At 49.2% G+C, this 70,815-nt stretch overlaps 2 protein-coding genes across 7 annotated transcripts; both read left to right on the top strand.

Moving 5' to 3' along the window:
• The first annotated feature begins 14,232 nt into the window (after positions 1-14,232).
• Positions 14,233-28,565, top strand: CNDP2 (carnosine dipeptidase 2). 6 transcript variants are annotated; one of them, XM_070361590.1, is made up of 12 exons: positions 14,233-14,297; positions 17,431-17,511; positions 18,597-18,740; positions 20,834-20,996; positions 21,740-21,828; positions 23,365-23,565; positions 23,764-23,848; positions 24,522-24,682; positions 25,431-25,595; positions 27,195-27,336; positions 27,511-27,658; positions 28,021-28,565. In XM_070361590.1, exons 2-12 carry the CDS (start codon positions 17,452-17,454, stop codon positions 28,088-28,090), a joined length of 1,428 nt encoding a protein of 475 aa, XP_070217691.1. In that variant the 5' UTR covers positions 14,233-14,297; positions 17,431-17,451; the 3' UTR covers positions 28,091-28,565. The 6 variants fall into 6 exon arrangements, with proteins under 6 accessions (XP_070217691.1, XP_070217690.1, XP_005904368.1 ...); XM_070361589.1 differs by having other exon boundaries at positions 14,267-14,297; positions 17,424-17,511; XM_005904306.3 differs by lacking the exon at positions 14,233-14,297 and adding an exon at positions 14,331-14,612.
• A 12,427-nt stretch (positions 28,566-40,992) lies between these two features.
• On the top strand, positions 40,993-66,141 carry CNDP1 (carnosine dipeptidase 1; the record flags this gene model as incomplete). The annotated part of the gene is made up of 11 exons (XM_005904305.3): positions 40,993-41,145; positions 42,605-42,754; positions 43,938-44,100; positions 44,747-44,835; positions 48,240-48,440; positions 49,642-49,726; positions 53,884-54,044; positions 55,286-55,450; positions 57,416-57,557; positions 64,142-64,289; positions 64,474-66,141. Coding segments are annotated over 11 exons (1,533 nt in total), but the record flags the coding sequence as incomplete, so codon positions are not given.
• Positions 66,142-70,815: the final 4,674 nt, after the last annotated feature.

The following is a 70,815-nucleotide window of genomic DNA, read 5'->3' as shown; positions in this document are numbered from 1 at the left end:
TTAGATTTTTTGGAGTTCTCTTGTTCTTTTCCTGACATCTATTTTTTTTTAATTGATCTATAGATAATTTTTCCTAATGTCTTAAGTCTGAAACTTAGTTCACTGATTTTCTACTTTCTTCTTTTAAAAGATGCAAGTATTTCAGGCAATAAATATTTGTATAAATGCATATTATAGTATACATATAAAGGCTCTGAAGCATCTTGTTCATTCTACCCACAACCTTGCTTGGATAAATGCCATGTTATGTAATTCTTTTTATGTATTGCTAGATTTAGCTGGCTAGCATTTCAAGGGTTCTTGTGTTAATATGCCTTATTGTATCATAAGCTATATTGGTCTGTAGTTTCCTTTTCTTGTGATCTTTGGTTTTGGTGTCAAGGTAATACTGGCTTATGATGCTGGAAGTACTTCCTCCTCTTCTGTTTTTTTTGCAAGAGCTATGAAGTGTTGGTATTCGTCTTTTAACTCATGGTTGAAATCACCAGTGCAACCAACTTGGGCTTGTCTTTGTGGGAAGTTTTAAAATCGCTGATTCAATCTCTTTACTTTGTATCAGCATATTCAGATCTTCTGTTTCTTCTAGGGTCATTTTCAGCGGCCTCTGCCTGCCTAGGAGTTTATCCGTTCAATTTAGGTTGTCTGATCTGTTTGCGTATGGTGGTTCATGGCATCCCCTGTGGCCCTTTTTATTTCTGTAGAGTTGGCAGTGGTGTCCCGTCTTTTATTCCCAACGTTAATAGTTTACATCATCTCTTTTTATCTTGGTCAGTCTAACTAAAGGTTGTTGATTATACTGGTCTTTCCAAAGAACCAGCTTTTGGTTTTGTTGATTTTCTCTGTTGTTATTCTATTCTTTATTTCATTTATTATACTCTAACCTCTAATTGCTTCCTTTCTTCTGCTTGATTTGGATTTTGTTTGCTTTTCTTATTCTTATTTCTTAATGTAGAAGATTAGGTTATTCATTAGAGATCTTTTTTCTTTTTTAATATAGACATTTGCATCTATACATTTCACTCCTTTCATTGCTTTATTTCAGTGCTTAAGTTGCAGCCTGTAAGTTTTGGCATGTTGTGGTTTTGTTCTAATTCATCTCAGAGTGTTTTATAACTCTCTGTGACTCCTTCTTTGATTAATAAGAAGTGTGTTGTTTAATTTCTACATATTTGTGACTTCCCCAAATTGTCTTCTCTTATTCATTTCACCCCATTGTGGGAGAAAGGTGAGAACCGTGGCTCAGGTTGTGCACTGCACAACTCCTTGGGGTGGCTTTCACACATAAATGGCAGCCATGGGAGGAAGAGGGCTCCCTGGATGAGGAAGGCTGTCATCTGACACTGGGGCCATCTCCCGGGGCTGGTCTCTGACCCATTATTTCCTCCGTCGTCTGAGACTCCATCTGGCACTCACATTCCATCCTCTGCCCTCACCTTCAAGCTCTTCCCTCTCTCCTTCCCATGGAGAAGCAAGTCCACCTGGCCTGGCCCTTGGCCTGCTCCCCGCCGGTGCTCAGAGCGCATCCACACTCAGCACCCTCCGTACCCTGCCCTGTGCCCCCACCTGCTCCAAATCCTCGCTGGATCCACAGCTCCCAAGGAAGAAGAGCCTTCCCTAGGGATCTCAGCAAGGAGGAGGAGGATGAGAACATCCCCATTACCTCCCCGCCATCACCCTCCCCAAGAAGACAGAACCCCACTCCCTCCCAACTGCCTCTCCTGAGGACACAGCCACACCAGATAAACTAGCCTGGATCCTGTCAGTGGTCCTCAAGCTGGGAGCCTGGGGCCTTTGGGAGTCTTGGGGCTCCCATCCCAGCCTCCACCCTCTGTGTGAGGACCGTCCCCCACCCCCGGGAGCCCCTAGGGAGACAGCTGTATTTTCTAAGGTTTCCCAGGGGATGTTCCATAGGCTGAGATGGTTCTCAAGGATAATCGAGAAGCCAAGCTAAATGCAATAGTGGAACTATGGGTACATGTGGTTTCTTCCTTTCTATTTTCTGTAAAATTAAGTAGAGTGAGAAGATAAATGAGTTTTTTTATTTTTATTTTTACTTGGAGGATAATTGCTTTACAATGTTGTATTGGTTTCCACCATACATCAACATGAATCAGCCATAGGTATCCATACATGACCTCCCTCTTGAACCTGAGAAAGTCTTTATCAATTTAAAATTACACTTCAAGGTTACCGTTTTGTTTAGGCGTTTTTTTTTTTTTTTTTTAATTTTATTTTAAAACAGACAGGACAACTTGAGTCAGGAGGAGCTGGCAGATGCCTCCGGAATGAAGCCCACGTGTCGTCCGAGTGGGGATTCGAGGCAGCAGCTGGGATCCAGGCTGGGGGCCCGAGCATGTTGGCTGGTGGGTCTGGGCAGCTCTGTTGTCAGTCCTTTGCCCAGCCTGGGCCCAGGTTTGTACGCCCTGAGGTCTTAGAATTTAGGGGATCTCTTTAGGGAAAGGAACACAGAACTGAGAATAAAAACTCAGCAAACAGTGGATACTTATTTATTTAGCAGGGGCTTGTGGGAGAGGAGCCCTGGGCTTTGCATGCCATTAACTCCAAGGGGATTATCTTCTCCAGTTTGGCCTGGACGTCCCATCACGGCTCTGCTGGTGGCAGCCAGCCAGGCGTGGGCACGGGGTCCAGCCCTGGCTGCCTCCTCGCCGTGATGCCCCGCAGGGTGGCCTTAGCCCTCTGGGGAGGGACTGACGTGTTCTGTGTTCACTGGGTTCTAGAAAGCGGGCGGCGAGAGGCTTATCTTCTAGGAGCTCCTGGGGCTGTTCCCAGCACATGTAGGGGGATGTGAGGAGGAGCCAAGGACCCTGCTGGACAGATGCCCCCATCTGACTCAAAGCTCCACCCGTCATTCGTTCTGCACGTCTGGGCTCCAGCGGTGTGCGCAGGCCCAGGGGTTGACCAAGCCTCCCACCCAGACACTGCGGCCACTGCACGCCCTGCTCTACATTCTCCTGCCTCCATGCCTCCTCTCCATTAGACAGTCCCTTTTCCCCTGTTTTTCTTCCTCTTTCTATTTCTCTTCTTCCTTCTGGAGGTGCCAGCATGGGTCAGAGACTGCTTGAAACCCGGACTGTCGGGGTGTCTGTGGGATGACTCGGTGCATGGAGGCCTGGCAGGATGGCGTCGGGGGGCCACGGGCCATGGCGGCTTCCTGAAGAAGGGGACTTGCCAATGGGGGTGTCCAGCCTGCGCGCAGCCCGTGATGATGAAACACACACTCACTGGCTGGAGTCGTGTCCCCCCAAACTCATGTCCGCCTGGACCCTCTGAGCGGGGCCTTCCTTGGGAACATGGCTTTTGCAGATGTAATTAATGAAGATGAGGTCTTAACTGAACTGGCAGGGTGGGGGGAGCCTAAATCGGTGACTGGGGTCCAGATGAGGAAAGGAGAGGCCGTGGCGGGGGCAGGGCACAGGCAGAGGCAGACCCTGGAGGCTGTGGCTCCAAGCCTGGGCCCCCAAGGGCCACCATAGCGGGAGGGGCAGGAGGAGTCCTCCCCACGCCTTCAAAGAGATCATGTCCCTGCCGAGGCCTTGATGCCTTGATCCCCGACTTCTCACCTCCAGAACTGGGAGACGACCCATTTCTGCTATTTGTTAAGCACCCCATTTGCTGCAGCAGCCCCAGAACCTAACAGGCACGTATGTGTAAGTCACTTTGAGAAACAGTCTCAGGGCGGCCGAGTACTCATGCAGCAGTGCAAGAGGAAAAGCCCCGCCTGTGTTGGTGCCTGAAGCTCAGTGACACAGCGTGTGTCACTATCAGAGGTGAGACCCGAGAGCCTGTGAGCCCAGGAGAGGTGCGCACGACTCACTCCGGCTAAAACCCTGCTCTGCCCAAGCAGCCAGCTGACCTCTGCCTGCGGGCACCGCAGGAGGCAAGTGTCTGAATGTGAGCAGAAATGTCGGTCACGGATCTGGACACTTCTGCACGTTTGGTTATTCTGCTTTGCCCGAGGAAGAAACTGAGAATTTCAGTCTGTGTTTGCGGAGTTTGTGCATTAGATACAGAACTATTTAGCGGGCTTCACCTCTCCCGCATCATCTATTCTTCCAGCGTTGAACAAATTGCAGTTGTCCAAAACACGCAGAATTCTTGGTATTTGCTAGAATATTAGATCAGAGTTCTTGATATTTGCTGGAATGTTCAATTTCCCTTTGCTTGTCTAGGGGCTTTAAAACTGCTTATATTCTGAAATAGAACAGGTTTTGTTGCTTTGTTTCCCCTCTCACTTAAAAAATAAGCTGGGAAAATAGCCTCAAACTGCCAATGAAGTGTAAACAAATCATGAATTTTTACAACTCCCCAAGTACATGTTTTGCTTCTCAAGTAAGAAACCAAAAGGTAAATGGAGAATCAGTCTAACAAAACAAAACAAAACAAAAATGGAAAATGGAAAATGGAAACCCTTATCACCTAACTGCACTTACTTAGAAACAGGTGAAAATGTAACAGATCACGGACCACAAGATAGAACATGTATTTAGAGAACTGTTTTGGCAGAAATCTACTGTGAATTATTGATAAATGGGTATACTTTCTGGTGAGCAAACATGTTTCTATCATGCTTAATACTCTTTATTTTAAATCTGAAGTTACAACAAGTGTTGTATGCTTTTAATTAGACTCAGCATCTGGATCCTTTCTAGGTAATCAGTGCAAGATGGGGAGTGCTGGAGCAGGCTTAAACATTAAAAAGTTTTTTCTTGATTAATTAGTAAATGTAATCCTTAAATATTTGGGCACTTTAAAACTATGATTCAGAAGTTCACACTAGTCTTCTTTCAGCCTAGAGAGATGATATAAACCCAGAAGACTCATCACCAGTTCACAGGTGAGTCCTAACAATTTGTCATCATATCAATGATGACAAATCTCAGTTAGCATTATTAGTGGCAAATCTCCGAAGTCAGTTTGAAATTGCCACAGTGGTGTGGAAATTGACACACCTGAAGTGGGATAGATGCAAAAGACTAAAGTGAAAAATAGATCGTTTTTATTGAGGTTAGTGTCATAATAAAGGTAGAGGTGTAAATAGAGCCCAGGCAGGTAAACTTGATGAGCAGTCCTCCCAATTCCTTTTCCAGACCTTTACACCCTGACCTGCTGTGGCCCGGACACCCTGAGTCTCTAAGCTCATCCCTGTGCTGGAGTGTGGGGCTGGCAGGTGCTGCTTACACCTACGTGCCAGTCGCTCAGTCGTGTGCGACTCTTTGCAATCGCGGGCTATATCCCGCCAGGCTCCTCTGTCCAAGGAATTCTTAAGGCAAGAATACTGGAGTGGGTTACCATTCCCTTTTCCAGGGGACCTTCCTGACCCAGGAATCAAACCTGGGTCTCTTGCAGGCAGATTGTTTACCAGTTGAGCCACCAGGGAGGCCTGGTGCTGCTTAGCGTTCCCCTTTCAGACCTCCAAGTGTTTTCAAAGATTTCCCTCCATGTGATGGACCACAATGACTTCAATTTTCTTTTTTCTTCTCCAGATATCTACTTACAAATGCTGGACCATTGTTTCTCTCTACTGGATAAGAAGTTAATGTTTTTCTCTGAAGTATAAAAAAGCAAACGACTTTGTGAAGTTTATTTTTAAAAAGTGCCAAATGGAAATTGAAATGCTTTTTGAATTGTTTCCATGTCTTGGCTGTTGGGATTAATGCTGCAGTGAACATGTGAGTACAAATATCTTTCCAAGATCCTAATTTCAGTTCTTTTGAATAAAATACCCAGAAGTGAGCTTGCTGGATCATATGGTAACTCTACTTTTAATTTTTTGAAACAAGCTAAATGACAGATGAACAGATAAAGAAAATGTGGTGTATATATATATATATATATGGGAATATTATTTAGTCACTAAGTCATGTCCAACTCTTTGCAACTGCATGGACTGTAGCCCACCAGGCTCCTCTGTCCATGGAATTCTCCAGGCAAGAATACTGGAGTGGGTTGCCATGCCCTCTTCCAGATCTTCCCAACCGAGGGATCGGGCCCCTGTCTCCTGCATTAGCAGGCAGGTTCTTTACCACTGAGCCACCGGGGAAACCCATAAGGGAATATTATTCAGCCATTAAAAAGGAAGGAATCTTTTTTATGTATGCAACAAAGGATGACCCTTGAGGACATTATGCTAAGTGAAAGAAGCCAGACGCAGGACAAATGCTATGTGATTCCACTTACCTGAGGCATCTGAAATAGTCAGACCCATAGCGAGCAGATGGGTGTCGGGCAGGGGCTGGGGAGGGGGAGTATGGAGCTATAATTCAGGGGGTGTGAGATTTCAGTTGTGCAAGATTAATCAGCCCTAGACATCAACGTGGTACCTATTTGTGTTCTTACAAATCTGTCCAGAGATTAGACTTCATGTTAAATGTTCTTACAAGTGAAAAAGGAACTTTTTGGAAATTCTGGCAGCTAACTTTATTAAGAGTCATACTTAAAAAAAAAAAAAGGTGAAGTCCTGGATTCCCTTGGCTTTCAGGGTTTCGATAAGAATCAAGGTGATGCTATCATTACTGTAGACAGAGAAACCCCTTCCCCCGCCGCCACCAGCACAGTCATTATAAAGGCTGAATGAAAGAAAATAAGCAGAAAGGTAGCAGGACACAGAGGGAAACAAAAACCGCCTCCATGTCTGCTCTGAGGAGCAGACATCCAATCAAGAATGGAACTGTGCTTTGTGAGCGTGTAAGTATTACATGCTTTAGAAATAGCGCTTCTAAATGAATGTTTATGTACTTTTCCTAGATTTAATTAATGCAAGACCTGAAGGGATATTACTACCACTGAGGTTTAGACTAAACCTGGAGATTTCATTCAAGGATTCCTGATAATGTAAAACCATTTGGAGACTCTAAATAAACGTCACATACCAAGCTGGTACCAATTCATAGCATCTGAAAATCTGTAAAAGAATTGAGGAGGAGGCTTTTTCCCCCTTCTGTCCAAGGACCATATGTATGGCAGAAATTTTGGTTTGTGTTGAAATTTTGTTGGAGGGTGAAGCGGGGGTGGAGGGAGTCATATTTTTAATTTTTTTTACTTTGGATGGAGTTTCCAAGGCATTCGATTGCCTGTGGACATTTGTAACTTTTAAAAGTAGGATTTTATACATTTACTCAGAGGCCTAGCCTCAGATGATGAGTAAGACTGAGTATTCAGTGCTCTGCATGTATAATTTGGTGTATGTATAATTTTGCTGCCGATGCAGGGTATCTGGGGGGAGGGACGGCACTGTGAATTTCCTTCCAGGTCACTCCACCTGTAAGATACACCTGTTCAAGAGTACCACCCGAGGCAGGGGAGGACAGAACCAAAGGAAGAATAGCTTTACCCGTCCATCCCTCTGTCTACTCACTCTCCATGTTTAGTGAGCACCTGCTGCGTGCCAGGCACTAGACTAATTTGGGACTTGCGGCCCACGTTCAGCGTTCTCAGTTACAGCTTTGTGTGCTTATGACACAACTGTGATTTTCAGAACACTCCTTCCAAAAGTGTTACAACGTGAAGATCTGTGTGGCAATTGAGATCATCAACAAAACCATCTCTCTGAAAAGGCAAGCGTTAAAAAAGAAAATTCAGGGCTTCCCTGGTGGCTCAGTGGTAAAGAAACCGCCTGCCAATGCAGGAGACACAGGTTTGATCTCTGATCTGGGGAGATCCCACATGCCGTGGAGCCACTAAGCCCGAGCAACTACTGAGCCTGTGCTCTGAAGCCCATGAGCTGGAACTTCTGAAGCCCGCGTGCCCCAGAGCCTGTGCTCTGCAGCAAGAGAAGCCACCGTGATGAGGTGTCTCCACTAGAGAGCAGCAGGCACTCGCTGCAGCTGGAGGAAAGGCCACGCAGCAAGGAAGACCCGGCACAGCCAGAAAGTAAGTTAGATCATTTAAAAGAAAACAGAAAATTCAGCCCTAAACTGACACACCGACAGCCGAACTCGGTCTCCAGTGAGAACCATGTGTCTCAGAAAACCTTCCAGAAAGCAGAGGAGACTGCCCTGAATATCTGTACACGACAGCACAAGGTAGGAGCCAGAACCATGGCATCTAAATGTAAATGTGGCACATGGGCACGTATTCCAGTTCCCCACAGTGATTTTATTGTAGAAAGCTCGTAAACACTAGTGGGAACAGCAGATCCTTACATCTTGAAGCTCTTTCAAGCTCTTTGACCTTGAAAATCTTTGGCATAGTCAACGTAGATTTCATTGGGTTAGAAGAGCAAATGGCAGGGGTTTTTATGAATTCATTAAAATGACATTCTTAAATATACTCGTAGTTAAGGTTTCATATCGTTGCAGGCCAGAGAGCCGGAAATGCTGATTTAAAAAGTGAAGACCAGGCTTAGCCACTGCTGCTGCTGTTCTAGTTGTTGTTCACTTTGGGCTGGAGTCACCAGAGTAATTCAGAGAAGGCAATGGCAACCCACTCCAGTACTCTTGCCTGGAAAATCCCATGGACGGAGGGGCCTAGTGGGCTGCAGTCCATGGGGTCGCTAGGAGTCGGACACGACTGAGCGACTTCACTTTCACTTTCATGCATTGGAGAAGGAAATGGCAACCCACTCCGGTGTTCTTGCCTGGAGAATCCCAGGGATGGGGAAGCCTGGTGGGCTGCCGTCTATGGGGTCGCACAGAGTCGGATACAACTGAAGTGACTTAGCAGCACCAGAGTAATTGGAGTTTTCTTCACAGCAGTGACTTAAAAGCTCTCGTTTCCACCTCTGCTCACACCTCTCTACCCAGGTTGGCACCTCTAGATTCTTGGATGAAAGTGCCTTCCTGAAAACCACTAAGTCAGGAAGTTGATGCTAAGTCAGGGGGAGCTTTTGTCTTGAAGAGAAGGGCAGTTCTGTGTTTTCAGATACAGAAATGGCATCCTGACCTGACCCCACATGGGATGGAAACTGCTGCCACTTCTGCCGGAGTCACCGGAGAGCTGGAGCAAACTGCCCCAGAGTTCCACCTGCTAAAAGATTCTCCTATTCCGTGCCTTTGCGCTGGGAGCAGGACAGGCTGGCGGGGCCCGTGGTCATGCCCCGTCCACAGTCCAGGGCAGACCGCATCCATCTCAGACCCCTGCAGCACAGAGTGCCCCGCTGAGCTGTGACGTCACCCCCTTGGCCAGGCTGGGGTTGCACCGGGGGTGCATGACCCGGAAGCAGCCATCAGCATGTGGGCTGCTGGCCTGGAGAGAACCTGGCCAGGCCTTCTTCCTGGCAGAGGAATTGACTCCTCGTGGTGGCTTGCTAAACTAATCAAATGCTGTCTTTTGAGAAATTTTAACTTGAGACAAAGGAAGTGAATTCTCAGAGTCCAAGTAGAAAGTGGAAGCAGACTCACCTAAAGCAGGAACCTAAGGCACGAGTACTGTGGCTCTGAGGTAACTGCTGGGCCATCAGGGTGGATACCAGCGTCCAGGGGCCGTGGCCATGCATGGCACCCAGCTGTCTGTGGGCAGCCCCATCTACAAAGCACCTTACATCTTAGCATCTGCTTGTTCTCCCTCCCCCTCAAGCTAAAGGCCTAACCCAGGGCTCAGAAGACACACCGGGCATGGCCCTTACCCTGGAGTGATGTCACTGGTGGGTCAACAGAAAATCGCAGTGATTGGAAGCAGGATCTAATGTTTTATCAAAGGATCTGTAATCGACAGTAACTTTCATAATGCTTGTACTCCCTAAGTTCTCAGAAGTCACATCATTTCTCTTCATGAAGTATCCCTCCACATACCTCATTCTTTGTCTTCTCTTAGTGTCCCTGTTCCCCAAAAAAATCCGGCAGAGAAGAGAAACCTGCTTACTTAGCTCCTTAAAGGAAGATCAGAGTTGTCCGGACCAAGCAGGCCGCAAAGCATCCTTTACCAAAGGCGGGATTGCAGCGCCACCTGCTGGAAATTCCTAGCTGTGCTTCCCTTAGCTTTAAATACTAGCTCATCGCAGAGTAAGTCAGCGGTCTTCAGACTGAGACCCCCACGGGCACAAAAAGACTTTGAAAGGAGGGTTCAGAAAGATTTAAGGGCACGAATTCCCAGCTGCCCCAATTCCACGTGTTGTCTCTCCTAAAGCAGGTAAACCTGGGACCCCGCCGGCAGTGGAGCCCTCTGCTGGCCTTCCTTCATGTCTTCCTGCTCTCCTTTACAAGACACTCAGAGGGACCCAGACCAAAGGTTTGCATGCCCCCAAAATTCATGAGTTAAGACCTAACACCCCAAGGTATGGTATTTGGAGGTATTTGGGCCTTTTGTAAAGTGATAAGGTCATCATGAATGGGTTTAGTGTCCTTAATAAAAGACCCCAGTGAGCTTTCTGCCATGTGAGGTTATATCGAAAAGATGGCATCTATGAACTGGCATAGGCTTCCCAGGTGGCGCAAGTGGTAAAGAACCTGCCTGCCAACGTGGGGGACATAAGAGACGAGGTCCGGAAAATCCCCTGGAGGAGGGCATGGCAACCCACTCCAGTATTCTTGCCTGGAGAAGACCGCGGACAGAGGACCCTGGCGGGCTACCCTGGGGTTGCAAAGAATTGGACATGACTGAATGGGAAATAGATGGGGAAACAGTGGAAACAGTGTCAGACTTTATTTTTGGGGGCTCCAAAATCACTGCAGATGGTGACTGCAGGCATGAAATTAAAAGACACTTACTCCTTGGAAGGAAAGTTATGACCAACCTAGATAGCATATTCAAAAGCAGAGACATTACTTTGCCAACAAAGGTCCATCTAGTCAAGGCTATGGTTTATCCAGTGGTCATGTATGGATGTGAGAGTTGGACTGTGAAGAAAGCTGAGCGCCGAAGAATTGATGCTTTTGAACTGTGGTGTTGGAGAAGACTCTTGAGAGTCCCTTGGACTGCAAGGAGATCCAACCAGTCCATTCTGAAGGAGATCAGCCCTGGGATTTCTTTGGAAGGAATGATGCTGAAGCTGAAACTCCAGTACTTTGGCCACCTCATGCGAAGAGTTGACTCATTGGAAAAGACTGATGCTGGGAGGGGTTGGGGGCAGGAGGAGAAGGGGATGACAGAGGATGAGATGGCTGGATGGCATCACTGACTCGATGGACGTGAGTCTCAGTGAACTCCGGGAGTTGGTGATGGACAGGGAGGCCTGGTGTGCTGCGATTCATGGGGTCACAAAGAGTCAGACACGACTGAGCGACTGAACTGAACTGAACTGAAGAGACTTAGCACACACATGAACCAGGAAGTGGGCTGTCACCAGACACAGAACCTAGTGACACCTAGAGCTGGGACTTCCAGCCTCCAGAACTATGTGAAATAAATTCTTCTTGTTTATAAGCCACTCAGCCTGTGGCATTCTGTTATAGCAGCCAGAACAGACCCAGACACTCAACACCAGTCACTGTTCTAAGTGCTAAATTGCTCCAAGCAAAGGGACAGTTTGAAATACAGTTTGAAAGTATGTTATTGGGGAATGCCTCCTCATTCAAGACCACCTGTCTGTTGCATAGTTTGCTTTATTTCTAGGGGCAAGAGGTAGAAAGTTCCACCTCTGACAATTAACATTGTATTTCCCAGTAAAAGAGTTCAATATCAAGAGTAAAATTTGCATTTTCTTAACTTTTATTCAGATTTTCAGGATAAACATTTTCATTAACTCTTGCCAAATGATTATTAGGTACTGTAAATGCATATTCATTTTTTACTTCCTCTTTGACCTTATTAATTTTCACCACATGCCCATAAAATTTTAGTAAACAGGTAATGTGTTATGGATTCTACTCTAAATCACCTTTTTGCTGTATTTTCACCTAATCCTGTCTCATTCTAGCAATGATCTCATTTATAGATACCTGAATTAATTTTTAAAAAACTCAATAGATATGAGTAAAGGATTCATTTCCAATAAATTACTTTAAGTTGCTAAAAATTCTTTACCAAAGCATATATATAGGAGTTTTATCAATCGTGTATTACTAATAATTGTAATGAGAATTTGTTGTTGTTGTTGTTCAGTTGCTAAGTCACGTCTGACTCTTTGCGAGCCCATGGACTACAGCACACCAGCAGGCTTCCCTGTGCTTCACTATCTCCTGGAGTTTGCTTAGATTCATGTCCAATGAAGTCGGTGATGCCAACCAACCATCTCATCCTCTGCTGCCCTCTTCTCCTTTTGTCTTCAGTCCTTCCCAGCATCAGGTCTTTTCCAGTAAGTCAGTTCTTCGCATCAGATGGCTACAGTATTGGAGCTTCAGCTTCAGCATCAGTCCTTCCAGTGAATATTCAGGATTGATTTCCTTTAGGATTGACTGTTTTGATCTCCTTGCAGTGCAAGGGAATCTTAAGAGTCTTCTCCAGCACCGCAATTCAAAGGCATCAGTTCTTTGGATCTCAGCCTTTTTTATGGTCCAACTCTCACATCCATACATGACTACTGGAAAAATCATAGCTTTGACTACACGGACCTTTGTTGACAAAGCATTGTCTTTGCTTTTAAACACACTGCCTAGATTGGTCATAGCTTTCCTTCCAAGGAGCAACCGTCTTTTAATTTCATGGCTGTAGTCACTGTCTGGAGTGATTTAACCCAGAGGAAAAAGTTTAACACTTAGAACTTTCTAGTTATAGGGAAGTAAATGCTAATTTAAATTTTATACATATTCTGTTGCAAAGTATGATAGGATTATCAATAAAAAACTCTCAAGTATAAATGTGTTACAACTTGACAAAATTCTGTGAGAGATATGGATGGAAACAGGATTTTGAAGGAAAAATAAATCGTGAAAATTTAGGTAAAATTTCTAATAAGATTTTATAACATATTTACAGGATATGGGAAACTACATCTCTTGCAACTATTAAACTTGTTATTACAACAACAATACAGAATGTAGGGGCGGTAAAAGTTTTGCCAAACATGAGGGGTAACTCTAACAGAAGGAAAAGAAGGCGTCAGAGGATAAGATGGTTGAATGGCATCACCAATGCAATGGACATGAACTTGGGCAAACTCTGGGAGGTCGTGAAGGACAGGGAGGCCTAGCGTGCTCAGTCTGCTGCTGCTGCTGCTAAGTCGCTTCAGTCGTGTCCAACTCTGTGCGACCCCATAGACGGCAGCCTGCGAGGCTCAGCCATCCCTGGGATTCTCCAGGCAAGAACACCAGAGTGGGTTGCCATTTCCTTCTCCAGTGCATGAAAGTGAAAGGTGAAAGTGAAGTCGCTCAGCCGTGTCTGACTCTTAGTGACCCCATGGACTGCAGCCTTCCAGGCTCCTCCGTCCATGGGATTTTCCAAGCAAGAGTACTGGAGTGGGGTGCCATTGCCTTCTCCCATGCTCAGTCTATGGGCTCTCAAAGAGTCAGACACGACTGGACGACTGAACAACACCACCACTCTAACAGATAATCGTACCCCCAAGGATCCTTGGAAGGGTTAAAAAGATGATAGCAGACGCTCAATAAGTAAAAGTGGCTCTACTTCCTTCATTGAAGTGAAGTCGCTCAGTCGTGTTCGACTCTTTGTGACCCCATGGACTGTAGCCTATTACGCTCTTCCGTCCATGGGATTTTCCAGGCAAGAGTACTGGAATGGGTTGCCATTTCCTTCTCCAGAGGATCTCCCTGACCCAGGGATCGAACCGAGGTCTTCCGCACTGCAGGCAGACAGTTTACCATCTGAGCCACCAGGGAAGTCAGTCCTTGTGATTACTGGATTTAAATACTAAAATATTTCCTCTCTCAGTCATGGTGCTGGTGAAGGACTGGCGAACCAAGTGGCAAAGCGTGAAACTGCTGCACATCCCGCACGCCCCGTAGGAGCTGCGCCGCGGGGATGAGACTGTCGGCGGGAGGTCTGGGTTTTTTTTTTTTCCTCCCCCAAAGCCTGAGGGTTCGGGGGTGTGTGGGCGACCCAATTTCAGACCCCACCCTGCACCAAAGACCACCTCTCAAACCTCATAGAGAGGGAGGTAGAGGGAGGTCACCACCTGGGCAGGTGCTCTGGAGCCCCGCCTCCCCGGCTTCCGCCCCGCCCCCCAGTTTCAGCCCCGCCCCATCCCTGCCCCGCCTCCCCGGCTTCAGCCCCGCCCCGCCGAACTCACGTACCGCGCGGTGAAGAGCGGGGAGACGGTGGGGCGGGGCGACGCTATCCCCAGAAAGGCCCAGGATTGGTGGACGGCACGGCGGCGGGGGCGGGGCGACGCCGGCTCTTCCGGAAGGGACCCCTGATTGGTGGGGGGTGGGCGGGACGGGGGCGTGCCCGTCCTGGGGGCGTGGCCTGAGCACGTGGTGCGGAACTGGCGCTGCAGCTGCGGGCGGGTGAGCGGCCTTCCCCGGGTGGAGAGGTCCCCGAGGGCGGCGGGAGCGGGAGGCTAGGCTAGCAATGTGGGGCCGCGGGCCGCCTCCGGAGGAGCAAGGGAGAACGGGCGCGGTTGGGGAGCCGCTGATGCCGGCCCGCCCCATGGCCGTCCCAAATGGCAGGAGAGTGTGTTGGGTCAAAAGACAGCCCATTCCGCTCGGAGGTCGGAGCTCTGGGGTTGCGGGTGGCGCGCCGGCCTGCCGACCCTCCCGGGGCGAGGCCCGCAGAGAACGAAAGCCTGGCTCTTCCCGCGGAGCCCTTGGCGGAGGCCGAAGGTTGGTGCTGCGCCCGCGGGGCGGAGGCCCGGGGTCGGGGGTCTCTAACCCCGCGTCCTCACTTGAGGCCGGGAGGTTGCTCTGAGGCAGCGTCCGCCTTCCCACCGGTCAGGTGCGGTGATGCTTGGTCCCCGGTCGGCCTGCACTGAGTCCTTGAGACCCTGGGCCTCGCGGGCAGGGCCTTCGACCCGCCGCCGCCTCACGCAGGGGATCCTGGTGCTGACTCAGCGGTCTGGTGGAGGTTTCTTCATGCCTTTGTTGTCCCTGGTGTTGGCAGGGAGGAGTGGCCGAGAGTCATTTTGTAGACCTGTATGTTTGCGATTGGACAAACTAGAGGGTTCCGCCCCTATTTTAGTGGCTTTTACGCAGACTTGAAGCCACGATTCTGGTGTGTGTTTAGTCTCCTCCTGTGTCTTGAGTTAATGAGGGACAGGATGGGGCACTCATAACTGGAGGAACCTTTTGTAGGTGTCACTGGATGGTCCCGGGTACTCCCCTGTCACTCCTTCCTCTCACACTAATTCACTGCCAAGGCTGTTACTCCCTGGAACCTTAGATTTCAAGAGTGCCGTCTGCCTAGCACTCTTCGATTTGGTAATACTTGCTTTTATTCCCTCCAGCTCAACACTTTTACCCTCGTCAATGGGGTTCACCAGGACATATAAAAGTGGTCCTATCTAATGGATTTGGTGCTGGCAGTAGTGAAACAGGAAAAACCCGACTGTGAGTGGGAGGGAGAAATGGACCTGGCCCCACCTCTCTGGGTGAGCAGTTCAGAACAGCAGTAGCTTTTCTCTGGCCCTGGTGAGGTGGCAGGCCATGCTGAACAATCTGCTCTCTGTTTACTCTCCTTTGGTTAAAAAAAAAAAAAATGCAACTTTGATAGTTCTATCTTTGACTTTAGCTGGAAGGCCATTGCTTAATCGGTTCACAAAGAATATGGTATTAATGAGAATTTATCACAATGAGCGTGGGATTTGTGCTATTTAATGACCAGAAACTCAAATGAAAAGTACCTGACTTAGTGTAGTTTCCTGCTAAATAGAGTTTCTTTTGTGATTGAAAACTTTGACTTATGTGCAGTGCCTCTGCATTTATGACCCCGTCATTGAGATAAAGGAGAAGGAAATGGCACCCCACTCCAGTACTCTTGCCTGAAAAGTCCCATGGACGGAGGAGCCTGGTAGGCTGCAGTCCATGGGGTCGATAGGAGTTGGACAGGACTGAGAGACTTCACTTTCATTTTTCACTTTCACTTTTCACTTTCATGTATTGGAGAAGGAATGGCAACCCACTCCAGTATTCTTGCCTGGAGAATCCCAGGGACCCTGGAGCCTGGTGAGCTGCCGTCTATGGGGTCACACAGAGTCGGACACGACTGAAGCAACTTAGCAGCAGCGGCATTAAGATAAGGCCCTCAGCTGAAACAACCTGAGCTGGCTGGGAGGCCTGTGTACTCTGTCGCTGATGCTGGAAGAGGATTTTCCTTACTGAACTCTCACTGCACATCCACGGTCTGCTGCCAGGCTTCATGACTCTGAATTAAGTCCCTCGTCTGTTGGAGCTCCTCGTGGCTCTGACAGTAAAGAATCTGCCTACGGTGCAGTAGACCAGGGTTCAATTTCTGGGCCAGGAAGATCCCCTAGAGAAGGGCCACCTACTCCAGTATTCTTGCCTGGAGAATCCCATAGACAGAGGAGCCTGGTGGGCTACAGTCCATGGAGTCACAAAGAGTCAGACAGGACTGAGCAGCTAATATTTTCACTTCTTTCTGTTTAGATGTGACTTCAAAGTCCTAAACGGAGAAAAAGATACTCTTTAACTGCAGTGTGTCCATACATGGGTGCTTGTCTGGTGTCTCGCTCCAGAGATCAGTTAGCAGGGTCTTGTGACTCTGAGCTGCAGTTCTAAAATACTTCCCTTCACTGTGGTGCTGAGTTTGCTCCCGGTCCCTGAGCTCTTCTCAGTCGCTGCTGAGGCTTGAATCTTGCCATGTGATGGAAGATGAGTTGTCACTTGGAAGAATCGGGGGGAGCTCCTTCTGAAAGTCCCAGTTCTGAGATTTTCTTTATCTCGTGTGAGTTCCAGTTTTTAAAGATGCTGACTCAAATGGCACCTTCTCCCCTGTTTCGGTAAGGTGGAGCAGGATGTGTTTGGTCTCCAGCAGGAGGAGCTGGGTGTTAGACAATGCACTTGGGGAGGTGGACGCTTGTGTTCCCTCATCCCGGTGGACTTTCACACGCTGTCCTAGCCGTTTCTGGACCTGGGTTGTCAGTTTCCTTAACCTGAACCCACGTTCCTCTCCTTGGATCTTGGGTGCTGTGCTGGTTGGTTTGCAGTATAGGGACACATGTGACATTTTTGCTGAGAGCCTTGGAGTGATTATTTCCTCTGTGGTAGTAGTAAGTGGGAAGTTCTCTGTGTGCTTTGAGGGTAAAATTAAATTTTTTTAAAAAGTGTTAAGAACAGTGGTGCATCAGTACTCCTGGAAAGTACCTGCTTTTAATTATATCAGATTGTCTTCAACTCAGGCCCTTGCTTCAGTTACCTGCCATTCTGTCACACAATTCCTCGGTACTTTTCTTTCTGAAAAAAAAAAGAAAGAAAGAATGGTGATCAGCCTGAGCCTCTGACTGCTTTCCCAAGACGTTGTCTCTACTGAGGTCACTTCCTGGAGCCCTCGTGACGGCCGTGTCCTGTGCTATCGGGGCGGGGTGCAATTTATGATCCTGAACAAGTGCCTCCGGGGCCTGAGGATCAGTCAGGCCCTGTCTTGAGGCAGCACTGACAGGTTCTTCTTCTTCCCCGGAGTCTCCAGGATCTGTGGTCTGGTTGAAAGATGTCGGCCCTCACCACCCTGTTTAAGTACGTGGACGAAAATCAGGATCGGTATGTTAAGGTAAGGGAGCGTGTAGTGACTGTTCGCATTCAGTTTAATCCCGTAGGACCCAGGGAAACTTCAAGGAGCTAATATGATTGATGATGTTCTAATCAAGTATTAACAATGCTGTCTAGGCAGAGAAAGACAAATGCTAGTGTGATCTCACTTATATGTGGAATCTGAAAAAGGTGAACTCAGAGAAGCGGAGAGTCGAACCCTGGTTGCCAGGGACCGAGGGGTGGGGAGATGGGGGTTTGGCCTAAGGGTACTGACCTGTTACGAGATGAATAAGTTCTGGGGATCCAGTGCACTGTGTGGTGAATATAGTTACCAGTACTCTGTTGTGTGTTTGAATAGATGTTAAGTCTTGCCCCCCCAAACCAAAAAAAAAGGTAACTTAAATTGTGTATTGTCGAGAGGTCTTTTCCTCTGCTTTCTCATTACAGTATGTAAGTTACTCTTTTGACTTTTGATAGAAACTCTTAATACATGTTTCTAGAAAGCAAAGCTAATTCAGGATTTTTGTCTGGTCTTGTGATAGATATAAAGAACTATCTTACATTGCATGTTTTAAATGATTCAGTAATCTTATATGTTAATCTGTTTCTTGATGTTAACGTAAAGAGCCATGCATTAAAATCACCTTTGGTAGACATATTTCAGGTGAAATCTTTCCAGTTCTCATTTGAAAAATTATATTTTAGAGAGCATGGCCATTCTCAGGATGATAAATAAGGGAACTTGGACTTTGAAGATATTGGGTATTTTCTGTATCTTTCAGTTTCAATTTTGTCAGAACCAGATATAAACATGTTCATGAAACTTACACATTTCATAAAAAAAACTTACACGTCTTGCAACCTGATCGTGTTTGGTGGTTAACGAGTCTCCTGTCATTTTGTATAGTTCTTGGTATGGGGTCAGTGCAAAGCGTCCTTATATCTTAAACAGAAAGCAGATGTCACAGATCTCTTCCCCCATGTCTGGGCAGCAGGATCCAGACGGAGCAGACAGCTCTGTGGGCCTGAAAATGGCCCACCCGTGAGCGCCGTCCCTCCCAGAGCAGCTTTTCCAAATCCCTTTTGCTTGTTCTCCACCCACAGAAGCTTGCGGAATGGGTGGCCATCCAGAGTGTGTCAGCGTGGCCAGAGAAGAGAGGCGAGATCCGCAGGATGATGGAGGTGGCGGCCGCCGACATCAAGCAGCTGGGCGGCTCTGTGGAGCTGGTGGACATCGGGACCCAGAAGGTGGGCGGGATGGGAGCTTTCCTGGGCGGCTCCGTGGAGCTGGTGGGCTTCGGGACCCAGAAAGTGGGCCGTGGGGCCGGATGGGAGCTTTATTGAGGGGTTGGCAGGACTTGGCAGGTCCTCACAAGTTCTGAAGGCTTTGCTGCAGATAAATCACTGGTGTTTATTGTGTCTTAGTAACTTATGTATTTGTTTATTTTCGATTGCGCTGGGCCTTGGTTGCTGTGCGGGCTCTTCTCTCGTTGAGGCAAGCAGGGTTGCTCTCTAGTCGAGGTGCACAGGCTTCTTACCGCGGTGGCTTCTCTGGTTGCAGAGCACGGGCTTTAGGGTGCACAGGCTTCTGTGGTTTCGGCTCCCAGACTCTGGGCACAGGCTCGGTAGTTGTGGCACACGGGCTTGGTTGCTCCATGACATGTGGGATCTTGCAGGACCAGGGATCAAACCCGTGTCTCCCGCATTAGCAGGCAGGTTCTTTTACCACTGAGCCACCAGGGAAGCCCAACTTGCTGGTCTTTCAAACAAGCACAGGTGGCCTGATTTGGATGCTAAACCGGGTGGCTTCTTGAGTCCGAGTGCACCAAGCTTCACAATACCCATCGTGTTCCTCCAGGGAGGGGAACTGTTGAGGGTTAGCCAAGAGGAAGCAAACAGAATGGCCCTTCCTACATGAGCTGAGGTTCCTCCCCCGAAGCCAGGCGGCCTTCAGACCAGGAAGGTACACTCTGCCCATTAGATGCAAAGCTAATGAAGACGCCCACTCACTCACAGCCACTGTGTCCCCAGTGTCAGGATTGATAAAACAGCGCTTTTTTCATGACTCAGTTCCTGGGAAAGAGCGACTTTAGGTGTGGGGCACTGGGCTCAGTTGCCTTCTAATGCAGGAATCTGACAGACTCCAACTTGAATGAGTGATCTCGCTGTGCGCTCCCTTATTCTGCTGTTTTCGTTTCAGATGATGTCAGCCCCGTGTTAACTACATGTTTCGTGCCATGCATTGTCAGCAGTTGTAATACTCCTTTATGTTGCAGGGCTGACTGGGTTTGGCTTATCTTGGTTCTCTTGTCTGATGATTTAGGTGTTGGTTGAAATCACAGTCCTGGGATTTGAGAAGTGGGCGTTCAGCCCGGTCTGCTCTTCTCGTAAATGGAAGGACCCAGAGGCTCAGACAGGCTCTGTCTCCCTGGGAAGCAGTAGTAGGTCCATGGCAAAGGAGGTTACAGTCTGGGCCTTCCGATTCCAGTCCAGTTTGCATATGAGACTTCTGCTGACCACAGACTGAATAGTTGATTTAAGGTTACTTAAGATATGTTGCAACTTCCTGGCGCTTTCCCCACTCCTCACTGTGAGAGGACAGACCAGTATTCCTGGAGTTGTTTTCTGTTAGGAGCATACTTGTCATGCTTCCTCTCCCTTTTTCCTAATATGCTAAAAAAAAAAAATCTAGGTGGCAAATAACTTTTAAGAGTTGTTACTTTAAAATAGGTGAAACTATTCCGACTGAGCACTCACACCTTAGCAATGTATTTTTCCTGGAGAGGGAAATGGCAGCCCACTCCAGTGTCCTTGCCTGGAGAATCCCATGGACAGAGGAGCCTGGCGGGCTATGGTCTGTTGGGTTGCAAAGAGTCCGACACAACTGAGCATTTTTAAAGATCATCTTTTAAAAATTGAGCAAGCTGCCTGCAGTTATAAACATGATTGTTTCTGTGCTCTGGATTATGGGAACATATATTCTTGTTAATTATTGACTCAGTGGAACAATGTGATACTGAGCTCTGCAATAGAGGGTGATTGATGAGAACAGATAACTTGCCCAGGGCGTGCTGATAGCACCTGCTGTAAACACCACTCTCTTCTTTTTTTTTTTTTTTAATTGGTGTAGAGTTGTTTTCCAACGTTGTGTTGGTTCCTCCTGTACAGCAAAGTGAATCAGCTATACGTACACATATGTCCCTTCCAGTCACCACAGAGCACTGAGTTCTCTGCATTCTACAGTGGGTTCTCATGCGTTACCTTGTCTGTATGGGAGACTGGGGTTAGCACCGCGCTTCTTGACCAAGGACTATCCTCCATGGCCTCCCCTCCTCCCCCAGCTCCCTGATGGTTCCGAGATCCCACTTCCGCCCATTTTACTCGGCAAGCTGGGCTCTGACCCACAGAAGAAGACGGTGTGCATCTACGGCCACCTGGACGTGCAGCCGGCGGCCCTGGAGGACGGCTGGGACAGCGAGCCCTTCACCCTGGTGGAGCGAGACGGTAGGCTGCTCCCTAGAGGAGGGGGACCTGTATCACGCTGGCTTTAGGAAGTGTGGCCCAGCCTCTCAGTTGCCATCTTTCTAGAACCAGCTGTTTTCACAGAGCCTAGAAATTGGGTTCTGGAAACTTCACGTCTGTGCTCTATCCCTGAAACCCCAGAAAGCCTTCCTTTCCCAGCAGAGCCTGGTCTCCGTGGCCTTGGGCACGCTGGGCTTCCCACACCTGCTGCCACTTCCCCAGGAAGCCTGGCCTGAGCCAGCATGGCCCCCAACCTGGGACCTGAATCCAGCCCAACTCTAGGAGAAGCGTCAGCATTTCCCTGACCCCCACCCCCGCCCCACCTTCATCTCTGAACACTGACTTTTCCGCACGGGACGTGGCCTTTGGCCCTGTGGAGCAGCCCCCTCATGTGTACCTTGTCCCCTTGGGCCGAGTCCAGGCTGTCTTTAATGGAAACTTTTCCTCAGGACATGTTGAGTTTCTGTTGAAGCCTCCCTGGCGGCGCAGGGGCAGTCAGGTCATCACGGCTCACGTGGTCCCTGTGGTGCACTTGCCGTCTTGTCCCCTCTGCCCACCCCTCCCCTCATCCCCTCCCAGCCACTCCCAGTGGCACCCTGCTCCCCACCCTGCCCCGGGCACCCAGAGATCACTCTCATCTCACCCTGCTCATCTGCCTTCCCCACACTGATCCTCCCCCTCCGCCTGTGACCATCACCCAGCGAACGTGCTGATTGCTATTCCAGGCAAACTGTTTGGGAGAGGAGCCACCGACGACAAGGGGCCGGTGGCCGGCTGGATCAATGCCCTGGAAGCCTTCCAGAAAACCAAGCAGGTACGCGGCCTGCACCCCGCCACCCCCTTCACCTGTTCCACCTGGTGGTGCGCAGTGGGGCTTTGTGTTCCCGGAACAGCAGTAAAGATCAAAGATCACACTCTCCAACCCCCACACCGAGCGGGATCAGCACAGCAGGGCCACGTTCCGCTTCATAGCCTGTTTTCTAGTTTTAGGAAACACTGAAGATGCAGTGGTTTATGGTTGTTCTAAGGTCACCCTGTTGGTGACTCAGCAGAGACCCAGCCAGCAGGGGAGGCGAGAGCTCCGGGCACGGACCGCGCCTGGGGAGGGGGTACTCGCCAGCAGGGGACCCAGGCTGTGATGGAACCCAGGCTGTGATAGCGGGCAGATCCTTTACTTCATGTTATTCTCTTAATCTAGTACTCTTGCCTGGAGAATCCCATGGATGGAGGAGCCTGGTAGGCTGCAGTCCATGGGGTCGCAAAGAGTCAGACACGACTGGGCGACTTCACTTTCACTTTTCACTTTCATGCATTGGAGAAGGAAATGGCAACCCACTCTAGTGTTCTTGTCTGGAGAATTCCGGGGATGGGGGAGCCTGGTGGGCTGCCGTCTATGGGGTTGCACAGAGTCAGACACGACTGAAGTGACTTAGCAGCAGCAGCAGCAGCAGTTGTGATGATAACGTATAGACAGTTTCTGCATCTTGCTCTTACCTTGAGATGAGATAAGAAAAGCGTTTTTGTCAGGACGTGGAGGGGTAGATCTGAAAAGGGTCCAAGTGTGCTGTGCTCAGGGGCCCTGGGGTCTGCGGTGGCGGAGGGGAGGGGCGTCCGTTCACAGACCCAGCCCCCAGCCACCTCTTTTCCCCTAGAGGGGTGGAGGGGCGGGGCGTGTTTTGAGCGGCGCTTCCGGGGGCGGCTCTGAACTGGGACCCCACAGACGTGAGTGCATGTGGGCCGGCCACCCATGGCCTTTGGCCTCAGATCACTCAGGTGCAGCTCCATGGTCTCACCTGTGGAAGGGGGCCACCCACCTCAGGGCACAACGCTGGGGAGAACTGGAAACCCCCGAGCAGGAAGCTGCGGCCTCTCAAATTCACTGTCAGCTCTGGAGGAGGAGGGCCCGCGGTGGGTGGAGGGCCCGGCCCTGAGGGAAGACGGCGCCCACTCACTCCTTCCAGGGATGCACTGCGTGGCCATCACAGTGCGGACGGAGGCTCCGGCCGGGTTTGTGTCCCGGCCTCTGTCTTCAAGCAGCTCAGCTTTGCCAGAGACGCCTGATCTGTGCTGGGTGCTCACAGAAACCCTGCAAGTGGGCGCGCGATTAGGCTGGGGGCCCCTGGGAGCAGTCCTTCCAGGTGACCGGCCGGAGCCGGGCCGTGTCCCGGCAGCCCGGCGCTGGGGCGGAGGGTCTCTGCCAGCCCCCACTGCCCGCCCCACGGTCAGTGCAGGGAAAGTCAGTAGGGTATTTGAAATGCACGATCTCACAACACTTGGTGGCTTCCTGTCCGTTGTTCTAAGAAATAAAATTCCGTGTACGCTGACTACCTTCTTCACCATCCCCTCCCAGGAAGTCCCCGTCAACGTCCGCTTCTGCCTGGAGGGCATGGAGGAGTCTGGTTCCGAGGGCCTGGATGCGCTGATCTTCGCGCAGAAGGACGCGTTCTTCAAGGATGTGGACTACGTGTGCATCTCCGACAACTACTGGCTGGGCAAGAACAAGCCCTGCATCACCTACGGGCTACGGGGCATCTGCTACTTCTTCATCGAGGTGCGCGGGGGCCGCGCCTCCCCCAGGAGGGTCTCTGGTTGCGGCCAGAGCCTTGTGATTTAGGGAGTGCCTGGCCGGGCCTGGGGGGCAGCAAACCGATTTCGGAGCGTGCACTGTGAGCGTCCTCTGTCGGCTTTCCCGCCGCGGGGTGAGGGCGAGCTCCCGGGAGCAGCCCGCAGAGTGGCCGTGTGTCCACAGGTGGAATGCAGCGACAAGGACCTGCACTCGGGCGTGTACGGCGGCTCGGTGCACGAGGCCATGACCGACCTCATCATGCTGATGGGTGAGCGCGGGTGGGCCCCTGCAGCGATTCGGGGGTCTTCTCTCCCTCCCTCTCTGGCTGCTCCCTCTAACAGGCCCACTTGGTTCATGTCTGCCTCCCCTTCACTCCCCACCACCTTCCCCCGGTCACCAGACCCCACCTCGGGTCCCTAGAATCACGGCCATCCTTGCCCTGGCTGCGGTGGTGTCTCACCTTCCTGCAGGGGGTTGCTCTGGTCCAGTTGGCTGTCACTGGCCACAGTGGGTCTCCTGTGAGGCTCTCTCACGGCCCCACCTGGCATCCGGCCCACTCACCGTGTGCTGAGTCCCATTTTCCTCCCAGGTGGGCAGTGTGTGCTGTACATGAAGCCGACTTTCCTGGGCCTGGAGTCGGCTCTGTCTCACTGGGTTTTCCCTCCTAGGCGTGGGAGTAGGTGGCTTCTTAGGGAACATGCATTAGAAAGGAAACACGGGCCTGACGGTGGGCGGGCCACAGGAGCCAGTTTGCTGTGTGTCTTGTCCTGTGACCGTGGGTGGTTCCCCTGCCCTCCCTGTGGTCGTCTCCTACCTTAAACAGGAGGCATTGCCACGCCCTCCCGGGTTGTCACCGTAACGGATGACAGGCGGCCCAGGTGCTTCTGCCGGGCCTGGGGCTGCCGCGGGCTCCCACTAACCCCTGCTTGCCCACCGCCCAGGCTGCCTGATGGACAAGAAGGGGAAGATCCTCATCCCGGGCATCAGTGAGGCCGTGGCCCCTGTGACCGAGGAGGAGCTGGAGCTCTACGACAAGATCGATTTTGACCTGGAGGAGTACGCCCGGGACGTGGGCGCTGGGACCCTCCTGCACGGCTGCAAGGTGCCCCCCACCTGCCAGGCTCACAGTGCGTGTGGCCCTGGGGCCCCAGGGAGGGGGCTGCAGGCTGGACAGACCCGGGCATACCCCGGACACATGAGCGCCAGATGCTGCCGACATCAGTGGGCAACATGTGCCAGGCTGGGAGCTCTGTGAGTTGTCAGACCACTGTGCCACCCCGGGGACTGGGCCGCCTGCAGTGGGGGAGCTTCTCCTGGTTTGCACATGCTGGGAAATGGCCCATCTGCCCAGGGGTGTCTCACTGTTCCCTGGAGAGCTGGGTACCAAGGTGGAGGCTGATTGCACAGAACATTTACTTACCTGTTTGTTGGCAGAATCAGGTCTGGATATAAATTCCAGCTCTAAGTACCTGCAGCCGCAGGCCCTGGGGAAGCAAGAGGAGCTCGCCAGGCGCCTTGGGGGCCAGCTCACCCAGCGGCCCCACTGGGTCGGTGCCGCCTCCTTCTGGGCGTGCGGTCCCCCAGCCGCCTGGTCTCCCCTGCAAGCAGCTGGTGTTTACCCCCAACCCACAGTGCTGACTGCTGTTGGCAGTGCTGTCCCCTGACAAGCTGGTGCTGACCCCCGAGCCTCAGTGGGGAATCCCCCAACCCACAGTGGGGACCCCTGACCCGCAGTGGGGACCCCTGACCAGCCAGTGGGGATGCCTGACCAGCCAGTGCTGACCCCTGACCCACAGTGCTGACCCCTGACCCGCAGTGCTGACCCCTGACCGCTGGCCGTCTCTCTGCAGAAGGACATCCTGATGCACAGATGGCGTTACCCATCCCTGTCTCTTCACGGCATTGAAGGTGCCTTCTCCGGGTCAGGGGCCAAGACCGTGATTCCACGCAAGGTGGTCGGCAAGTTCTCCATCCGACTCGTCCCGAACATGACTCCGGAAGTGGTCAGCGAGCAGGCACGTGGACGCGGGGGTGTGAGGAGGGCTGCTGTGCCCGAGGAGATGGTCACTGAGAGCCCCAGGGGCACCCCCAACAGGGAAGGGTGCTCGCCTCCCCCACACAGCCCCGCCCTTGGTGGCTCCTCAGCTTAGCCATCACTAGAATAAGCAGGTCAGATCCTAATCAGAGATAAAGGCCAAATAAAACAGCATCCCCTGTGCACGACCTTTGTCCCTGCTGAGGTGTGCTAAAATCTGACCTCTGACCTCATTCTAAGGCTTTGAAGCAAAGGCTGACTTTGGGCTGAATGTGTTGTGGTGAGAGTCCAGGGTCTGGTCTGTGGTGAGCAACAGAGGGGGCTGGGGGTTCCAGAGGGGAGAGGACTGGGGGGAACATGAGACCCAGTGTTCACCCATAGACTCACTGTAGACCCCGTGTAGACCCTCACAGACCCCGTGTAGACCCCTCGTAGACCCAGTGTAGACCCTCACAGACCCAGTGTAGACCCTCACATACCCAGTGTAGATCTCATAGACCCCATGTCGACCCCTCATAGACCCAGTGTAGACCCCTCATAGACTTAGTGTAGACTCTCATAGACCCACTGTAGACCCTCATATACCCAGTGTAGATCCTCATAGACCCCATGTTGACCCCTCATAGACCCAGTGTTGACCCTCATAGACCCCATGTCGACCCCTCATAGACCCAGTGTAGACCCTCATAGACCCCGTGTAGACCCTCACAGACCCAGTGTAGACCCTCACAGACCCAGTGTAGACCCTCATAGACCCAGTGTAGACCCCTCATAGACTTAGTGTAGACTCTCATAGACTCACTGTAGACCCCGTGTAGACCCTCACACACCCAGTGTAGACCCTCACAGACCCAGTGTAGACCCTCACAGACCCAGTGTAGACCCCTCATAGACCCAGTGTAGACCCCTCGTAGACTTAGTGTAGACTCTCATAGACCCACTGTAGACCCTCATATACCCAGTGTAGACCCTCATAGACCCCGTGTAGACCCCTCATAGACCCAGTGTAGACCCCCTCATAGACCCCACGTAGACCCCTCATAGACCCAGTGTTGACCCTCATAGACCCCATGTAGACCCCTCATAGACCCAATGTAGACCGTCATAGACCCCATGTAGACCCTTCACAGACCCAGTGTGGACCCCCTCGTAGACCCCGTGTGGACCCCTCATAGACATAGTGTAGATCCCTCATAGACCCCATGTAGACCCCTCATAGACCTCGTGTAGACCCCTTATAGACCCCGTGTAGACCCCTCATAGACCCAGTGTAGACCCTCATAGACCCTGTGGAGACCCCTTATAGACCCCGTGTAGACCCTCATAGACCCCGTGGAGACCCTCATAGACCCCGTGGAGACCCTCATAGACCCCGTGGAGACCCTCATAGACCCCGTGGAGACCCCTTATAGACCCAGTATAGACCCTCATAGACCCTGTGAAGACCCTCATAGACCCTGTGAAGACCCTCATAGACCCCGTGGAGACCCGCCCCCCGGAGACTTGTCTTGGAGTGAACCCCCAGCCCTGGACCAGAGGCCAGGCTTGTGAGACGTTGTCCCTCCCGTCTGTGGTTCAGGTTACAAGCTACTTGACCAAGAAGTTTGCTGAGCTTCACAGTCCCAACAAGTTCAAGGTGTACATGGGCCACGGCGGGAAGCCCTGGGTGTCCGACTTCAACCACCCTCACTACCTGGCTGGGAGGAGGGCCCTGAAGACAGGTGGGATGCAGCCCTGGGGGTGGGCGGGCGCTGTGGGTCCCTGTGCTGCCTGGGCCATGCCGCCTCCCACCATGGGAGCGGAGCCGCTCGCAGAGGGCCTGAGTTCAGGGTTGCCGGGCAGTGGATGTGTGGTGGGCCCCTAAAGCTCGGTTTCTTTTCTTCTGTCCTCCTCAGTGTTTGGTGTCGAGCCGGACTTGACCAGGGAAGGCGGCAGCATCCCAGTGACACTGACGTTCCAGGAGGCCACAGGCAAGAACGTCATGCTGCTGCCCGTGGGCTCGGCGGACGACGGAGCGCACTCCCAGAACGAGAAGCTCAACCGGTGAGCCTGGAAGAGGGGCTGACTGCAGGGCAGGGGCTGCTGAGAGCAGAGACAGACCCTGCCAGAGGGCTGGGGGCGAGGCCAGAGCCCAGGGTGTTAGGACGCAATGTGGAGACCTCGGCCCAGACACGGGGGGCCTGTGGTCACGGAGAGGCGCTGCACTGAGTCCTGGTGGGAGCCCGCACGTCCAGGAGGCCAGGATCAGGGCTGGTCCCTATGGGGCGCTGGGCTGGGCTTGGGAACCAACCGGGCCAGAGCATTCAGGGCCAGCAAGCCAGGGTGCCAGGCATCCGCTCCCAGAAGGAATGCACGCATGGGCCCAGAGCTCGGGCGTGTCACTGACCCCCATTCCTCCTGGCCAGGCGCAACTACATTGAGGGGACCAAGATGCTGGCCGCGTACCTGTACGAAGTCTCCCAGCTGAAGGACTGAGCACCGCCCTGCCATCCCCACACGCTCCCCCTCCTCTCGGGACCGCCCGCCACTCCTCCCCTCTGTCAGGTTCTGCAGACTTCCAGCGCGGATGTGAGAGCCCCCGCCCCGTCTCATGATGGGGTAGCCTCCACTGGCCGCGATAAGCGGTCAGGCCCAGGGCCTGCCAGCAACCCTGGATAAGCTGACTGCTCCCCGGTGGTCAGCGTGACATGGTCTCCAGAAGATAGCACACGTTCCTCCGTAGAAAGTGCTAGATGGCGTCCATGAGGGCTGAAGAGGGGACTCAGGGTCTCCTGGCCCTGCCTGTGTCCCCAGGTCATGGTCGTACCCGCTTGGAGTGTCCTGTCCCAGCACCTGGGGCCTCGAGGGCAGCCTTCCCAATCCGTGCTGTCTCGGACACATCCTGTCCTATTCTCAAGACCTTACCCATTACAATGTTCCATCTCTGTATTAAAATCCTTCAAAACCTAAACCTGAGCTGGAGGGTTATTTGGTCTCAGTTTGTGTTGCCAGTTCAGTTCAGTCGCTCAGTCGTGTCCGACTCTTTGCAACCCCATGAATCGCAGCACACCAGGCCTCCCTGTCCATCACCAACTCCCGGAGTTCACTGAGACTCACGTCCATCGAGTCAGTGATGCCATCCAGCCATCTCATCCTCTGTCGTCCCCTTCTCCTCCTGCACCCAATCCCTCCCAGCATCAGAGTCTTTTCCAATGAGTCAACTCTTCGCATGAGGTGGCCAAAGTACTGGAGTTTCAGCTTCAGCATCATTCCTTCCAAAGAAATCCCAGGGCTGATCTCCTTCAGAATGGACTGGTTGATCTCCTTGCAGTCCAAGGGACTCTCAAGAGTCTTCTCCCAACACCACAGTTCAAAAGCATCAATTCTTCAGCGCTCAGCTTTCTTCACAATCCAACTCCCACATCCATACATGACCACAGGAAAAACCATAGCCTTGACTAGATGGACCTTTGTTGGCAAAGTAATGTCCCTGCTTTTGAATATGCTATCTAGGTTGGTCATAACTTTTCTTCCAAGGAGTAAGTGTCTTTTAATTTCATGGCTGCAGTCACCATCTGCCCTGATTTTGGAGCCCAAAAAAATAAAGTCTGACACTGTTTCCACTGTTTCCCCATATATTTCCCATGAAGTGATGGGACCAGATGCCATGATCTTCTTTTTCTGAATGTTGAGCTTTATCACTTTCACTTTCATCAAGAGGCTTTTTAGTTCCTCTTCACTTTTTGCCATAAGGACGGTGTCATCTGCACATCTGAGGTTATTGATATTTCTCCCGGCAATCTTGATTCCAGCTTGTGCTTCTTCCAGCCCGGTGTTTCTCATGATGTACTCTGCATAGAAGTTAAATAAGCAGGGTGACAATATACAGCCTTGACGTACTCCTTTTCCTATTTAGAACCAGTCTGTTGTTCCATGTCCAGTTCTAACTGTTGCTTCCTGACCTGTATATAGGTTTCTCAAGAGGCAGGTCAGGTGGTCTGGTATTCCCATCTCTTTCAGAATTTTCCACAGTTTATTGTGATCCACACAGTCAAAGGCTTTGGCATAGTCAATAAAGCAGAAATAGATGTTTTTCTGGAACTCTCTTGCTTTTTCCATGATCCAGCGGATGTTGGCAATTTGTTCTCTGGTTCCTCTGCCTTTTCTAAAACCAGCTTGAACATCTGGAAGTTCACGGTTCACATATTACTGAAGCCTGGCTTGGAGAATTTTGAGCATTACTTTATTAGCATGTGAGATGAGTGCAATTGTGCGGTAGTTTGAGCATTCTTTGGCATTGCCTTTCTTTGGGATTGGAATGAAAACGGACCTTTTCCAGTCCTGTGGCCACTGCTGAGTTTCCCAAATTTGCTGGCATATTGAGTGTAGCACTTTCACAGCATCATCTTTCAGGATTTGAAAGAGCTCAACTGGAATTCCATCACCTCCACTAGCTTTGTTCATAGTGATGCTTTCTAAGGCCCACTTGACTTCACATTCCAGGATGTCTGGCTCTAGGTCAGTGATCACACCATCATGATTATCTTGGTCATGAAGATCTTTTTTGTGCAGTTCTTCTGTGTATTCTTGCCATCTCTTCTTAATATCTTCTGCTTCTGTTAGGTCCATACCATTTCTGTCCTTCATCAAGCCCATTTCTGCATGAAATGTTCCCTTGGTATCTCTAATTTTCTTGAGGAGATCTCTGGTCTTTCCCATTCTGTTGTTTTCCTCTATTTCTTTGCATGGATTGCTGAGGAAGGCTTTCTTATCTCTTCTTGCTATTCTTTGGAACTCTGCATTCAGATGCTTATATCTTTCCTTTTCTCCTTTGCTTTTCACTTCTCTTCTTTTCACAGCTATTTGTAAGGCCTCCCCAGACAGCCATTTTGCTTTTTTGCATTTCTTTTCCATGGGGATGGTCTTGATCCCTGTCTCCTGTACAATGTCACGAACCTCCGTCCATAGTTCCATCAGGCACTCCATCTATCAGATCTAGTCCTTTAAATCTATTTCTCACTTCCACTGTATAATCATAAGGGATTTGATTTAGGTCATACCTGAATGGTCTAGTGGTTTTCCCTATTTTCTTCAATTTAAGTCTGAATTTCGCAATAAGGAGTTCATGATCTGAGCCACAGTCAGAGCTCCTGGTCTTGTTTTTGTGACTGTATAGAGCTTCTCCATCTTTGGCTGCAAAGAATATAATCAATCTGATTTTGGTGCTGACCATCTGGTGATGTCCATGTGTAGAGTCTTCTCTTGTGTTGTTGGAAGAGGGTGTTTGTTATGACCAGTGTATTTTCTTGGCAAAACTCTATTAGTCTTTGCCCTGCTTCATTCCATATTCCAAGGCCAAATTTGCCTGTTACTCCAGGTGTTTCTTGACTTCCTACCTTTGTATTCCAGTCCCTTATAATGAAAAGGACATCTTTTTTGGGTGTTAGTTCTAAAAGGTCTTGTAGGTCTTCATAGAACCGTTCAACTTCAGCTTCTTCAGCATTACTGGTTGGGGCATAGACTTGGATTGCCGTGATATTGAATGGTTTGCCTTGGAAACAAACAGAGATCATTCTATCGTTTTTGAGATTGCATCCAAGTACTGCATTTTGGACTCTTTGGTTGACCATGATGGCTACTCCATTTCTTGTGAGGGATTCCTGCCCACAGTAGTAGATATAATGGTCATCTGAGTTAAATTCACCCATTCCAGTCCATTTCAGTTCGCTGATTCCTAGAATGTCAACACTCACTCTTGCCATCTCCTGTTTGACCACTTCCAATTTGCCTTGATTCATGGACCTGACATTCCAGGTTCCTATGCAATATTGCTCTTTACAGCATCGGACCTTGCTTCTATCACCAGTCACATCCACAGCTGGGTATTGTTTTTGCTTTGGCTCCATCCCTTCATTCTTTCTGGAGTTATTTCTCCACTGATCTCCAGTAGCATATTGGGCACCTACTGACCTGGGGAGTTCCTCTTTCAGTTTCCTATCATTTTGCCTTTTCATACTGTTCATGGGGTTCTCAAGGCAAGAATACTGAAGTGGTTTACCATTCCCTTCTCCAGTGGACCACATTGTGTCAGAATTAACAGTAAAAGCGGAGCCTCCGGAGGAATGACTGCCCGCGCACCTCACTCCACGCAGCCCCGTGTCTGTGTGAAACTGGCTGCAGGGGAGGAGACACCACGGGGCGGGGGCGGGGGCATGGGCGGGGGTCCACCTGCCTGCCTCTGCCACCCTGTGGCCTCCCAGTGAACTCTGTCCCAAGAACACAGAGGAACCCAATATCTAGCATTAGAGGAAGGCCTCAGGGAACACGCCGGGTCATTCCGTTTTCAGAGAGGATTGTAGCATCAGCCTCCGAGGCTTTGGCGGGTGGGGGGTCAGGACGTTCTCCCCAACCCGCCTGCCTTTCCCTCCCACCATTCCACGTCAGAATGAGACCGTGTGCTGTTGGGTTCATGCTCACCATCAGGCCTCAGCTCCATTTAGCAGAACCTGTTAGCCCACATCATAAGCGGAGGGCCCCAAAGTGGACACATGTGTGCCGAGCTCCTTTGACCTGAGTTCCCTGAGATGGCCTCCCAGAAGAGGCCGGTTCAGTGCGCAAGTCGAAAAGGACAGTCGTCGAGCAGGAGCTGAAGATCCTCAGGACCACAGTTCTTGCCTGTAGCTGATTATAATAAATTTTTCAGAGAAGAATCAGGATAAAACAGTAACTCGCTGTGAATGACAGAAGACTTGCAACAGCCATGGTTACAAATATGGTAAGAGTTCATTTTTAAAAAATGACTCAGTGGACAAGGGAATTTGGTTATTTCTAAGGTATATGACTTTTAAAGATAAAAATTGGTGTTACGGTGGATTATATGGACAGTAAGAACATTGAGAAACTCCTAGGAATTTGTATGCAGTTTTTGGAACACATATATTAGTTACATATACCAATACAAACATAACCTAAAGAAAGTTAAAATCACCTTTATTTCACAATGCTTCTCATGTAATTTAACATATCAAATAAGTCTAATTAACTTTATATCACTATTTTTATAAGGAGAGAGCACAAATCTTTGATATTTTCTGGGGACCTTCTGGGAAAAAGTTCCCAAAGTTGGTTCGAAGTCAAGAAGACTTCTTTTAAAACCTGACTTTGGGGACTTCCTTGGTGGTGGAAGTCCTTCCAGTGCAGGGGGTAAAGGTTCAATCCCCAGTTGGGGATCCCACATGCCTAGTGGCCAGAAAACCAGAACATAATTCAGCAGTAATACTGTAACAAATTCAATCAAGTGGTCCACATTATAAAAAAAAAAAAAAAAACCTGACTTGCGGAAGTTCTCAAATAAGTCAACAGGTTTAAGATACTTTATTCAATGTGATGGCATGTAACTGTGAAATGATACTTAGTTATCTCTTAACCAAAGTAACAAAAGATTTCAAAGGCGTGTACAGAAAGTTATAGTTATAAAAAGACCCAAGTTCTTTTAATATTGAGAAGACTCCGTTTTCTGAAGTAATCAAAGACCTGATTAAGACAGCATGAAGTATAGGAAATTATTTTGGTAAGTATAGAATCTTTGTTTTCTAGGCATATTATTCAACAGGTAAAGTAAATCTTTTGTGATAATCCAAGAAAACTTTGTCCTCTTAACACAGAATATTGAATTCTAGTTTTGCATAGCACACTGTTGATATTAAAGATGTTTTTTAAAAAATCTTTTAATTAATTTTAACCAGCTTGACCACACAATGTATTAATAAGATTTTCTCTTTCTCACTATCTGTTCTGTAAATTTTTAATACTTATTTTTTGTTCTTTATTCTCCTTAAAAAAGAATTGAAGCAACAATTAAATAATCTCTAAACAAGGACAAAATTATTCTCCTTTTCCCTTATCAAAAATGCATACTTATACCTTAAAGCTTTTTTTTTAACCAAAAAAATCACATCTTGCTTTCCTTGCATACTTTGTATCCAGTTTTTTTTCTTTATCATTTTTATTTCTAGTAGTTTCATTTACATATAAGACTAGAATTCTTAACTCTTCGTAATTAATATCTTGTGAATGTTGGGAGGTAAGCAATTGTGAACTGTTCGTCACACACAGCTTTCTGTAGTAGATGAGCAAATTTACAAACATATCAAGCCATCATTTCTAGGGGCATATGCTCCCTCCTGGTGGTCTGTGGTAAGTGGCTTCAGTCGTGCCTGGATTCTTTGCGACCTCATGGACTGTAGTCAGCCAGGTTCCTCTGTCCATGGAATTCTCCAGACAAGAATACTGGAGTGGACTGCCATACCCTCCTCCAGGGGACCTTCCTGACCCAGGGATTGAACCCACATCTCTTGCATCTCCTGCATTGGTGGGTGGATTCTTCACCACTAATGCCACCTGGGGCGAAAAAGAAGGCTGGATGACCATCTTGGACAGGTGACATCATCTAGCAACCTTTTCAACTTTCATTATCTCAAAGCAGCTTACTCTAGAATGCTACAGATTATTAACCCTCTCCTCCTCCTGCTGCTGCTGCTGCTAAGTCGCTTCAGTTGTGTCCGACTCTGTGCAACCCCAGAGACGGCAGCCCCCCAGGCTCCCCCGTCCCTGGGATTCTCCAGGCAAGAACACTGGAGTGGGTTGCCATTTCCTTCTCCAGATTATTAACCCTCTCCTCCTAGCTCCCTCCTAGTGCAACTTGTTTTCAACGTGACAAAAGAACATATTTACTAACAGACTCAAATATCTTTAGTCTCTCTTTAATAAACCCAAAGTAGATAATTTAAACTTATGTTTAGAAATCTCTGTGTTTTATCTTATTGAGAAATGATCTCAATATTTACTGATTAACCATCATTTAACTGAATATAAGTTAAAGGTTTGTGTTACCCAAAAGATTTTTGAATCTATGTTTGAGCAGATGTATTTCATAAAACCTAATTCTTTCTTGAGTTGACTGGTGCTGGGAGCCAGGCTCCGGGGAATGTGATGGGAGACAGAGGAGGTGGTGTGAGTCCAGCCTCGGTCTTCTCAGACACGGCGGGGCCCCCAACACAGGGCTCCTGCCTGAAGGGCCGAGTATCACCGTCCAGGTGACGGAGCCCAGATGCACTGTTAAACGTCTACTCTGAGTGTCTCGGGGCAAATGGAGAAATACTGGAGGAGGGGAATTGGAGCCTGAGGACATCCCCGCCCCAGCTCCGCTTTGGAGACCGTAGGTAACTCTACACACCAGGACTCGAGGGGCTTCTGTCCCCAGAAACCCCCCGCTGGCCCCATAACCCCCAAGTGTCTGCCTCTCAATGACTCTTTCAAGCAACTTTGACCCGCCCCCCACTCCATTCAGAAGCGCTCTGATTGGACAGCAGGGCCTCTCTGCACACGCACAGCGCTGAAAAGGACCACACTCAGCTTGCACATAAAGATGGGGGCGCTGTCCTCCACTGACCACCCAAAGACTGGGCTTCAGAGCACGCGGAGGGAATGGGGGCCTCGGGAAAGGAGAGGACAGTAGTAGGGGAGGCACAGATGGGCTCCCCATGGGCTGCAGGACGGGGAGGGAGAGAGACCTGGGCCAGGGCTGGGAACTGCTCCGGTGAGGGCGCCCTGAGTCCCGGTACTAACAGATTTCAGCTCTGCAGTTTCTCGGGTACCTAACGACACACCTGTACCGAGGGCCAAGGACCTCTGCAGCAGTGCTGTGCTGGGGCAGTCACACAAAGCCTAGCACCCCTGATCACCTTGACCTTGCAGTTACCAGTCCTGTCCTAATGATGAAAATGGGTTAGTCGCTCAGTTATGCCTGACTCTTTGTGACCCCATGGACTGGTACTGTAGCCCACCAGGCTCCTCTGTCCATGAGGTTGCCAGGCAAGAGTGGGTTCCCATGCCCTCCTCCAGGGAATCTTTCCAACTCAGGGATGGAACCCAGATCTCCTGCATTGCAGGTGGATTTTTTTTTATTATCTGAGCCACCAGGGAAGCCCATATAAAATAAAACCAGTTAGCAACCCTGAAAATGGAACCAGTCACTGCAGTAACTCAGCAGAGGATGTCAGTGCAGACCGGCCACCATCAAAGAGAATGAATGAGCTGGACAGTGGGACTGAGGCAGTCACCTGGCAAGTGTGGCAAAGGGATGACAGGATAGAAAACAGAAGAGCGAAGAAGACAGCTGGAGGGCAGATGAGATACGAGAGACTCCAGCTGTAGTAGGAGTCCCTGAAAAAAGAGCCAAGAAAACCATGGGGAAGCAATGTGGGCATGTAGGGTAGGGGTCCCGAAGGAAAAGAATCCAACGCAGCTTTTTGACAGAAGAGAAGCCATTTTTGCCTGAGTCATTTTGGGATCTAAGCTTGGCCACCATGCTCTCAGTAATTCATGATCTTGTGGGAACAAATGATCATCATCAGGCAAGAGACATAACAACAGCAAAGATAAGGAATCAGTTGTAAAGACTCCCAGGTCTGCTTCAGTGGTAAAGATTAGCCCGAAGTGCTCCACCTCCAGACCAACTGGAATCTGAGGGATGATAATATTGACCTTTTCTGACTCTCATGGCTTCAATCATCTATCAACTACCTTGGTCCCAGTTCTCTGCTGAATTCTGCTGTTTCAGCCCCTTCATGAAGATGCACGTACCCTTAGCTTAAAACTCCCCAAGTATCTCTGTTCCGGGTGACACTACTTTGAGAAAGATCCCTTAAGTGTTCTCCTTATTTGTTGCAAGTGATAAACCCTTCCTCCTCCTGTTCTTTAACTGGTGTGTTATTTTTGACTTGATACCTACCAAGAGGTGAGCCCAGTGCTGGTGTCCCAGTCGCCTGCGTGCAGCATGAGGCATCGCCTCTGGGTCTGGGAATGAGGCTCAGCTTAGCTCTCCTGAATATTCACTGGAAGGACTGATGCTGAAGCTGAAACTCCAATACTTTGGCCACCTGATGTGAAGAACTGACTCATTGGAAAAGACCCTGATGCTGGGAAAGATTGAAGGCAGGAGGAGAAGGGGACGACAGAGGATGAGGTGGTTGGATGGCATCACCGACGCGATGGACATGGGTTTGAGCAAGCTGCAGGATACAGTGAAGGACAGGGAAGCCTGGCGTGCTGCAGTCCATGGGGTCGCAAAGAGCCAGACGTGACTGAGCGATGGAATACCAACAGCAAGCTCTCCTCTGGGGTGAGGCTCACCCATCCGAGCCCACGAAAAGGAGGAGAAACTGGTGGTTCCTGGGGCTTCCTGGGGAGGCTGGCTCCTTGAAACTGCTCCTTGGCCCAGGGCCATGCCCAGGCTGCCCCCTGAAAGCCCCGCCCTCACGGGCTTGCTGAACTGGCTCATCTCTGCAGGAGTCCTTGGCTCAGTTCAGAGCTTGCAGGGGAATGAACAGAATCCAGCAAAGCTGGCTTTTTTGGTTTGGAATTTTTATTTTTTAATCCTCTCATGATGAGATTAAACTAGGCTAATTTTTTCTATACCATAAAGTTCATCAAAGCTGACACAGGTAGAGCGATAGCTGTAAGACATCACGTGGGACCCGGAAAGCCTTGGTAAGTAGCATTCTGGGCATCCAGGTGGACCCTGGCACTAAAGTTGCTTAGGGGCAGAAAAGGGCTTGTCTGATGGGCCGTCGTGTGTACACGGAGGAGCCACTCTTGGCCCCCGGCTGTGTGGGGTGGGAGGCAAGAATGCTTTCATTTTCTATTCTTCATGCCGCTCAACCCAAGAAGCTAAGGACAGCCCAGCCTCCTCGTGAAATACTTGCTGTTTTCCTGGCAGGAGATAGAGAAGCGTCATTGGTTGAGGCAGCCCAGGGGCATTCCAAGGCCACTGTCTGCTAAGCACACAGCTCATCTAACTTTCTCCCCAGTTGTTGACTGGAGGCAGGCAAGAGCAGAGAGACCCCACAGGCCTGTGTCCATGGTGGGGTGAGGCTTTGAGGAAGTGCAGCTCGGTTGATGGGTGGAGGATGGTCACCGCAGAGGTGTGGCTGGTACTTCAAGAAGTCGGAAGTCCTTACGTTTAAATGGACGCAGCCCAGGGGCACCAGGAACTCCAGGTCCCATCTCAGAACACCCAGCTGGAGTTCCCAGGAGCCTCCAGAGCGGCCCAGGGCCGGCCCCATAGGGAGGAAGCTATGACCTGGGCATCTGGCTCCGCTCCCGGACCCCCGCCTGCACCTTCTCCTCTCCAGGGACTCCTTCCTGCCAAGGCCAGGCCAGGGGTGCCCTCTCTCAGGCCCAGGGTTTTGTGAGTGACTGGTTCAGGTCAAGCATGACTATGACACGAGGCTCAGGAGGAGAGATCCACCCAGGGTCCTAAAGGCAGGATGAGTGCCCAGAGCCGGCCTCCGCGGGCCTGCTGGCAAATGGAGAGGGGAGGCAAACGGAAATGGAAAAGGCAGACGACAGGAAAACACGCCCGGTGAGGGGTACGGCGGCGGTGCAGGGGCTGCGCGCAGGACCCAGTCTGGGGAACAAGCCAGTCCTCGGCGCCCCTCCCCTGCAGGTGCTTTGGGCGTCACCACCGAGGCGTTCCGTCCTCTCCCGTGGCTTCCTTTTCCTTTTCAGATTTTCCTTTCACATTTCACTGGAGAGGAGCAACAAATAATTTTTTTGTAATGGAAATCGGATGAAAAATAAAAATAACAGTTAAGCAGTTCATTTAGATAGCTCAGCTGTAAAAGCTGGCGTCCTGCGCGTCCTCGCCGTCCCGCCGCGGCGGGTCCCCGCAGCCCCGGCTCCAGGCTCTGCCCGCCCCCCGACGCGGGACCCGGAGCTGCCGGGACACTCGCTCCCGTCGGGCGAGCTGGGAGCGGAGGAGGCGAGGCCGCGGCTCAGCGGCGCCGTCTGCCGGGCCAAGCGCGCCGTCCGCCCGCGGAGAAGCGCAGCTCGCCGCGACACCCATTGGACCCTCTCCGCGGCTTCCTCTGTACACATTTCTCATACTCAGTAATGCATTTATATTGTGGTATGGGTGCTTATATTTATGATTATTATCTTGATGACAACTGTATTGCAATATGACTCATTTTCCTCGCAGTCTGCCCACTCACAGTGTGCAGTCAGTGGTCTTTAGTCAATTCAGGATTGATCAGTCACTCTCACTCGAGAAGGAAATGGCAACCCACTCCAGTGTTCTTGCCTGGAGAATCCCAGGGACGGGGGGAGCCTGGTGGGCTGCCGTCTATGGGGTTGCACAGAGTTGGATACGACTGAAGCGATTTAGCAGTCACTGTCACAGTCAACTTTAGAGCATTCTCATCACTGGAGAAGATCCCCCAGCTCATGAGCAGGCATAGCCCCTTCCCCCCATCCCACCCCCACCCCCAGTCCTCCCAGCCCTAGGCCACCACCAACCTACTCTTATCTCATTATTTACCTATTCTGCACATTTCACCTAATTGGACAAAAAGTGTAGCCTTTTGTTTCTTCCAGTTCACGCATATTGTAGCACATGTCAAAACCTCATTTGTCTCATGGCTGAGTAATATTCCATTGTGTGTCTCTACCACATGTTGTCTGTACAGTCATTCATTGCTGGTCATGTGGGTTTTTGTCTCCACCTCTGACCAATACAAACAATGCTGCAGTGAACACGTACAAGTTTTCAGGTGGACATGTGTTTTCATCCGTCTTGGGTGTATGCCTAGGAGTGAACTGCTGGGTCGTACGGTGGTGGCTCTGTTGAACCTCTGAAGCCCGACTGGTTCCCAACGCACTTGTGCCGTTTTACATCCCCACCAGCCATGCAGGAGGCTTCCGGTTTATCCACACCCTCACCAGCCCTTGTGGTCATCTGACTTGTTGGTTTTAACCACCCTAACCAACCCTGAGTATGAATTGTTGCTTCATTGTGGTTAGATCTGAGTTCCCTGGTGGCAATGACGTCGAGCATCTTTTCACGAGCTAGTGGGCCGTTTGTGTGTTCTCTTTGGAGAAGTATGTAGTCAAATATTTTGCCCATTTAAAAAATTAGGTTAATTTGTCTTTTATTATTGAGTTATAGTAGTTCCCTAAAAGTCGGACACGACTGAGTGACTTCACTTTCACTTTTCACTTTCATGCATTGGAGAAAGAAATGGCAACCCACTCCAGTGTTCTTGCCTGGAGAATCCCAGGGACAGGGGAGCCTGGTGGGCTGCCGTCTATGGGGTTGCACAGAGTCAGAGACGGCTGAAGCGACTTAGCAGCAGCCGCAGCAGTAATTCTTTATCTTCTAGACTCAAGTCCTCACCTTTGCTCTGTGGGTGCCTGGAATCAGAGGCCAACGGGAGAAGCAGCCCGAATCTAAGATGTTTCTGAAAAATAAAATCTATTTCAAAATGGTACAGAACCAATCCAGAAGGAAGAGGAGGAAGATAATTAGCTTAGTTTTCAACCTGGAAGCTCTACTCAGTTCTGGACCTGTTTTTTTCCTGCTGTGCCGCTAGCCTGAAATCTTCTGTGGGGGTAGAAGGAAGACCAGAAGGGGCTCACAGGTGGGCCAGGGGGAGGTAGTGGGGTCTCAGACAAAGGAAGGAAGAGACCTGGCTGCAAAACCATGGGTCAGGGGCTCCCAGGCGGAGACTGCAGCCAGCAGTGTCTACATGTTTGCCAGTCCTGCCATGTTATTTATCAGATCAAATCTTGTAAAGCTTCTTCTTAGACTATTCTGACCCCAGGAGTGGATGGCATGAAGCCCTACAACACTGCACAGGATTTTAGTCAGTCCTTACAAAATACTCTTTCTAGTAAAGTGAAAGGTTACCAAAGATTTCTTTGGTGATTACCCAAAGAAATTTTGTTGCTGTTTAATTTTTAAATTAATATCATTAACTCATACCTTTCTCTCTTATAAACACTGTCCTTGACACTGCCCTTGACACCTGGGATGTAGGAAACTGATTTAACTTTACAGGAAGTGACCCCACCTGTGTGTGCTGTCACTTCACACAACTGGAGTCAGACAACTGTCCGACTCTTTGCGACCCCACGGACTGCAGCCCGCCAGGCTCCTCTGTCCATAGGATTCTCCAGGCAATAATTGTGGAGTGGGTTGCCATGCCCTCCTCCAGGGCATCTTCCTGATCCCGGGATCAAACCCCCTGGGTGTCTCTTATGTCTTCTGCCTCGGCAGGCAGGTTCTTTACCGCTAGCGCCACCTGCAGGAAGCCCCAGGACCCATAGCAAAGATTGTATTAGAGACAAGTTTGTTAACTTGGTTTCTGTCTTATTAAAATTCTCTAGCATTACAAAGGAAGTGTTTGTCAAAAGATGTAGCAAAAAAATATACATCTCCTGTTCTACTCCCTTGTGTTATTTGAGTTCAAAAGACGGAGAGCAGCTGTGTCGGATAACATTAACTTTATTGGCGCATTTGAGAGATGGAAAGTCCTAAACCTGGTCCTTAATCTAAATGGTCCCCCGCTGTCGCCCACTCGCAGGCGGAATCTCTCCTTGCTTTCCTGCTGCTGCTGGTCGGAGGCATGTTCTCCGCGTCCACCCTGCCCCCTGGGCCGCTGGAGAAAGTCTTCCAGTACATTGACCTCCATCAAGATGAATTTGTGCAGGTAAGAGACCAGACATGCATCAAACACATAGACAGTGCACTTTGGGAAGCTGGGAGAATTTGCTGGGAGATGTGGATTTTTTTTCTTTTTTCCTGACAACTTGCTGTTCAGTCACTAGGTCGTGTCCGATTCTTTGTGACCCCATGACGTGTATAGCCTGCCAGGCTTCCCTGTCCTCCACTATCTCTGGGAGCTCGCTCAAGTTCATGCCCTTTGAGTCAGTGATGCTATCTAACCGTCTCATTCTTCTTCTGACAACTTAATTCCATTTAAAATGCATGTGGCTCCTCATTGAATTAACATAGTCAGTGTGGGTTAGAGTTAGGTAAGAGATCCCTCCTGGCCATTCCTCCTAGAAGGGGGCATTCCCAGCACGTCTGGTCTAGGTATGTCCATTCAGGGATGACCAGCAAGCTCCGGTGAGTCCCTGTTTACCCTGGACCATCATCAGATGCCCATCCTCCCCTCCCCTTCAGAGGGTCCCTCGCCAAGGTCCTCTCCACCCACAAACTTGCCAGAAATGTCCCCGTTACATCACCAGCTGCTACAGCAGCTGTAAGTCCAGAGTCCTGCCAAGCTCATGGGAAGGCTGTCTGTTTGGTAGCCCGCATGGACTATGTACTTTAGTGCCTCCTTTACGATTCTCTGCTTCATCCGGACACGTGGCCATCTGCACGTGGTGTGGGCATGTGTGTGGCAGGGAGACATGGCCAGCAGGGACCAAGGGGGAGAGGGAGGCCTGGGGAGCATAAAGTCATGGGGGGTGGGGGGCACTGTACCCACCGTCCCACCTGGCACACCCCTCTCCTTCTGCTGCCTCTCCTACCCCCGCCCCTCACCCCAGCACACCCCACCCGCCTCCACCACCAGGAATACTCCGAGCTCCCAACACTGTGTCTGGCACGTGATGCATGGTCAGTGTCTGCTCATTGGCCCAACCACCCCATGTCAGGAATATTATTGTGCAAACAGACTGAACCCCTGTGTTCATACTAAAGCACTAGAATCTCCAGGCTGCTGGCCCTTAGCTGGGCCTTCATGGACTCTTTCCTCGTGGGGGTGTGTTCACTTGATGAAAATGCCTGTTGGGTTTTCACAACTTTACTGGGGTGTTGTCCAGTATAGGCTGGAATTCGTGGGGAGAGAAGAGAGAGGTGAGTCAGTGACCCACAAGGGGCGTTCGTGGGAAGCCAAGTCCTCGAGCAGGTGGCCAGAGGCTCTCAGTTCAGATGCCTGCTGGGTGATGGGGACGGCCCTTCTGTGGGGGCTGAGGCCTGGGGGGCCCAGGTCCAGGCTTTAGAGGTAGGCTCCCTATCTGTCCTTCCCCTGGGTTCCTGTTCTCACCTCCAGCTGGGTCTCCAGGTCAGAAGAGGGACCCCGGGGTCCTGCGAGGTACGCCCCAGGGGAGCAGACATAATGACCCCCCCCCACGCTAACCATCTGTCACCTTTGCTCCCAGACGCTGAAGGAGTGGGTGGCTGTCGAGAGCGACTCGGTGCAGCCGGTGCCCCGCCTGCGACGAGAGCTGCTCCGGATGGTGGGCCTGGCCGCAGACCGGCTCCGGGGCCTGGGAGCCCGTGTGGCCTCGGTGGATGCAGGCTTTCAGCAGGTGCTGGTGCCCCCTCCTCCCCGCCTCCCGCCTCCGCCAGGCTCCCCTTCCTGGGGGCAGGATGGGGCTTCCCTGGGCTCCTCGGTTCCCCCGCCCGCCCCGTCGTCTCCAGTCTCATTGAGGCTGTGGCACTGACTTCCTGTCCTGCCAGACCGAGGGGGAGATGGGGCAGGTGAAGGGGGCGCGTGAAAGCCCCTCACCTGTGCCGGTCACGTCCTTCACATGCTTTGCGTTTCTCCCAAGGGCCCTCTCCCTTAAGCGCAAATGCCTCCTTAAAGGACCCGACCTCTCAGAATCAAGGTTCAGTGCTGCCCCTCGGGGGCAGGTCCCTGGAGGAGGGCATGGCGACCCGTTCCTGTGTCCTTGTCTGGAGAATCCCATGGACAGGGGAGCCTGGCGGGCTACAGTCCATGAAGTCACAAAGAGTGGGACATGACTGACACAGAGACACACACACTCACACACGTACTCACACATAGTCACACACACACACACACACACACACACACACACATACACACACACACACTCACACACACACTGTCTCACACACACACTCACACACACTGTCTCACACACACTCTCACACACACACTCTCTCTCTCACACACACACACCCATGGGGGCATATGGACCTTTACTTGAACCTCCCAGTGTCCCCTGCTTCAGCGCTGACGTGTGCGCAAAGACTAGTCTCCAGGACTGTGTCCGCCTGCTTGGAGCTGGTGGAGTCCGAGTTCAGACTGAAGAATGTGCTCAGTCACTCAGTCATGTCCGACTCTTTGTGACCCCATGGACTGTAGCCCGCCAGGCTCCTCTGTCCATGGGATTCTCCAGGCATGAATACTGAAGTGGGTTGGCATTTCCTCCTCTGGGGGATCTTCCCAACCCAGGGATCACACCTGTATCTCCTGCATCTGCAAAATTGCAGGCTGATTCTTTTACGGCCAAGCCACTGGGAAAGCTCTCATATAGAAGAGCATGTTCAATTAAGTTTACTCTTTGCCAGTGTGTATCTGAGGAAGGACTTGACTTCTCATGGTTTCATTAGAAGTGTCTTGTGGTACCTCCTTAAGAGTCAGATAAGGATGATGTGGCTCTCCAAGGACCAGGGGGTAAAAACAGACTTCTGGAAGAACTAAATAGTTTTGTTTTTTAAACATTATCCCTTTTCCTTCTGCAGCTGTCTGATGGTCAGACCCTCCCAATACCTCCCATCCTCCTGGCTGAACTGGGCAGTGACCCCAAGAAGCCCACCGTGTGCTTCTACGGCCACTTGGATGTGCAGCCTGCCAGACAGGAGGACGGGTGGCTCACGGACCCATACACGCTGACGGAGGTGGACGGTCAGTGGCAGAGGATCACTCCCAGAGCTTAAGGGTTTGAGATGCAGCTCTGCCTCAGGTGCCAGGTTTTACCTGTGGTTGTGAGGATGGACAGAATGCAGCACTCACGGTTCGCCAGTTGGTTCAATGAAGCTGATTTTCTTTCATTTGTGAAAGGAACTATGAGCTTTTGTGCCCCTAGGTGAATTAAGTCCCCAGGATGGGAGTTCTTGGGTTTCACATATTTTCTTTTTTAAAAGCATCAAATGTAATTATGCTTTATAAAGACAAGAAGAAGAAAGATTAATGGAGACACCTGTGCACCCTTTTTCTTTCCCCTGGTAATTGTAAAATCTCAGAGTAAAACGCTGTGTTACCTGATATTTTGCAACAAATCCTTGGGTCTTTTTCAGTGAATTTGGATAAAAATAGCTAACTACTATTAAGGCCAAAGGGCTCTGTATATTTTCAATTAGCTTACATTTGTTGACTAGCATACTATTTGTATATAAGAAATAATACTTTGTGAGTTCAGATCAAAACTGCTGCCTAGAAAAAGAGAGAACCCGATTCAAACAATTATCTGCAAATCTACTTTTGTTTTTGATTCATTCAACCTGGCAGAGGCATCTGTGCTTTTCTGAAAATTCTTCCCCCGCTTTTAAAGGAAAACTTTATGGCCGAGGAACAACAGACAACAAAGGACCAGTTTTAGCATGGATCAACGCGGTGAGCGCGTTCAAGGCCCTGGACGAGGTAGGTGCTGGCTGAACTTGGGAGTGAGGATGGTGACGACAGTGATGGTGATGGTGGTGATGATGGAGATGACAGTGATGTGATGATGACAGTGATGATGATGCTGATGGAGATAGTGATGGAGATGATGGTGATGGTGGTGACGACAGTAATGATGATGGAGATGGTGGTGATGGAGATGATGGTGATGTTGATGACAACAGTAATCATGGTGATGGTGGTGATGGTGATGGAGATGATGGTGATGTTGATGACAACAGTAATGATGATGGTGATGGAGATGATGGTGACGGTGGTGATGGTGATGGAGATGATGGTGATGGTGGTGATGACAGTAATGATGATGTTGATGGTGCTGATGGTGATGGTGATGGTGCTGATGAGGATGGAGATGATGGTGATGGTGATGGTGGTGATAGTGATGGAGATTATGGTGATGTTGATGATGACAGTAATGATGGTGATGGTGATGGAGATGATGGTGATGGTGGTGATGCTGATGGAGATGATGGTGACAGTGGTGGTGGTGATAGAGATGATGGTGGTGATGGAGATGATGGTGATGTTGATGGTGCTGATGGTGATGGTGCTGATGAGGATGGAGATGATGGTGATGGTGATGGTGGTGATAGTGATGGAGATGATGGTGATGTTGATGTCGACAGTAATGATGATGGTGATGGTGATGGAGATGATGGTGATGTTGATGATGACAGTAATGATGGTGATGGTGAAGGAGATGATGGTGATGGTGGTGATGGTGATGGAGATGATGGTGATGTTGATGACGACAGTAATGATGATGGTGATGGTGATGGAGATGATGGTGATGTTGATGATGACAGTAATGATGGTGATGGTGAAGGAGATGATGGTTGGGTGGTGATGGTGATGAAGATGATGATATGGTGGTGATGGTGATGGAGATGATGGTATGGTGGTGATAGTGATGGAGATGATGGTGATGTTGATGACGACAGTAATGATGATAGTGATGGTGATGGAGATGATGATGATGGTGCTGATGGTGATGGTGACAGTGATGGAGATGATGATGATGGCAGTGATGGTGATGGAGATGATGGTGATGGTGCTGATGAGGATGGAGATGATGGTGATGGTGATGACAATGGCTATGGTGATGGTGGGCTGTCCTATCTGGGGGGTACTGGGGTGGGGGGATCCATCTCTGGGCACTGTGTCTACAAGAGAAACACAAGGCAAGTGCAGCCCAGTCATGCCTGAGGCTGAGATCCTTGATGCTGCTTCTCCCAAATCCTGTCCATTGAGCAGGCCCTGGCTTTGCTTCTGTTTTTTGCTGGAAGTGATTTCATCAGATGCCAGAGACTCTCTCTCATGAGAAGAAGCAGAAGAGAAGGTTTAAGTGCTCTCCACTTGACTGCTTTATCTCACTGAGGAAGACAAGCTTAATGAATCAGGACATTTTTCTGGCCGGGCCCTGTTGACCTGTTGTTCATGCACTCCTCTAAATAAGCCCTTGGTTTCTTTCTCTCTCTTCAATTCTCTCTCTACTTTCTTAGTCTCTATCTTTACTTCCTTGCTCACCAGTTTCCTCCTCTCTTTTTCTGTTCTTCTTCTTTAAGAAGAGGAAAACAATATAAGTTTCTATGCATGTGTGCTAAGTTACTTCAGTCGTGTCTGACTCTTGGGACTGTACCCTTCCGGCTCCTCTGTCCATGGGATTCTCCAGGCAAGAATACTGAAGTGGGTTGCTATGCCCTCCTCCAGGGCATCTTCCTGACCCAGGGATTGAACCCAAGTCTTTTATGTCTCCTGCATTGGCAGGAGTGTTCTTTACCACTAGTGCCACCTGGGAAGCACTGCATATATAATATATAATCCTCCATTCACCCTGCCTGTATGAAGGTAAAAAGCTACTTTGGTTTTTAAATTTCAGTTCTGAAACTTACATAATCACAAACAAAACGTATGAAGTCCTCATGGCCCTTAGACAAATCAGTTCATCTCTCCAAGCTTCACTTTCCTCATCTGTGATCTAAGATTGATCATTTCTACCTCCAGGCTTGTTGAGTGTATTAAGTGAAGTTACATGTATAAAGTTTCTCTAGTACCTGCAGATACCAGGCCCTTTATGAGCACTGGCTTCTTGCTTCCTGGTTCCCTCCCATCCCCTTCCCGTCTTGTTCAGCGCACTTACATGTACATAACCTCTCTGGCTCATTTTACCAAGAGGCAGGGCGAATATTAATACCTGCCTCACATAGAGAAGCGGCTGTCACTCGAGAGGTTACATGGCTAGTCCCCGGTCCCGTGGGTGTCAAGGGACAGAGCAGAGAGCCCTGGCTGCTGGTCTCACATCCTTCTCTGACACTTAATAGCTACTGGCTTGTATTTTATTAATCACATTTTGCCAGAAAATTCCAAGGCTTTTCAACTGCTCCTTAGCAATTGTTTTCTAGTTAAATGTTAATAAAGAGCTTTCAAATATTAAAATTTCAGAACTTTAGCTTGACTTCCTGACACCTAGAAATATATTCAGGGAATGCACTGAGCGAATCTTTATCCCCAAATCCCCTTAACCAACTGAGTGACCCAAGGTCACTTACTTTCTCATGCATAATCCCCCACTCATCCTGCCTTTGTTCATCTGGGGCGAGTCAGTCTCACTCATTAGAACTAATTAGTATGTTTGTGCTGCCTCATCTGCATTGAATCACTTTTCTACCCCTACCACCCCCATTTCACCTCGTGTTCCAGGAAAAGTCATTGACCTCTCCTCTCCACGGGCCTCTCAAAGATATGAAGCTATACATTATAAAGATGCAAAAAGATCAAAACCAAATGGGGGAAAAGCACATTGTAAAAATTTTAAAGGCGCCCTAATATTAACTAGAGAAAACCTCAAGTTCCATTTTGCTGTGAGATCAAAGCCTTTGAATAAGTTAAAAGGCAGATTGAGCTCATAGCTGAAAAATAACAGATACTTGAAATAAAAATTATCCCGAGGCTTAAACATTAGACAGCCTTTCAAAGGAAAGAGCTCTCATTTATCATGCTCAGAATTATGAGGACAGAAAAGAGACTTGGAATGGAGTAACCTTTCTGGAAAAAGTCCTCTTGGGGAGAGGAAGGGTAGGGCCCCTCTGCAGGGCTGAGCGGAACCCTGTGTTGTGGACATGGCCTTTTTAGAAACGCCCTTCCCAGATCCGTGGTCACCAACACGAGTTTCCTGCCTCATTGGCCATTACCTTGGCTCGCTCACAACCTGAGTTAAAACTGCTTCATTGTAAACAGGCTTGTGGGAATGTGTATAACAGTTCAGTGTATTTATGTTACACCCAAACACATCCTGGGTTTTCAAAAGATGAAGGGCAAGGGGTCCACTCTTTCCTGCAGCATGATTTGCCCCATCGTTAATGCAGGACCTCCCGGTGAACATCAAATTCCTCATCGAAGGGATGGAGGAGTCTGGGTCTCTAGCCCTGGAGGAACTTGTCCGGAAAGAAAAGTCTGGGTTCTTCTCGAGTGTGGACTGCATTGTGATATCGGACAACCTGTGGATTAGCCGGAGGAAGCCGGCGCTCATCTACGGGACGCGGGGGAACAGCTACTTCACCGTGGAGGTACCTGCCGACCGTGGCCGTGAGGGAGGTGGGGGTGTCCACACTGGGATCCTGGTGGGAGGACGGAGCAGACACTGACCTGGGTGCTTGACCCGGTGTGGGGGGATCATGGGGTCTTGGGATTGGGGGAGTCCATGAAGCCCCCCAGTAGTGAATGCATGTGCTTTGTGCATGTTTCTGGAGTGAAGAGGCAGAGGGGTTTGTGGCCAGGGGGATGCAGGAGAGATGCTGAGGCCAGAAGGAGGGATAAGAGCAGAAGGAGGGATAAGGGGTCCCAGAGGAGCACTACAAACCCAAGTGCTTTGTTAGTATTGCTGCCTGAGGAGGCAGAGGGCTTAAGTAAGTGAAGGATTCATCTGGCAGTGCCATGAGATGGCAGGGCAGGGCAGGGCCAGCCGGGCAGGAAGGCTGAGAGGGAAGGAGCTGAAAACGATAAAAAAAAAAAAAAAAAAAAAAAACAACAAAAAACCCAAACTCATTAGAAATTGGGAGCTGGCTGGACACTGTGTGCACAGCAGAAGGCCAAGTCATGTGAAGGGGATGGAGTCACAGGTCCACAGCCCTCCTGAAAATGGCAGCTGTGGAAGGTGTCTGTAGAAGATATTCCCTTCCAGACCTCCTCCAGTTCAGCAGCTGGGAGCACTCTGAAGTTTTGAGTACCAGAGAGACAGAAGCCTTAGGTCTTGTGGGTGGGTCCAAGGTCAGACCTCGAGGGATGAGCGCTGAGCCCGTGGAGCCCGTGAAGGAGCCCTTTGGGTCTCAATCCACGTGCAGAGGAAGGAGGCTCCAGGCTCACATTGGGGTGAGCAGACGGGAAAGCAATTATTAGAAGAGACAAGGAGACCTGTCCTGCAGGCAAGAGAAAACACGCAGAAGGAAGTTTCTTGGAGAATTTCTCTGGAAGGAGGGCTGAGTAAGAGACGGGGTGAAACCAGAGGGAGACAGCTCCGTGAACTTCGCCGTGGGCCGGGGTGCTGGTGGCCTGCGACCCAGCACTGCTGGAGGCGAGGCCGGGGGCCGACACCAGTTTCAGGGGAGCCAGTGGGGCATGAAGCCCCCCGTCGTGAGAGAGAAACACGGCGGGGGTGTCAGCTGACCCACCTGAGTCCTGAGGGCCGCCTGGGCGGGTCTGGCGCCAGGGGAGGGCCGTCGTCGAGCGGCCGTGGAGGGAGCAGCTGCTTTCCCTTTGCCTGTCTTGCAGGTGAAATGCCGGGATCAAGATTTCCACTCGGGGACCTTTGGTGGGATCCTCAACGAACCCATGGCAGATCTGGTCGCTCTTCTTGGTAACGTCCTCTTTCACTTTTTAAACCTCAAGGAATCTGCTAATGTGGTTCTGTTGGACTCAGCCCTCTCCTGCTCAGTTTCAGACCAGCCCTGAATAAGAAGGGTGGAGCAAAGGAAAACCTAGGGCTTCCCTGATGGCTTAGCTGGTAAAGAATCCGCCTGCAACGCAGGAGACCTGGGTTTGATCCCTGGGTTGGGAAGATCCTCTGGAGAAGGGAAAGACTACCCACTTCAGTATTCTGGCCTGAAGAATTTAATGGACTGTGTAGTCCATGGGGTAGCAAAGAGCTGGACATGACTGATCAACTTTCACTTTCGGAGGAAAACCTAAAACTCTTGAGGCTTATTAAGTCAATGTTATTTATTTCCATGGATTGAAACCCTCTCTCAATCTACCCCCTTTTCATTTACTGGGTGTCACAACACATCTGGCTGTCCCCGGGGACAGCAGTGGACAGACCCTTCTGAAAAGGCATCCAGAGCCGGTGCCCAGTCTGCCCACACCTCTCGGCTTCTGTCCTGCAGGTCCCCAGGACCCCATGTGGCTCAGGGACACCAGTGAGGCTGTTGCAGCATTGGGGAGCCCTTCCAGGGCCCAAGAGTGGCTCTTGTCTAACACTTGGAATGAATTGTCTGAGGAGACACACCTGCTGACAAAGCAGCAGCCTTCACTGGGAAGGGCCCCGGGTGGACAGCGGCAGGGTGAGGGGCCCAGGAGGACTGCTCTGCCGTGTGGCTCGCCGTGCTGGGTTTTATGGTGATGGGATTAGTTTCCCGGTGGTCTCTGGCCAATCAGTCTGACTCAGGGTCCTTCCTGCTGGCACAGGCATCACTCAGCCAAGGTGGATGCCAGCGAGGAGGATCCTGGGGGGTTGGTAGGATGAGTGGCATCTCCTTTTGACCTTTCCTGTAATTCTTCTGGTTGGCGGTGGCTTGCTAATTCCGCATTCCTTACCAGCACCTCCTGTCGTAAAACAACTCATGCAGATGGTTACTATGGTGCCTGGCCAGGGTGGGCGGCTTCAGTCAGTGTTTCCCCTAACAAGTCTGCTCGCTGCCCCCCACCCGTCCTCCCTAACTTCTCCGGTGGTGGGCCTGGTGGATGCAGGTGAATGTAATTGTGTATGTGTGTGAATGTGTATGTATGTGTGTGTCTGTGTCTGTGTCCAGGGAGCCAGCTCACCCACCTGACTCACCTGTAGCTCTCACCTACACCTGGACAGCCCAGCAGTCAGGTGGATCGTGGAGCTGAAGGAAGCTACATCTGTAGGGCGGCTTGCACAGTCCTGGCAGGGACTCTGCACATGCTGTAATAACTTGTTGTCGTTGTTCAGTCGCTCAGTCATGTCCAACTGTTTGTGACCCCATGGGCTGCAGCATGCCAGGCCTCCCAGTCCTTCACTATCTCCCAGAGTTTGCTCAAACTCATGTCCCTTGAGTCAGTAATGCCATCCAACCATCTCATTCTCTGTTGTCCCCTTCTACCTTGACCTTCAATCTTTCCCAGGATCAGGGTCTTTTCAAATGAGTCAGTTTTTCGCATCAGGTAGCAAAAGTATTGGAGCTTCAACTTCAGCATCAGTCCTTCCAGCAAATATTCAGGGTTGATTTCCTTTAGGATTGACTGGTTTGATCTGCTTTCAGTCCAAGGGACTCTCAAGAGTCTTCTCCAACATCACAGTTCAAAAGCATCAATTCAAGTCATAATTTGCTTCTTTTTTTAAAGCGAGGTTCTCAGGTTAGACAAGCTTCAGACCCCACAACATCTGGATCCTTCTCACCTGGATAAAGATTGACTTTGTGCAAATTTCACAACAACCCCCTTTGGGCAAATTGCCAGAAAGCATTCCAGGATTCTTGCCTGGAGAGTCCCATGGACAGAGGAGCCTGGAGGGCTACAAGTCCACGGGGTCACAAAGAGTTGGACAGGACTGAAGCCACCTAGCATGCACGCACCCTCTGGGGGATCAATTAGCAAAGACCCCTCCTTTTCGCATCTTCACACGGCGCTGCCTCCGCCCTGCACGCTTACATCCTGGTGGCCTGGGGCCTCCGCCAGGGAACCACCAGCCCTCCGGCAGCCCTGCTGGGCGGTCGCCCCCGGTCTTCAGTGTCACTTTATTCTACTGCATCCTGCCCCTTCATTACCCAGTGAAACAGTGAGATCCACCTATTGTCTGTGCTGTCTCTTCTGTCTGCATATTTATCTATCACCTATTTTTTAAGGCCTTCTAGTTTTCCTGCAATATAACTCTTGGACAGTATTTTCCATGCTTGATGGCTTCAGACAGAAAACAGCGAGACATTTTTCTTTAAAGTGTTTAAATTGTTTCCAGAAGAATTCAGATAGCATACAACTTAATATTTTTGTTTTGCAGGGTAGGGGGAGATAAAATAATCTCTGTTTTACCAGACCCATCCTCCACTGCCTCCCCGCACAGAATGCGTGGCATCCCTACATCTTTGGGAGTGCATTTAGAGTTCCCCTCCACCCGCCCCAGGCACTGTTGCCTCACCGCATCCTGGTAGACTGTGGTTTCACCCAGACACGGAATTCCATTCAGCCCTGCCAGGGCATAGTGTCTACTAGGAAAAGTCCCACCAGAGTCGTGAACAGGATGAAAAGCACATGTTTTCACTTTGTTTTTGAAACAAATCAGATACTCACTCCCCCTAGCCGGCATGGGGAAGGCCACTTCCATCCTGAGAAAACAGATTTACAGGACTGGCCCCCGGGGCATTTCTGCTGGAGGAAGTGGTGAGCTGCTCAGATCGCAGCCTCGGGTCTCAGATGTCGGTTTGAATCACCCCTGCCCCACTCAAGGGTGAGGTCTGGCAGCACCAGATAAATGGGCAACGTGACCCGGACCCTGGGCATCCTGGCCTCTGCTGCCCTTGGCGTTTCAGACACACGTGTCCGTTCTCACCACTGACTGCGCCGCCCCCCTCAGCTGGCCCCACAGGCTGGCCCAGGTGGTCCCACCGCTGGTTCCCTACCTGTGTCTTTCCGGCTGGGTTGCCACCAGCTCTGTCTGCTGTTCATCTCTGTCCTCAAAGATGAGCCGGGCGGTGGAAGTTTAGGTTCAGTGATGCTGAAGACTCAGTGACTGTGTCACTGGTGGGGCTTTTAAAAGTTTTGTGTTGTTTTCATTGAGGTGACAGAAGTTCAGTTCAGTTCAGTCGCTCAGTTGTGTTCGACTCTTGGTGACCCCATGGACTGCAGCACGCCAGGCTTCCCTGTCCCTCACCAACTCCTGGAGCTTATTCAAACTCATGTCCATTGAGTCGGTGATGTCATCCAACCATCTCATCCTTTGTCGTCCCCTTCTCCTCCCACCTTCAATCTTTCCTAGCATCAGGGTCTTTTCCAATGAGTCAGTTCTTCTCATCAGGTGGCCAAAGCATTGGAGTTTCAGCTTCAGCATCAGTCCTTCCAATGAATATTCAGGACTGATCTCCTTTAGGATGGACTGGTTGGATCTCCTTGCAGTCCAAAGGACTCTCAAGAGTCTTCTCCAACACCACAGTTCAAAAGCATCAATTCTTCGGTGTTCAGGTTCTTTATTGTCCAACTCTCACACCCATACATGACCACTGGAAAAACCATAGCTTTTAACTAGATGGACCTTTGTGGGCAAAGTAATGTCTCTGCTTTTTAATATGCTGCCTAGGTTGGTCATAGCTTTTCTTCCAAGGAACAAGTGGTGACAGAGGCGGATTGTAAATCAGTTACAGCCAATCCTAGTCTGTCGGTGCCCAATTTATTTTTGACTTGAATTTTACTAATGAGTTTGCATCATTTATTTGATATATGATACTCCTTATTGGGCCAAATGAGGGGAATTCATAACTCAGGACCCTAGGGGGGCAGATAAGCACACAGCATCTACAAGTACATCCCTGAAGAGCAGTTACGGTTGTATTTGTTTATAATGAATGTATATTATAAAATATGGTCTTTAATTTCTTCTTTATAATGAATATTTGTTCTTTAATGGTACCTGCATTACAGTTTTTACCTTATGAGCTATGGGGCTTTGGTGAAGCAGATTAACAGGCCAGAAACGATCATGTCCATCCTAAGGCTCCTCTCCAGGGCTAGGACCCCGCACACCTGCAACTGCCCCCTGCCTCCACCCCTGTGTGTCTCTCATAGGCAGCCTGGTGGACGCCTCTGGCCGCATCCTGGTCCCTGGGATCTATGGGCATGTGGCTCCTGTTACAGAAGAGGAGAAGAGGGTATACGAGGCCATCGACCTGGACGTGGAGGAGTACCGGAACAGCAGCCAGGTTAAGAAGTTCCTGTTTGACACCAAGGTAGGTCACGCCTTGACAGGTAATCTGAAAGAGGAATGCTGAGAACCCATGCTTTCCCAGTGCCTGGTTTGCCGTGCGCTGCTGTTCTGCACATCTCAGAGCTGGGAGCATGCGCTCATGAGGGCAGGTTTCCCTTTCAGGGTCCTGTCCCAGGGTCAAGATCAGCCAGCCCTTTTCCTGGGGTCCGTCCGGCATGGGCATTGGGTGGCCTGACTCACAGCCGTGTGTTTCCAATCGGTTTATGAGACTCAACCCCATGCCAGCCTCAGCCAGTGAGTTGAGCCTCCTGTCTATTTAGAGGTTGAGATAGGCTGAGATTATTTCAGTTCCAAGATCCCTAATTGTTCTTTTTTTAAAATTTATTAAAAAAAAGACAAAACTAGAGCTTTAGGGTTTAATCTAAAAATTCTCCATCACTGCCTCAGTGTAGTAAATAAGCCCAGAGCCAAAAGCATTGGCTACTGGCAAATCTGGGCTTCCAAGGTGGTGCTAGTGGTAAAGAACCTGCCTGCCAGTGCAGGAGAGATAAGAGACATAGGTTCTATCCCTAGATTGGGAAGATCCCCTGGAGGAGGGCATGGCAATGCACTCCAGTACTCTTGCCTGGAGAATCCCACAGACAGAGTAGCTGTAGGGTCACAGAGTGGGACACGACTAAGTGACAGCACGCACACACTGGCCAATTTAGTTTTCTTTGTTTTCCCTTCTGCTTCTCCTCCTCCTTTTAAGAAACAAAAACCCGCTCGCCCCTCGCCCCTCCAGTGATGGGTCACTCTGGCTGGTTCCTGGGGAGGAACCTCCAGGGAAGGGAGGGACCCTGAACAGAAGTGGGGAGTTTATTATCATGAAGTGTATCTGTTCGCTCAGACTGGCTCTCTGGGGGCCACCGACTTAAACGTCTGCAGATTTCTTTGATGGCTTCTGGAAAACAAAATGCATTTAGCACACAAGTGATCACTGGAATGCCTGGGGACAGAAATTTATAATTGAATCCCAGTTTTAACTGCAAACTTCAGAGCTGGCGTGATGAGGGGCTGTGGTCGGCAGAAGCGGCTCGGGCAGGTCTCGGGTCCTTGGGGAACTCCACCTGTACCTTCGTCCAGACCCGTCTCAGTAAGGAGGTGATAATTAGCTTGTCGTGAGCGGTGTCACAGACGTACAGAAACTGGTGACACAAGGATACCACTCAACCGGGTTTTAATGAAACATTTTTCTCTGTAATAAATAATTTTATCTCATAGGAGGAACTTCTAATGCACCTATGGAGGTACCCATCTCTTTCTATCCATGGGATCGAGGGTGCGTTTCATGAGCCTGGAGCCAAAACAGTCATTCCTGGCCGAGTCATAGGAAAATTCTCCATCCGTCTAGTCCCTCACATGGATATGTCTGTGGTGGAGACCCAGGTAACCGCGTGCCTAGTTCTGCGCTTCGTCCGAGTGCTGTGCACCACAGTGTAGGGGGCAGTTCAGTTGTTAGCACTGAAGTATCATTCTTTTTTCCAATAGAAAAGGGACTGGAACAAATGTCAAGAAACTGATAGAAATTTTTGTTTGGTGAAAATCTCTCTGCTCAATTATATGCAATTACAGTAGTCAGATAAGCGACCATTTGTAGTTGGAGTGATGGGAAATTTTTAGATTAAATGGTAGACATGAAGGCAAGATTGGTTTTCCATCCAGATGGAGCAGCTAACTGCCTGTGGCTGGATTGAGCCGGAAAAATCTGCAGCCGCGGTCATCAGTTTGTCCGCGTTGTCTGAAATCCACTCTCTGAACGCAGCCATTTTAATGACAATGCTATCTGGCAGGAGTTCAGTGTCTGAATTATCCACCAAGTGTCAGTTCGCTCAAGTTTAATGGAAAGTAGACTCTGAATAAATGCGCTCAGCAAACACCTCATCCCATCCCTTTCTGTCCCCGTGTCATGTCCCTTTTATTGTTGATTGCATCCACACACTCCCTCCTCGCCCCCTTCCCTCCTCCCTCCTCTCCTCCCTCCCCTCCTCCCTCTTCCCTTCTCCCCGCCTCCCTCTGTTTTTGGACTTCCTGTCCCTCTTTCTACAACATATAGATTCCAGGAGGGCAGGGCCATCCTGCTTTTGCTCACAGCTATGACCAGCTGGGTGCTGACCCAGCACCCAGAACGGTTCCTGCCACGGGACAGGTGTCCACTGACATCTGCTGAAGCCAAGAGTGGAAGGGTTTTTTTGTTCTGTTTTTGCCGTGTCACATGGCATGTGGGATCTCAGTTCCCTGACCAGAGATTGAACCCGGGCGCTCAGCAGTGAGAGCTTCCAGTCCCAACCCCTGGACCCCTGGGAGTTCCTGGAAGGACTATTTCAGAGTCTGAAGTTACTCTCGGAGGATTTCCCTAGTAGCAGCTAACAGAGCCGAGGGAAGAGAAGGACACTGATGATAAGGCTTCTTCACAGCTTAACTCAGAACTGCTCTCACTTCTGGGAAATTTCCAAATGTATCAGCTCAGTTCAGTTCAGTCGCTCAGTCATGTCAGACTCTTTGTGACCCCATGAATTGCAGCACGCCAGGCCTCCCTGTCCATTACCGACTCCCGGAGTTCACCCACACCCACGTCCATTGAGTCAGTGATGCCATCCATCCATCTCATCCTCTGTTGTTCCCTTCTCCTCCTGCCCCCAATCCCTCCCAGTATCAGAGTCTTTTCCAATGAGTCAACTCTTCACATGAGGTGGCCAAAGTACTGGAGTTCAGCTTTAGCGTTGTTCTTTCCGAAGAACACCCAGGACTGATCTCCTTTAGAATGGACTGGTTGGATCTCCTTGCAGTCCAAGGGACTCTCAAGAGTCTTCTCCAACACCACAGTTCAAAAGCATCAATTCTTCGGCACTCAGCTTTCTTCACAGTCCAACTCTCACATTCATATATGACCACTGGAAAAACCATAGCCTTGACTAGACGGAATTTTGTTGGCAAATAATGTGTTCCCCAAATAGTCATGAAGGTACTGATAAGTCCAAAGAGGGCAATCAGTCATCAGATGAAGTTATACTTGCATTATGTTTCATAACTAACAAAATTCCAAATAATCAGATGCTAACAGACATCGTGCTGAGGATAGGTTGGGGCGGGGCTGGACTTGGAGAGTCTAGGGGAGGAAGGGGAGTGAGACCCAGTGTTGCTTTCATTGGATGAAGCCCCCCGCTTACCCCCCAATCCTGGAGAGCCTGCTCACTCCAGGCTGGCCCTCCAGAAGACCTCAGGCAAAGCCCAAAATACTCAAATTTGTTGGGCTGAGGTTTAATTCGTTTCCTGATGAGAGATGACTGTGCATTCATAGTATGAGAGAATTACTTGAAGGTTTCTCTTACACCTGAAAATGTTACCTTTCAGGTGAAGCAGCATCTTGAATACATATTCTCCAAAAGAAACAGCTCTAACCAGATGACTGTTTCCATGGCACTGGGACTGCACCCGTGGATCGCAAATATCAGCGACCATCAGTATCTTGCAGCAAAAAGAGCCATCAAAACAGGTTGGGCTTAAGATATTTTGAGTTGCCAGTTTACCGTGGGGGGTGGTGCCTAGTGGAGCAGTGGATAAGGCAGGTGAGATTAAAGCCTCAGTGTCATCGTCCTTTTTCTATGGGCTGTATTAGCATGCACAATGCTCTGTCTCGTGAGTCTTCCCTATCATCTTCCCCATTTTACAAATAAGGCCCGAAGAGACAAAGTAATTTGCTGAAGGGTACCCAGCTATTAGTGGAAAAGCCAGCATTTAAGCTCACTAGGAGACTTGAATTTTGGGGAAAATGATGGACGTGAAAACCTCCAGTGCTCATGGAAATGATGGGAGTGTGGAAATAGCCGCTCAGTCATGTCTGACTGTTTGGGACCCCATGGACTACAGCCCACCAGGCTCCTCTGTCCATGGGATTTTCCAGGCAAGAATACTGGAGTGGGTTGCCATTTCCTTCTCCAAGAGATCTTCCTGACCCAGGAAATGATGACTAATATTTAAAAACATCCTTTTAAAGGCACAGCTGAAGCTGCATGAAAGTAAAGGAAATCCTCTGGGATTAAACATGAAGCAGCTAAGATTTAGTGGAATGAGCAAGCTGACACCAGGCTGCCCAGGAATTTGCTCTTCCTGGTCACAAGGCGCTTTGGGTATTAATGGTCTTAGGGCATCAGGAAGCAGAAAACTAGACCCTCTACATAAGGCAGGGCGTTCTCCAGGAGCCAGGCTCATCCTGGAGGGATGTGTATGTGTGTAAGCTTGACCCTCCTTGCTTGGGTTTTGGGTGAACACAGGGTCCCCCCATGAGAATGTTTAACCATGGACTCATCTTGGCATGGGTTTGGGTCTCTAATTCCCACCATGTATGGTCTTGTTCTTCCAAAGCCCTTGCTGGACTGCCTGGCTGGAGCAAACAGGCCCAAGGCAGGAACATGAGCTTCCACTGAAGCAGCTTCCTGGATATGAGCTCCTTGTACAAAATCACAAAACACACGAGAAGCTCAATTCCAGCCCATCTATATCTAAAACCAGCAGTCCTTCTCCAGAAATACGGAGTAGCTTTATTTGTAATTTCCTCCATGGCACCTCTTTTGACTTTCATATTCACAGGATCCTGTGAGTAGTGAGCAGGGGACACGTGTCTGGGCCCTGGCTGCTGGGAGAGAAGGAATAGCCAGCCTTTTTTCAACAGGAATGGGACACTGCCAACAGTTACAAAATGCGGGGCTCTCCTAAAGGCAGGGCGGCCTTGGGGGTCTGTCCAAATGTGCGATGGGAAGACGCTGACACTTGTTTATATACAGAGGGGCCTTGGGGCATGCCCCTCATGATGGCGAGATGGAACTTGGGGTCCAGACCTCCTTGGTGCCCTCACTCTCTACCAGGATGGTCAGTCCAGGGACACAGACATTAACCATCACAGGACGAGTCCAAGACTGAGAGCTACATAATCGTCCCCGCTGCCGAGTGAAGAAAAACGGAGGAAGGGTTAGGAAGATAAAGGAACTGCCACTGAAGAGAGGCGTGTGATTGAAATGTCAAGGCCTGACCTACTCTTGCAGGGAAGCTTAGGCAACTTAGGGCCCATCTATGTTCTGGACCATTCTGCTAACAACGTCCACTGTCTTTATTCACCTTCACACCTTGCTCTGTGGATAAGGAAGTCCTGGGGCAGATTCTCTTTTGTGATTTTGCTTTGTTTTTCATTTCTGCTCTGTCACCAGCAACTTGTCCTCTAGCCTGGAAGGTCTGAACTCATCTCTTTCTAGACCTTAGGATATCCATTAATACCACTTCCTGGAGTACCTTGCAACACCTACCGTCTTACTTGGGTTTCTTTTACCTTGGGCGTGGCGTATCTCTTCACGGCTACTCCAGCAAAGCGCAGCCATTGCTCCTTACCTTGGACGAGGGGTATCTCCTCACTGCCGCCCTTCCTGACCTTCAACGTGGGATAGCTCCTCTAGGCCCTCCTGCGCCTGCACAGCCACGGCTCTTTGGACATGGGGTTGGTCCTCCCAGCCACCGCCCCTGGCCTCAGGTGTGGGGGCATGGGCTAGCTCCTCCCTGCCGCCGTCCCTGACCTCAGACGCAGGGTAACTTCTCTCGTCGCTGCCCCTGACCTCGGAGGCTGGGTATCTCCTCTCAGCCACTGCCCCTGACCTCGGACATGGGGTAACTCCTCTTGGCGGCCGCCCTTCGGGCATGGGGTCCACCTGGCTTCTGCCCCTGACCTTGGACGTGGGGTGGCTCTTCTCAGCCGTGCTTAGCGTGCCGGTCGCAGCCGCCTGTGCTTTAGTGCGCCGGTTGCACAGCCTTGTCTAACTCAATGAAACTAAGCCATGCCCGTGGGGCAACCCAAGATGGGCAGGTCATGGTGGAGAGATCTGACAGAATGTGGTCCACTGGAGAAGGGAATGGCAAACCACTTCAGTATTCTTGCCTTGAGAACCCCATGAACAGTATGAAAAGGCAAAATGATAGGATACTGAAAGAGAAACTCCCCAGGTCAGTAGGTGCCCAATATGCTACTGGAGATCAGTGGAGAAATAATTCCAGAAAGAACGAAGGGATGGAGCCAAAGCAAAAAGAATACCCGCTGTGGATGTGACTGGTGATAGAAGCAAGGTCCGATGCTGTAAAGAGCAATATTGCATAGGAACCTGGAATGTCAGGTCCATGAATCAAAGCAAATTGGAAGTGGTCAAACAAGAGATGGCAAGAGTGAATGTTGACATTCTAGGAATCAGCGAACTGAAATGGACTGGAATGGGTGAATTTAACTCAGATGACCATTATATCTACTACTGCGGGCAGGAATCCCTCACAAGAAATGGAAATAGCCAACATGGTCAACCAAAGAGTCCGAAATGCAGTACTTGGATGCAATCTCAAAAACGACAGAATGATCTCTGTTTGTTTCCAAGGCAAACCATTCAATATCACAGTAATCCAAGTCTATGCTCCAACCAGTAATGCTGAAGAAGCTGAAGTTGAACGGTTCTATGAAGACCTACAAGACCTTTTAGAACTAACACCCAAAAAAGATGTCCTTTTCATTATAAGGGACTGGAATACAAAGGTAGGAAGTCAAGAAACACCTGGAGTAACAGGCAAATTTGGCCTTGGAATACGGAATGAAGCAGGGCAAAGACTAATAGAGTTTTGCCAAGAAAATACACTGGTCATAACAAACACCCTCTTCCAACAACACAAGAGAAGACTCTATACATGGACATCATCAGATGGTCAACACCAAAATCAGATTGATTATATTATTTGCAGCCAAAGATGGAGAAGCTCTATACAGTCAGCAAAAACAAGACCAGGAGCTGACTGTGGCTCAGACCATGAACTCCTTATTGCCAAATTCAGACTGAAATTGAAGAAAGTAGGGAAAACCACTAGACCATTCAGGTATGACCTAAATCAAATCCCTTATGATTATACAGTGGAAGTTAGAAATAGATTTAAGGGACTAGATCTGATAGATAGAGTGCCTGATGAACTATGGACTGAGGTTCGTGACATTGTACAAGAGACAGGGATCAAGACCATCCCCATGGAAAAGAAATGCAAAAAAGCAAAATGGCTGTCTGGGGAGGCCTTACAAATAGCTGTGAAAAGAAGAGAAGTGAAAAGCAAAGGAGAAAAGGAAAGATATAAGCATCTGAATGCAGAGTTCCAAAGAATAGCAAGAAGAGATAAGAAAGCCTTCCTCAGCAATCAATGCAAAGAAATAGAGGAAAACAACAGAATGGGAAAGACTAGAGATCTCTTCAAGCAAATCAGAGATACCAAAGGAACATTTCATGCAAAGATGGGCTCGATAAAGGACAGAAATGGTATGGACCTAACAGAAGCAGAAGATATTAAGAAGAGGTGGCAAGAATACACAGAAGAACTGTACAAAAAAGAGCTTCAAGACCCAGATAATCACGATGGTGTGATCATTGACCTAGAGCCAGACATCCTGGAATGTGAAGTCAAGTGGGCCTTAGAAAGCATCACCACGAACAAAGCTAGTGAAGGTGATGGAATTCCAGTTGAGCTATTCCAAATCCTGAAAGATGATGCTGTGAAAGTGCTGCACTCAATATGCCAGCACATTTGGAAAACTCAGCAGTGGCCACAGGACTGGAAAAGGTCCGTTTTCATTCCAATCCCAAAGAAAGGCAATGCCAAAGAATGCTCAAACTACCACACAATTGCACTCATCTCACATGCTAGTAAAGTAATGCTCAAAATTCTCCAGGCCAGGCTTCAGCAATATGTGAACCGTGAACTTCCAGATGTTCAAGCTGGTTTTAGAAAAGGCAGAGGAACCAGAGATCAAATTGCCAACATCCACTGGATCATGGAAAAAGCAAGAGAGTTCCAGAAAAACATCTATTTCTGCTTTATTGACTATGCCAAAGCCTTTGACTGTGTGGATCACAATAAACTGTGGAAAATTCTGAAAGAGATGGGAATACCAGGCCACCTGATCTGCCTCTTGAGAAATTTGTATGCAGGTCAGGAAGCAACAGTTAGAACTGGACATGGAACAACAGACTGGTTCTAAATAGGAAAAGGAGAACGTGAAGGCTGTATATTGTCACCCTGTTTATATAACTTATATGCAGAGTACATCATGAGAAATGCTGGACTGGAAGAAGCACAAGCTGGAATCAAGATTGCCGGGAGAAATATCAATAACCTCAGATATGCAGATGACACCACCCTTATGGCAGAAAGTGAAGAGGATCTAAAAAGCCTCCTGATGAAAGTGAAAGAAGAGAGTGAAAAAGTGGGCTTAAAGCTCAACATTCCGAAAACGAAGATCATGGCATCTGGTCCTATCACTTCATGGGAAATAGATGGGGTAACAGTGGAAACAGTGTCAGACTTTATTTTTCTGGGCTCCAAAATCAGGGCAGATGGTGACTGCAGCCATGAAATTAAAAGACACTTACTCCTTGGAAGGAAAGTTATGACCAACCTAGATAGCATATTCAAAAGCAGAGACATTACTTTGCCAACAAAGGTTCATCTAGTCAAGGCTGTGGTTTTTCCTGTGGTCATGTATGGATGTGAGAATTGGACTGTGAAGAAGGCTGAGCACCGAAGAATTGATGCTTTTGAATTGTGGTGTTGGAGAAGACTCTTGAGAGTCCCTTGGACTGCAAGGAGATCCAACCAGTCCATTCTGAAGGAGATCAGCCCTCGGATTTCTTTGGAGGGAATGATGCTGAAGCTGAAACTCCAGTACTTTGGCCACCTCATGTGAAGAGTTGACTTACTGGAAAAGACCCTGATGCTGGGAGGGATTGGGGGCAAGAGGAGAAGGGGACGACAGAGGATGAGATGGCTGGATGGCATCACTGACTCAATGGACGTAAGTCTCAGTGAACTCCGGGAGTTGGTGATGGACAGGGAGGCCTGGCGTGCTGCGATTCATGGGGTTGCAAAGAGTCGGACACGACTGAGAGACTGATCTGATCTGATCTGATCTGGAGTACCTTGAAAGTTAAGTACACAAACACTGAGATATTCAGGTAATAGTTAAGTACAGCTATTTATATGTTGATTACAAATAAAAATAAAAACAAAAGAAGTCCCACTTTCCCAATAGTTAATTCATGTAGCAACAATAAAAGTGGGTACACCATCTCATGGTACTCCTGCTAAAAATACATGACTTTTTCCGATCATGAGAAAGCATCAGACAAAGTTAATCAGGAGGACATTTTATACAGCAACCGATCAGCACTGTACAAGAGGGTCTGGTTCAGAGAGGAACAAATCTGTCACAAGCCAGAGGGGACTCAAAAGTGATGACAAAATGCATTGTGGTAGTCTGGGCTCAATCCTGGAACAAAAAAAGGGAAAACGTGGTATAATTCCCTTCAGGCCTGAGTCTAGCTATTAATAACAATGTTACCCCAATGTTAATTTCCTATTGTTGATAAATATACAGTGGTTGTATGTTAATGTTAGGAAAAGTAAAGGATATATGGGAACTTGGTACTAATTTTTGCAACTTCTCTGTAAGTATAAAATTAGTTCAAAATAAAAACCATTTAAAATACATTAAAATTTTTTTCAACATTATTTATTTTGGGCTCTGCTGGGTGTTTGTTGCTGCTAGGACTACCCTCTAGTTGCGGTGGGAGGGCTGTGCACCGTGGCAGCTTCTCCCGTGGTGGAGAATGAGCTCCAGGCGAGTGGGGTTTAAAGCAGAGGCTCGGTAGTTGTGGTCTCCGGGCCTAGTTGCTCTGTGGCACGTGGATCTTCCTGTACCAGGCACTGAACGTGTGTTTCCTGCATTGGCAGGCGGATTGTCTTTACCACTGAGCTCCCGGGGAAGCCCCTAAAATATATATATTTTTTAAGTACATAACGGTAAAGAAGACAACTGTGGTTTTCTTCTTGACTCTTTTGATGATTTTAGAATGTATATTATGTGGAATCAAGAAGCTTTTTATCCCAAATATCAAATTTTTAATGATTTTTTTTTTTTTTTTTTAAGGAAAGACAAAGTAAGCAGTACACTCGAGGAGATTACTTGGGGTGGTCTCGCCATTGTTTTATTCAATGCCTGCCTGTCCTGCATTTCAGTGTTTGGGACAGAGCCAGATATGATCCGGGATGGGTCAACCATACCCATCGCCAAGATCCTTCAGGACACCACCCAGAAGAGTGTGATAATGCTGCCGCTGGGTGCGGTGGATGACGGAGAGCACTCTCAGAATGAGAAGATCAACAGGTGAGTGGACCCCGTGGGCGCTGGTGGCTCCCTGCACAAGCCGGGGGTCTCCACACTGCTGACCCCAGACAGGCTGCATCCTCTAGTTGGAATGTGCATCATCAAGGCTTCCTGTTTAAATTATAGACCCCTTTTCCTCTGTCATTTGAGCAGGAGTAACAGTGTCTCTTATTTCTTTTGTTAGGTGGAACTACATAGAGGGATCCAAATTATTTGCTGCCTTTTTCCTAGAGATGGCAAAACTGCATTCATCATGGTAGGAACCTTCCAGTGTCGGTCTGAATTGCTAAGAGATTCCCCTCTCACATGACCCTGGGCAAGAACAGAATCTACATATCCAGAGAGTTTTGCTCTTGAAAATAATGTTTCCCCTCCCGTTTTAGAGTGTCCCTGGACTTTTGGACCAGTAATAAAGTATCTCTGAGGCACAGACGTTGGACATGGTTTAATGTCGCTGCTGCACGCCTTTCTGAAGTCACAGCCACCTTGGACAAGTTGCTTTCCCATGCCCTGCTTCAGCCCTCTCTGGCTTGGGCTTGCGGTGCCCTTCAGGGTGAGGACAAGCCTCTGACTACGTTCTCTGCTTGCAGTTCCATTGGCGTAGTCCCGGTTTGTGTTCCGGGCCGCTAAGTGCTCAAGAGACACAATCATTCCACCCACCGACTGTCCATCCTATGTCACCCTTGCTTTTACCATACGTCTTTCTCTTGTTGATAAATGTGTTGGTCTCCTGCATTGACTACTATGATTCTCCTGTGGGTTCCCCGTTAGAGGAGTTACTAAAACGTGTTCATGTGCTTAGCTGCTTCAGTTGTGTCCAACTCCTTGCGACCCCATGGACTGTAGCCCACCAGGCTCCTCATCCATGTGATTTTCCCAGGCAAGAATACTGGTGAAAGTGAGTTACTCAGTCGTGTCTGACTCTTTTTGACCCCATGGACTGTATAGTCCACAGAATTCTCCAGGTCAGGATACTGGAGTGGGTAACCGTTCCCTCTCCAGGGGATCTTCCCAACCCAGGGATCGAATCCAGGTCTCCCAAATTGCAGGCAGATTCTTTACCAGCTGAGCCACCAGGGAAGCCAAAAAATAAGAGAGTCTCAGGTGGGTTGTAAATAACACACCACGCTACCTTCCCCTAGAGCAGGGAGAGGTGACCTAAGAATACTGGAGTGATTGCCATTTCCTCCTCCAGGGGATCTTCCAGACCCAGAAATCAAACCCACGTATCTTATGCCTCCTACACTGGCAGGAGGTTCTTTACCATAGCGCCATCTGGGAAGCTCAATTACAGCATGGTACCACCTTAACCTCTTGTTCCCCTTTTCCTTCTTCAAAACTGCTGAGATGGAAATGATCAGTGGGATCATGCCCCCTGGGATTCCTTGGGTGAAGAAGAGTGTGTTTGAAATTCTGAGCCTCTTTACCTGATGCCAGCTTGCTGCCCCTCTTGCATCCCGGTCTTCCTTCTTGCCCCTCCAATAAAGGCCTGCCTTCTCTTCAGCATCTGTGCACATGTGAATTTGCCACCGCAGAATTCATCCTGATAGGATTTTTCTCACCCAGCTGGAACTTTACTCAATGACTACATCTAAATTGCTCAAAGCTCTTAATAGCATCAGTTTTAGATAGAGAACTAATCAACCCTGACATCAGTAACACAGTCTAAATTTAAAGCCATCAGCCAATGCATTAATCATTAATCATTTCAGTTAACCATCTTGTTTGGCTTGATTGGATTTGATGGTGTAAACAAACAAAAAAATTGCAATTTTTCTACAGTCAAGGATATGTAAACAAGCCGATTTAATCTTTATAAATTCATTATTTAAATCACATTAATTGAGAAGGATTTAAGGGTTTATTAAAAAATGTTTCTCTTATAATTCTAAATAAAAAATAAGCATAACACGTCTCACTGCTTCATGGGTTCTTGAAATGTCAGTTTTAAAACTTCTGCCCCTCATTTTGGAGAAGGCAATGGCACCCCACTCCAGTACTCCTGCCTGGAAAATCCCATGGATGGAGGAGCCTGGTAGGCTGCAGTCCATGGGGTCGCTATGAGTCGGATACAACTGAGCGACTTCACTTTCACTTTTCACTTTCATGCATTGGAGAAGGAAATGGCAACCCACTCCAGTACTCTTGCCTGGAGAATCCCAGGGATGGGGGAGCCTGGTGGGCTGCCATCTATGGGGTCGCACAGCGTCGGACATGACTAAAGTGCCTTAGCAGCAGTAGCAGCCGCTCATGTAACATGGCTGGACCCAAGGGCCAGTAATTCAGCCTGTCCTGATCCGCATCACAGATGTGGGACCCAGGTGAGGCGCTGGGCGGGAGCACTCTTCCTCTGATGCTACTGCTGCTGCTGCTGCTTGAGGACATTTAAATGCTAATTGTTGGGACTTCCCTGTGGGTCCAGTGGGTAGGACGCCCACTCCCAACGCAGGGGACCTGGGTTTGACCCCTGGTCAGGGAACTAGATCTCACATGCCATGATGAAGGCCCAGCACAGCCAAATAAAGACAAATAAATTAAAAAAAATTAATGCTAGCTGTTAAGGACTGGCAGGTGTTTGATATTCTTTCCTATTAAGCTTGGTTTATGCTCACCAGTTTACACTGTGTCTTCTAACACCTTGGATTTTGTGGGACCTACCTGGTGTATTTCACAGAGTTCCCAACAACTAAATATACAAGAAGTTTATGATGCCAATTTGTGTTTTGTAAAAATATTTAAAAATTTAAAAATGTATCACAGCTACACTGGGTCTCCGCTGCTGTGCATGGGCCTGCTGTCTCTGAGGCGGCGGGAGCCGCTCTCCGGGCAGTGCGTGGGCTCCTCACAGCCGCGGCGTCTCTCGCTGTGGAGCATGGGCCCCAGGCACGCAGGCTTCAGTAACCGTGGCTCTCTGGTTTGGCTTCCTCGCGGCACGTGCAATCTCCCTGGACCAGGGATCAAACTTGTGTCCCCTGTGTTGGCAGCCAGTCTGGGATCACCAGAGAAATCCACCAGTTCGTGTTTTCAAAGGGGTGTTCATGTTAGACAACTGACAAGGGTGGTTAAGATATGTTGTAGCCACTTCTGAGCAAAGTAACATCAGTTTTACCAAAGCACTAAATTATAAGATTATTCCTTCACTGATCTACCTTCCTGCTGCACTGCTGAGCCCTGCAACCTCTGGTTAATTATTCAGCCCTTGGGGTGATGAGGGGTCTCTGCAACTCTCTTAGCTCCACCTGGGTTTTCCACCTGGCCCTGAGCCATGTGACATCCTGGGTTCTGCTGTGATTTGGGAGCCAGAAAGGAAGTATTTTTCAGATTGGTTCCACTGAGAGAGCAGAGAGAAATCGACTCAGTTATTGGGCAGGAGACCAATGAAAGGAAATTAAAAAAAGCAAACATTTACATTTCTCTCCCATCTCTGTCTTCCATTTCCCACTCATCTCTGTACTTCACGGGTCCAGCGCAGTGCACTGCATACAGTAGGTGTTCAGTATTGCTTGCTGACATCGTCTTCTGGTTCTGTAGCTGCATTTTTGGGTTGTCCCTGGCCTGGACTTCTATTTTCATGCTCTCTGCCTCATGTTGTTCCTAGGTGAAACTGACTCTGGGGCAGCTAGTACTGGGGAAAGCACACGAAACAAGTCACACTGGGGTGTTACTGCTGTCAGCTCCTGTGTCTCCCGGGCTGCACTGGAGTCAGTGCATGGGGCCACACACCAGCTGCCCATGAGCCCCTCACGGCTCCCGTCACTGTGTTCCATGTGGCCTCGTTCTAAGCACTTCTGAATCGGATGGTCAGCGTCTCAGAGTCAGCAGACTTCACTCGAATGATGTCTCTTGAGCAATCAGAAGGTTGGGTAATGCTGCTCTGCGTTTCCTGCAGGGTTGACGGCCCACTGAGCTGAGGAAGAAGGTTGTGCTAAGCACAGAATGCTCAACAGAACATGTGCTCCATGATTCCCAAAAGTAGAGTAAGAAGGAAGCTCAGATAACGCAACTGTGCTTGGCTTCTCTCTTCTACTGACAGCTACTCTCACTTAAAAAACAAGCCCCCAAGCAAATTCCATTTTATGACAGGTCCAAGTGATTTTTAAATACTATTTTAAATATTTAGTGTTATATCTAGTGAATGCCACCTGGCCATTAATTTTCAAATTTTGTTTCAAGTTTGGATATTAACTGAAAATGTAATAGCTAGAGTTAAATAATGATTTGAGGTCTTGACTCTGTTAAGATGGAATATGCCGGGGTCCAGCCCCGGTGGATCCAGGGAATTCGAAGCGGGATGGTGTCTGCGAGGATCAGGAAACAATTGCTTAATTAAATATTAATTAGAGATATAAAGAGTAATAGAATAAGGATAGCTCAGCAGGAAAACCCAGTGGAGAAGCGGCTGAATAATTCAGCCAGAAGGTGAGAGAAAGAACTACATGGGGAGACCAAGCTTCGGTGAACAAGGCCCACACTTTTTTTTTTCCAAAGTAGTATTTATATCTTAAGTTACGCATAGAGGATAATGGGGGAAGGGGTAGAGTCAGCAGTAAGCCAGGCTTTCTTCCTGCAAACTTGTCATATGCAAAAGTTTAGGTGATTTACATCATCTTCTGGCCCGGAGGCCTGTTAACATTTTAAGATCCTTTCTTCAGAAAACTTATTTTTCTCTAAAGGTGATTATTCTAAAGTCAGGCACCACCCTAAAGCATTAGATAAAGTTGCATTCCTATAGGGCAAAGGTGTGTTGGGCTATAACAAGAAAAAGAATTAACTCAAGGGTCCAAGGTTACAAACATTAAAGCTACTACTTACATTCCTATGCACCAATTATATTAACCAATACACTGCCAGGTTCACAGTAGGTAAGGGATATGGAAACTTAGCAGCAAACATTGGCCCAACAAGTGAAAAACCCTTCACCAATACAATTTCTAATCAATCTTTTAACTGCTCAAAGGAATCTGTATTTAGACAGTTTAGAACATCTCTTGCCTCTCACAGTTGGGAGGCTCTGAACAATCACATGTGGCCAGAAGAACCTATTCAGGCAGGCTAGAGGACTTCCAAAGGAGTTTGTAGGTTGAAACACCCTTGGCACACCCAGGAACTTTATTAACTGGAGCTGTAAGTTAACTCTTTTTCAGAGAGAGGTGGTGGGGGACAGCCCCCCGTAAAGTCAGAGGTGTAGGTGAGAGCACAAAGCAGTAAAGTAGGCAGACTCTGGTTTTGAGGGTAGGTGCTCGAGAATTTCCAGGGGGACTCCTGAGGGACTCGATCCCGCCTTTGCATATGCAGCCTCCTTCCTCATGACCTTTGCCACGGGCGGAGTTCCTCAGCTGGAATACTTGTTTCTGTGATAATGTACTCTATGGTTAAATCTAGCATAATCGTTTACCTGTTCATAATACCACTGCCATTCATGACAAGCACTGAAACCTAAGTCCTAATACTTGTGCGTGTATTCCTGTTCTTCCACTGACCAACCCTGTAATATCTGCACCTTAGACGTAGGCCACTTAAGAAAGATAACCTCCCTCTTAATGGATTGAATCAGTTTTCCTCTTTACGAAGCAAGCCTGGGGAGGCAGAGGGCTGTGTTGGGTATATTCTCTTCTTTGTGGGGCTGTCCAAGGGCTCAATCAATCAGTGAAGTACAGACAGAAATACAGATTTTCTGAAGCAAAGTAATGTAGTCTTGTTCTTTCCAGCGTCATGTGGAGAACGGATGGTAGGTGTAATGACTATAATTTCTTAACAGTTATGATAAGTAAATAAATGCTTGAGCTTTTTTCAATTAGGTAAACTGAACAAGGAAAAAAATTGTCATTATGTGGAAAAGTTTTACTTAAAAACATTCTAGTGTAATTTCTTATTGAGAATGAAGATGTCAAAGAAATTATGCCTTTGACTGTAACAGAAAATATGAAGTTTTACATCATCTCACCATCCACACTGAACTTCACCAAAACACATTCAAGGAGAACTTACCTTTAAAATTCTAGTGTGGTTAAGTGTTGACAGCACACTTGCACTGTTATTGTATGCCATGTGAATGTAATGGCAGAAGGTGTTAACTTAAAGGAAATAAGAACTTTAAATGACACTGTTAAAAGTAAATTAGTCATCAAGAATGCTTAATCACCAAAAATGACCAATGCTTCTTTTTGGTTGCATTTCTATTTACTTCTCTGGCTGTATCGGGTCCTAGCGGCCACAGGGGATCTTCTGAGCAGTGTCCGGATTCGCCAGCTGCGGCACGCGGGCTCTCTAGTCGTGGGCGCGCGTGTCAGCTTAGCTGCTCTGCAGCATGTGGAATCCTAGCTCACAGACCCGGGATGAAACCCACAAACGCTTCTTAACCACTGGACCACCAGGGAAGTCACCAATGCTTCCTTTCAAACTTAAATAATTATAACTTGATAAAGGCAGTTATCAAATTTTATTTAAAACCACACCTGAGGAGCCAGAAGGCCAACCCCAGGGTTATGACATCAGTGCAGGGTGAGCGGAGGAGTTTCAGCCCCAC

Source organism: Bos mutus, chromosome 24 (assembly GCF_027580195.1).
Source record: "Bos mutus isolate GX-2022 chromosome 24, NWIPB_WYAK_1.1, whole genome shotgun sequence".
NCBI classification, from domain to species: domain Eukaryota; kingdom Metazoa; phylum Chordata; class Mammalia; order Artiodactyla; family Bovidae; genus Bos; species Bos mutus.
This window is presented reverse-complemented; position numbering and strand designations above follow the sequence as displayed.

Excerpts from the sequence above, each read along its gene's own strand:
- CNDP2 (XM_070361590.1), top strand. The coding sequence starts at position 17,452 with ATGTCGGCCCTCACCACCCTGTTTAAGTACGTGGACGAAAATCAGGAT. Across the intron at positions 24,683-25,430 it reads CCCTCCTGCACGGCTGCAAG|AAGGACATCCTGATGCACAG; the intron begins GTGCCCCCCACC and ends GTCTCTCTGCAG. Across the intron at positions 25,596-27,194 it reads CGGAAGTGGTCAGCGAGCAG|GTTACAAGCTACTTGACCAA; the intron begins GCACGTGGACGC and ends TCTGTGGTTCAG.